At 49.0% G+C, this 72,089-nt stretch overlaps 2 protein-coding genes across 2 annotated transcripts; both read right to left on the bottom strand.

Annotated features, from left to right (window-relative positions):
• Window positions 1–659: 659 nt before the first annotated feature.
• On the bottom strand, window positions 660–35,571 carry LOC144723910 (uncharacterized). The gene is made up of 7 exons (XM_078602687.1): window positions 35,263–35,571; window positions 33,795–33,869; window positions 14,177–14,681; window positions 5,271–5,380; window positions 4,575–4,835; window positions 4,251–4,421; window positions 660–818 (listed from the first exon to the last, which is right to left on the bottom strand). The coding sequence occupies exons 1-7, from the start codon at window positions 35,569–35,571 to the stop codon at window positions 660–662; spliced, it is 1,590 nt and encodes a 529-aa protein (XP_078458813.1).
• An 8,523-nt stretch (window positions 35,572–44,094) lies between these two features.
• On the bottom strand, window positions 44,095–46,107 carry LOC144723911 (uncharacterized). Its single transcript, XM_078602688.1, has 2 exons — window positions 45,913–46,107; window positions 44,095–45,278 (listed from the first exon to the last, which is right to left on the bottom strand). The coding sequence occupies exons 1-2, from the start codon at window positions 46,105–46,107 to the stop codon at window positions 44,145–44,147; spliced, it is 1,329 nt and encodes a 442-aa protein (XP_078458814.1). The 3' UTR covers window positions 44,095–44,144.
• Window positions 46,108–72,089: the final 25,982 nt, after the last annotated feature.

The raw sequence follows: 72,089 nt of genomic DNA on the forward strand, positions 1-72,089 counted from the left end.
TATTCAAATCTGTAATTTGACCATCAAATGAGTGACTTTTTCAAATGGTATTAGTCTACGACCACATTATGGTAACATACGCATGAAAACTAGAAAAACTGCATGCTTTAGGTCCATCATAACACAAGGATGCAGATGTTTTTTTTTTATAAACGAACAAGACTTTTGTTAACTTTGAATATGCAACTACAAAAAGGTTTATATATGCAGCCAATTATATATATTTTTGAGACTAGTAGGCATGCAGTATACTGTGCTTATATGCTTTTCACAATTTATTGTAGATTATATTTCAACTTAAATTTCATGAGAAAAATGTATGAACTCTTTTTACTTACCAAAGGTGACTTTCCGAAAAGTTACCCTTTAAGGCTGTATTCACCAGGAGCTTATTAGAAAATAGAAAAGATTCATCTCTAAGCTTGAACATTTTAGGATAATAATTAATGTTAAAACGTGAGGATGGAAACGAACTATCCACAAAGAAATATCTGTAAAAAAGAAACCTAAAATTACTCTTGACCGTTAGATATTTTAGTGGGCGACAACAATGTAATTAATTAAAAATTGTAAGCATTAATTTTTAGGTGCCACTAGTACAATAAAGCTGAGAACACATTTTGTTTCAGTTGCAGTCACCATTTTCTATTGCATAGTACTCACACATGTTCATTTTCCTGGTCAAACACGGACAGTTCACTGATGTTCCAGGAATCACAGGCATTGTTGCCTTTGAGCCATAATTTAATATGAGATGGTGTTCCATAGTTTTCAGGCATAGAGAATATGAAGTTATATGTTATGCCTGTTTCAAATTCCTAAAAAATACAAAATTTAACAGTAATGTAATGGTCATAATTCAGAAATTGTCCACTCCAAGCACTGCTTTTATTGACGATGGCTTTTGATGGCACCGCACCTCACCATATCTTCTTCTGAATACAACAACTTTTGACCAGTTGTTGTTCATTTGACAAGTTCTGATTTCAGAGTATCCCTTCATCTGCCTTTAGGTTTTTCCATTAGTTATTAACCTTTGGGTAACCCAGTGCCTGTTTAAGTAAAATGTCCTCCTCTATCCTGCATTATTTGGCCACATACTCTTATTGCAATCTTCTTTTCCTAATTACATTCACAATTATTGACATGCTCTCTCACTAAATTTGAATTCGTTGCCCCCATCCTGCTTGCAATTCTTGGCACCCTTTCCAGGTCCTGGTGTTGATGGACAGGGGTCTGCAGCTGTGGCCCCAAGGGCCCTGGGGAGGTGTCTCTCATGGAAGAACTTCCCTGAGGTTATGTGAAACCCTTTAAAGAAAACCCAGCTACAAACCTTTATATTTATAGATTAAAACAAAAAGAATACAAAATATAGCTCCTCAACACTTTTGGGTGGCCCAAAATCTGCAATTAAAGTTTTTTTTTATTTCAAATGATCCTCCTAACTGGATCCAGAAACCTTTATGATTTCCAGATACAAACATTTCTGGGCCTAAAAAACAAACAAGCTGAAAAAGAATTGCGCCTCAATGTTGGGTTGGCGAGGGGAAAAATTTACAACTTTGGATTTAAAAAACAATCTTATGTTTCGATTCATCACCCTTTAAGATCTCCCTATGAAAATTTTCATAGGCCTAGGTTCCAAACATAACTTATTTTACTCTCAATTTTGGTGTAGGCAGAGAAAACCTTGAATCCATAAAAATCACCACCTCTGTCATTGGCACTTCCATACAGCAGAACAGTATACAGTAGGGTATTGACAAAACCATGGCTGATTAAATACAGGCTGTCTCCAGTTTACCACAATCTACATTTAGCACGTTTATATAACTGTAGAGTCATTGATCATCGGGCTAGGGGTCTCTGTGTTGGCAACGGAGGGGCGTTGTTTATGAGTCACTGTCTATCTCAATCACTATCTGTTCATGCTAGGACCGCTCTTCCCCTACACCTTGGACAAAGGTTTTTAGGTCAAGTCACTCCAAGTTGGAGGCCTATGTTTTTTCCTAAAGTACGAGGTTCATTGCTGATCGAATACATAGCGGTCCCCAACAGAAGTATGGAAATGACCGTGCCCTAGCCCATGGGAACGACCACTGACTGGTGCTGGCAAAATCCCGTACGACTACTTGCCTATCGCTAGTGAATCAGGAAGTTAGAGCCCAGAGTGGGCATAGACCAGGAAAGCCGAGGGACATAGAGTGGATGTTTGTGGACGAATGGGTTCTCATGCCACTGTGCCATGTAGACTCGGTTGAGTCACCCCAGAAAGTCCCTCTATGCCCAGCCAAACCCGAATTGAGAGATTAAAAGTTACACAGTCTGTGTCGTCTTGGTCTTCATATTGTTGTTGGTGCATTGTGGGTATGCAAGTGACTGTTGTAGTGGTAGTGTAGCGGTTAGCGTGCTGCGCTACGAAACTGGGCCTCCCCTAGGTCGACTCAGCCTCAAATGAGTACCTGGTGAGATGTGTAACATCGCCACTCGGGAGACAAAGGTGGCCGGGCGTGGTGTTGGCCACCCAACTCCTCGTGTGTTGTGGCAGCCTTTATAGGTGCTCGCTAACAGCACTTGCCCCAACAGTATGTTAAGGCTATACTGGGGATGTTTGCCTTTGTTGTTAAGCAGGAAGGTGTGAGAGAGCTCGGCCCGAACAGAACCTCAGTTTAGAAAATTCTCCCTGCCGCCAGCGAGGAATGCATAGGGTCTTCACCCCGAGGAGCCGTCTCCCTGAGCCGTGGGAAGGCAGCATAACCTCGGGTTGAGGGGGTATTGGTGGGTGTGTACGTGGGGCAAGGAGCCAACTTGGCCATGCTCACACCGCTCGCAGAGGAGCCGCCGCTGAGTAGTTTCGTGCACAAAGCGGAACCCCTCTTTCCGCTGAGACGAGGCACAGCCCAATATAACTATGCTCCGCGCCCCAGAGTTCGCAAAAAGGCAGGAACAGTGCAGATTCGCCATGGGTGTAGCACGAGGAGCTCAATTTAGGCCGTGCTTACATCGCGCGAAAAGGGGCCACCGGCGAGTGCTTTGTATTATCCACAAAGCGGTTCCCCTTTATCAGACGAGACCAGACACAGCCCAATATAACCACACCCGCCCCGCCAGATGTTGCGGAAAGGCGGGAAAAGTAGATTTGCTGTGGGCGTGAGGGGCCGACCATAGGTTATGGTCACACCACCCCTGTGAAGAGATACACATATAAACATACCCACCCGTGGGTAAGGGTACCTATAGGTACATACACGCATAAATGTACACACCTAAAGCGACAGTTGCACGGGCGCCTCCAACTCAACGCAAGGGGTGGAGTATTAACCCCTGGGTGAGGTGAGGTGCGAATTGGTTGCCCAGCAGGGGTGTGGGATAACAAACTGGTGGCGCACGCTGGTGCACTCAGAGAAGTACCCTCCAGGAGAGCGTTGCTCAGATAAACCACTGTCCTGTACAGGGGACGCGGAAACTCAGGAAGAGATGGAAGCCTGCCAGGGGCGGGCCCGTCGAGTTCGCAGCCAAGCCCGGCGGCATGGTAGAGGGTCATGCGATTCGCCCCCAGAGGAGTTGCTAGCGGAGACTAGCGATGATGGCGCACGAGGGCCTGGCAGTGGACGGAGCTGCGCCAGGCAGGCAACAGCAATGCCAGCAAGGTCTTGGGTGGAGTTGGTCCACCAATTCCCCACCCTGCTCGCATTGGCTTTTCGTCACGTGACATAACGCCATCATGAATCGATTTACGACACAGAAACTTTATTTACGACGCATCTTCCGACATGATTGAACACATTTGAAAAGCGTCAGTCTGGTTCCCAATATGACTTGGGATTGAGCTTTTGTTATTCCCGTGTTTTTGTGATTACCTATAAAAGCCTGTTGAATATGGCTAGTAAAAAGAAAAGCACATCGGCAACTGATGTTTTTACTGTTTCAACTGTCTTATAGGAACATAGGGTCCGATTGCCGACAATGTTTCCAGGAACGCAAAGTGTCTTAAAAGCAGGGGCCATCTGTACTTTGTATGAGCATAGATTAGAGAAGTGGAGAGTTATTTTTGCCGCGAGTGCATTTACAGCACTGCCAAAGCAGCTTCTTGGTGTTAGCTTTTATTAATTATGAATAACCAACGAATATGCATCCCATTTACACAGCACCTGGTTAAAGGTATAAGTCCGCTATCCATATAGTTTATTGGTAGCACTCAGAGCTGTCGACTGAAAATTTTATGTAAACAAAAATGCATTTTAAATTACCTTTAAATCTGGGTGAGCGAGTTCCCGTGTACCGAGTTCAGACTCGTGAAAGTACAGGTTGAAGTAGGCACATGACTGAGTACCAGAATCCTCTTCTGACACTGTTTTCACTCGTAGTAAGAGCCAGCACTTATTGTCTCCATCGAGGTCCGATAGATAAAACACTTTGTTCTGAAGGAAATAAAAGCAAGAATTGTGATTCAGTGCCACCCACGTATAGAAGCTAGTTACAGTATATACCAATATTTACTTAAATACAAAAAATAAGTGTAAAATACTCGTGCAATTATATGAGACGATGCAAATCTAAAACATAACATTTACCTTATCTTGATCTTGTATGTCTTGGTTTCTTGCCCACAGCATCACGATGATATAGAGCAAGACGATGACAGTGACAGTCGCAAAAACGGCACCGTTTGTCTCCAGGTCAAATTTTGTGAAGACACTTGTAAAATCAATAAGGTTTGGTGTCAAAAACTCTGCTGCAATAAATACGTTTTGTTGACCAAAATTTATATCACCAGCGCTCTGGTCTCCACCAACCACACAGACTGTCATATCACGTGTGGAGTTTGGGTGAACCTGTTCCCAGATATCACCACAATACTGAATTATTGCACATATTCCAATACAGATATCACTCTTCACGTGAAAAATGTTGCAGTTATTTAAACAATTGAAAAAAATCAGTCGCACGTGATAGAGACAGCGAGTAATCACTGCTTCCGATACAAATGTCTCCTCCGATTCTTGGAAAAGATTTTAAAATAAGACGTGGCATATAAGAGATAATTTACTATTATCCAAACTTGGCATTTATGTTTTATGAACAGGATTAGAAGCAATCTGGTGAAATGTAATGAATAACAAAGTAGATTCGGCCCGTACAATTAAAAATCCTGCTTGAAATGTTTACTTCCAGAGCCTACTCTAGCTCAAGTGTACCAATATGAAATCATAATGATAATCGATCTTATATAGAAAACCTGGTAAAATGATATATTGTTATAAACGTACCTGTGCCGAGGTGTATTTCCACTCGTTAACGGAGATGTCCCTCGATTTGCAAGCTATTGTCCATGCGTTTATTTTGACTTTTTTATTAATGACAAGCTTTTTGTCACTGCCTGCAAAATAACATGAAACATAAGGAGAAATTAGTGCCAATTGCAATGCAATAATGTTGTTGTGCACATAAAGTATGTTATGTAGAATACTAGCAGGAAGTACTTGGCTTTGCCAAGCGGAAAATATTTTTCAAAACGTGTCTTTTCTTAAAAAAACATAACATATACATACACAAATACCAAGCTATTGTGCAGAAGTCCTGAATTAAAAAGTAATAGAAAGTGGGGGGTAAATAGTTGATCTAAAAAGGTTCCCAAAAATTGTCAATCCCCCCTCCCTTAAAAAAATGTTTTACCCCCAGCCAGTTTTTATTTTGTAGACATATATACCTACACACCCTACATACAATAGAGTCAATAGTATCTCGTGATTCTATAGTAGTATCTACTGACTATAGTAGTAGCGTCTGACTGTAATAGTATCGACTTACTATAGTAGTGTAGCGTCATAAAAGATATCGCTATAGGGAAGCAGTACCAGGTAAGGGGTGTACTGTATGTGTGGAGCCCCTCCTCGTATTCGGGGGGAGGGGCGCGGCGAAGGGGAGAGTGGGGGCCACGCCAGAAGGGGTTGAGGGCGGGGGCTGGAAGGGGTTCGGGGTTTTTGGTGGCGGAGCGAGCGGGAGACCATGTGCCAAAATGAGGACGGCGAAGAACAGGGGCGGTTTCTTCATTAGGGCGATTGGGCGACGCACCACCAATGTCATTCAACCACAGAGTTACGCTAGCCGTCACTGTGCCTCTGGATATAGTCCAATCAGCGTCATGCTACGTTCTGTGGAGTACCACCTCTTTTTGGGCGATTTCCCTCCAGCTGAGAATCGCCCCGAGTGGTCCCATAGACTTACATTCAAAGATGTTTTTTTTCGAACGGGGGCGCTGCAAGGCATTCTCTATGGCTTCCGGGAGGGCTCGCCCTAACGTGCTTACGTCATCATACGTGCTTACGTCATCATACGTAAGCACGTTTCATCCAACAATATAATTTGTCGCCACCTAGTGGAATCTTTAATAAAATAAACTTGAGTGGTTTTTTTAATAGTGAGTATAGAAACAAACAAGATGTATTGTAAGAGTCACTTTATTTTTCATTAATATTAAAGAAGTGAAGTTGCCTTTACATGCTTAAGCTGTTAATTTATCCATTGCATGGGTGGACCTTATCCTTATCAATCATCCAGACATTTGCCCCCCCTGAGAGATTTTGCAGGAGCCGCCACTGGCGAAGAATCTGTCCCACAAACAGCTCCGGAAAGGGGGAGCGAGGCGATGCTACCGGCGGAACAGCAGGACGCCCACTGCGTATTCGCTTCACCACCGTTGGCGGGAGTGCGCCGGTCGTGTCGTGCCCGCATCGCCGAGCTTCTGGTGGCTGCAGCGGCGCTGCTCACCGGGCTCAACGAGGAGGAGCCACCTGTAGAAGTTGGGGTGCCGGAGGCGGAGGAAGTCGAGCCGGCTGCTGCTTTCCACGCGGGAATCTCCTGCTGTGCAGCCCTCACGCACGGCCACCATTTTGGCGCCCGGGCGGGAAAAATGAAACTCCTGCCAAAATGGAACTCCTGCTGAAACCGCCTGTGGAGCTCCATCACCCAAGTACCGGTTGCCGTTCTTTAAGGAGTTTACAGCGGCGGGAGGTGATTGGGACACTTTCCAGCGCCGCTTCAAGGTAAACTGTGATTTGGCGGACTGGACGGAGGCGGAGGCGCTGCATACACTTCCCGCCTCCTTGGACGACGACGCCTTGGCAGCGTTCTGCGCCGTCCCACCGGCGGAGAGGGCCATGTTGCCGATGGCCTTCGCGCAGATGGCATCAATTTATGATCTGCCATCGAACGTTCATCAAAAGTTTGCCGCGCTCAGGCGGGGGGAGGCCGAGACACCTCTCGCCTTCCACAGCACTCTGTTGGCGCTGGCGCAGGCGGCTTTTCCGAAGATGGAACACGACGGGATTGACTCCTTAGTTTTATAACGTTTATAAGCTTTGGCGATGAAACGTTGCCCTGCCAGCTACAGAAGACGACGATTTAACATCACTCAACATTGCACGGTGCATTCAAGCACACTGCAATCTACGACGACGCACGCAAGTGGTGGCGTGCACTGCACCATCTGAGGGTTTCGGTGTACCCGAAGAGGCTGAGTCCACCCAGGCCTGTGCTGCGGTCGACGGGGGTGGTTGGCGGAGGGAGAACATGGAGCGACGAGGGGGATGCAACTGGCGGCGAGGGACCTTCTCTCGTCAGGGGTGTGGCCCCATCCGCTGCTACAACTGCGGTCTGCCGATGCACGTCGCATCAGGATGCTGCGCCACAAGAGGACTCTCCGGGCCATCTTCGCCATCTCCACGGACCCCCTGAACTCCGTCTGGCCCTAAGGCGAGTTGTGGTACACCTCACACTCCACCCATGTAAACACCTCATTCATCACGTTTGGGCGTCGGGCGCTCTCGCCGGGGCATGGGGTGGGTAGTTGCGATTCCGCCGGGAGATGGCTGGTTACACCGTCCTGGTCAGTGGTCGGAGTTGGCCCACCAGGTGGTCGCTGCGGTGGTGGGATCGTCAGCTGTTGTTGGAACGATAGAGGGGGTGGAGGTACGTGTGCTCGTTGACACAGGAGCATCCGCTACCATTATTTCGGAATTGGTTTACAATATTCTGCCCTAGAAATGTCGTTTCCTTTGCGGCCCCATGTTTCACCGCCCATGGCGGGTCATTGGGCATTATTGGCCAGATCTCGGCTGAGGTGTCTATTGCTGGCATTAAATTAATGGGGTCGGTTCTAGTTTCGACATCCCTGGCCATACCCTGTCTGCTGGGGACAGATTTCCTGGGAAAGATGCCCCTACGGATCCTTTTTGACCAAGAATGTCTTGAGTTACCGTCGGGCCATCATGTCGCCTTTCTTTTATCCCCTACTCGATTGTGCATGGCTAACGCCATGGTCCAGGCATTGGCAAGTAGAATGGTTAAAATCCCCCCCGATATGCAAATGCTTGTTCTCTTACTGCTGCGCAAACAGCTTGACTGGGAAGCGACCGCGGGAGGGATCCTGTTGGGACCATCGAATAAAGTAAGTCAGGGCTTGACGCTCCTTGGGGCTCAAACGTTGGTTTCTAGCAACCAAGAGCCTGTTATTCAAATCATTATCGCCAGGTCAAAGGCGTCGGTTGTGCAAGCGGGCATTGTACTGGCCCACACATAGGCTGCGAGGGAAACATCGTTGGTGGCATAGGAGTCGTGTCGGCTATGGAGCAGAAACAGAGTGATGATGACGACTGGATGGATGCACTCTGCTCTGGAAACCCCGATTTGTCTGACGCTCAGAGGAAGCGGTTGCATGCGCTTTTACGATAATTTTCTGATGTTTTCAGTAAAAGTAAATTTGATATTGGCCGCACCATTCTCTTAAGCCACCACATCGATTCGGGTAATGCCCTTCCCATTCGGCAAAATCCCTATCGGTTAAGCCCCACAGAAAAAGACCATGTGTGGCAGGCAGTCGACGAAATGTTGGCTGCAGATGTGATATCTCCATCCACCAGTCAGTGGGGAGTGCCTATAGTGCCCGTTAAAAAACATGATGGGAGCTTGCGCTTTTGCGTCGACTTCCGCAAGCTTAATAAAATCTCCGTGGAGGATGCGTACCCCCTTCCGCGAATGTATGATTCGTTTGATGCTCTGGAGGAGGCGTATTTTATTTTGACACTGGATCTGTTATCGGGATTCTGCCAATTGCCTTTGGATGAATGCTCAAGGCCTAAGACCACCTTTCGTATACTCCAAGGGTTAATTGAGCTTAATCGGCTTCCAATAGGTCTTCACTCGGCACCGGCGACGTTTCAGAGGCTCATGGGACTCCTGCCTCATATATCTCGACGACGCCATTGTGTTTAGCGCATGTTCGAGGAGCATTTGGCATAATTGCGCGCGGTTTTTATTAAGATGCAAGCGGCTAATCTGAAATTTAAGCCACAGAAATGCCACCTGCTGTAAAAGTCCCTTCAATACTTGAGGCACATCATTAGCAAGGCGGGAATAGCAACGGACCCGGATAAAACTGCGTGCATGCGCACTTGGCCTACCCCCAAGTCGGTGGGTGAAGTACGCAGCTTTATCGGGTTTGTGTCCTATTACCGGCGCTTCATACCCGGCTTCGCCTCTGTTGCAAAACCACTCCACGTCCTGACGGCCAAAGGCCAAAAATTCCGCTGGGGGGAGGAGGAGGCCACATTTGTTGCGCTCCGGGAATGCCTGGTGAACGCCCCTCCCCTCCGATACCCCGATTTTTCGCTGCCCTTCATTCTTGACAACGACGCCAGCAACTCCAGAATTGGTGCCGTGTTATCCCAAATTGTCGACAGGGTAGAGTGTGTCGTGGCATATGGCAGCAGAGTGTTGTCCCCTGCTGAGCAGCGCGACTGTGTCACGCGCCGTGAACTGCTGGCTATAGTTTTTTGTGTGTAGCTATATTGACCGTACCTGTATGGCAGGCGTTTTGAGGTGTGCTCCGACCACGCCGCCCTCCAGTATGCGCTACACATTGATCAACCATCTGGCCAGCTCTCACGATGGTTGGATTTCCTCCAGGAATATTCGTTTAACGTCTCTTACCATAAGAATGCGCGGCACACGAATGTGGATGCGCTATCACGCTTACCACTGAGCGACAAGAGTGCGTGTCTCTCTGGTTCGGGTCGTTGCAAGCCATCCGCCGAGGCAGTGCCTCCTCCTGTGGTGGCGGTGGTGGAGGTTCAAACCCCTGACAATTCCAGGATCCTGACGTGTGTGATGCCACCCTCGGCCTCAAACATACTGAGTGGGGACGCCTCCAGGCGGAAGACTCCTCCTTATTTAAACTGTGGCGCCGTATCAGGGAGCCTGGGGGGGGGCAAAACCCCATGGGGTGACTCCAGTTATCCTCAAAGGGGGACTCTTGATGCACTGGGATGTTGGGTTGCACCATTATAGCATTGTGGTGCCCACTGTCCTCAGGAGTAAGATCATCTGGGCGGTGCATGAGAAGCTGCTGCACCTTGGCGTGCACAAAATGCTTTCAACCTTCAAACTCAACTTTTTTTGACCAGGAATGTCAGGAGATGTGAGTGATGTGCTGAAGGAGTGTGTGCAATCCATTCGCGTATCCCGTATTAACGAGCTCATCGCGCTTGACGTTCTTGGGCCATTTCCGACCACACCGCGGGGAAATAGATATTTATTGGTCAGGGTGCAATATTTTTCCCGCTTGCTGATGGCCTGGCCGCTTCCCAACCAGTCGCCTGCGTCTATCACGGAGGCGTTTCTCCACGGCTACGTGTTGGACAAGGGGGCCCCGGAGCACCTCCTCACTGATCAGGGGGAAAAAAATTCATTTAAATTATTAAGCGAAATATGTGACTCATTGAGCACGAAAAATGTTCAAACGTCACCCTATCATCCCCAGACAGACGGGATGGTGGAGCGACTGCACAGAACCTTAACTTCAATGTTGAGTCAGCAGGTCAGTGAGTCTCAGACCGACTGGGACACGCACGTTCCTGGGGTTCTCTGGCATAGAGGATGGCTCCCTACGCTTCTACCAGATACTCGCCGTTTTTTATGTATGGGAGGGAGCAGGAACCCCCGATCGAGGTTCAACTGAACACGGGCCTGAATAAGACTAAGGCTAACATGCCTGAGCCCATGCGTCTTACCCTTCAGAGGGTGTCAGAGGCACGGGAGACTTCTAGGGAGAATTCGGCCTTACGGCAGTCGGCCAATGAGCAGCTAAGGGGGCTTCGGCTATCCGGCAAAACATGGGCTCAGGGTGATAGGGCTTGGTTGCACTGCCCTCAGGTTCCTGTGAGTATCTTTCCCAAGCTTAACAAACCTTGGCGAGGGCCGGTCGACATGGTTCAGGCCGACAGGCCGCAATGTGTTAAAATTCGATTTGGTCGCCAGTGTTGGTTTGTGCACCCCTCGCGCCTTAAGCCTTTTGTTGCTCCGTGAGAAATCCCTTCATCCCCATTACATACAGGTCGAGTGTCGGGTGTTCCTGACGAGCTGAGGCATGCATCCGGGGGGGGGGGGTGATTCTCAGGAAAGTCCCACACCTAACACTTCGGATATTTTTTTTTGTTTTGTTCCTGTTATTGACTTCAATCTCTCTCTTCCGCCCCCCCCTCCCCCCCACCTCGTAAACTGTATATACGGTATTTATTATTCGGTCGCCGGTTATTTATTGTTGGGGGACACTATTGGGTTCTGGGCTGTTGACAGCCGGGACGGCTGGAATTTTACAAAGGGGGGGGTGTGATATAGCATCATAAAATATGTCGCTATAGGGAAGCAGTACCAGGAAAGAGGGGTAATGTATGTGTGGAGCCCCTCCTTGTATCCGGGGGGAGGGGCGCGGCGAAGGGAAGAGCGGGGCCACGCCGGAAGAGGTTGAGGGCGGGGGCCGGAAGGGGTTCGAGGTTGTTGGTGGCGGAGCGAGCGGGAGTAAGCTGGTAGCCAGGGCGCGGGACTCAGGGCTTGAGGAAAAGATCGTAGTTTCCGACAAAAGGTGTAGATATAGTTAGCCGGGACTCACCCCCTTTGGTCATTCTGCGTGTTATTGTGTTAATAAACGTGTTGCCTGCAGAGAAGGTGTGCGCCTCCATCATACACTACAGTAGTATCTATGGACTATAGTAGTATCTACTGACTCTATATTCGTATCTGCTGACTGTAGTTTTACCTACTGACTGTACAGTAGTATCTACGGAATACTGTAGTAGCTACTGACTATAGTAGAATCTACTTATTGTATAGTATTATCTACTGACTCTAAAGCAGTATCTACTTACTCTATAGTCGTATCTACTAACGCTGCAGCAGTATATACTGACTGTCGTGGTATCTACTGACTGTAGTAGTATCTACCGACTCTACGGTAGTATCTACCAACTCTATGGTAGTATCTACCGACTCTATGGTAGTATCTACCTACTCTATAGTAGTAACTACTGCCTATAGAGTAGTATGTAATAACTATAGTAATATGTACTGAATCTATAGTAATATTGATTGACTATAGTAGTATCCATTGACGATAGCAGTAACTACTAACCCTATAGTAGTATCTGCAGACTCTACAGCAGTATCTGCTGACTATAGCAGTATCTACTGACTCTATAGCAGTATCTACGGTAGTATCTACCAACTCTATGGTAGTATCTACCGACTCTATGGTAGTATCTACCTACTCTATAGTAGTAACTACTGCCTCTAGAGTAGTATCTAATAACTATAGTAATATTTACTGAATCTATAGTAATATTGATTGACTATAGTAGTATCCATTGACGATAGCAGTAACTACTAACCCTATAGTAGTATCTGCAGACTCTACAGCAGTATCTGCTGACTATAGCAGTATCTACTGACTCTATAGCAGTATCTACTAACTATAGTAGTATTTACTGACTATAGTAGTATGTACTGACTATAGTAACTACTAACTCAATACTAACTCTATAGTAGTATTTACCGACTCTATAGTAGTATCCAGAGGTGGGACAAAGTCATTGTTATGCAAGTCCAAGTCGAGTCGCAAGTCATCAAATTCATGACTCGAGTCTGACTCGAGTCCAAGTCACATGACTCGAGTCCACATCTCATAGGTGGGACAAAGTCATTGTTATGCAAGTCCAAGTCGAGTCGCAAGTCATCAAATTCATGACTCGAGTCTGACTCGAGTCCAAGTCACATGACTCGAGTCCACACCTCTGGTAGTATCTACCGACTCTATGGTAGTATCTACCGACTCTATAGTAGTATCTAATGACTATAGTTATATCAACGGAATCTATAGTAGTATATCTTGACTCTAGTAGATTTACTGACAACAATAGTATCTACTGACTCTATAGTAGTAACTGAACATATTGGGGTGGGGGGGGGGCAGAAGAGGACATCACGCTGTTCAGGATTTACCTCAGTGTTGTGCTTCTGTTTTTTTGTGTGTTTTTAACATGAAGAAGAACTTCCCTCCCTGTCACCACTCAGCGAGCTCGTGTGCATTGCTATGGGCAACCGCGTTTCTGCGCATGCGCAGATGCGTGCTTTGGTGCCACGATCAGTTAAAAAGTTAAAAAGTTTGTGTTGCATTACATTATATTTCCAAAAGATTTGGTAAATTTTGTTTTCTCAAACTATTTATCTCTCTAAAATTTACCAGGCTCTCATAGGGCCATTCGATTTTTTTTCCCTAAGTTGCTTCGGGGTGGATTCATTGACATGCTGATTTCTCTGCTCCAGCAGCTGCCCCAGCAGACCCACCTCTCTCTCTCTCTGCCCCCCCCCCTCTCTCTTCATGTAAGGCCTCGACACAGAGGCATTGGGTCTCTGTTTGTCTAAGTTGTGTGTCTCTCTCTGTGTCTGTGTTGTCTCTTTCTGCTTGTGTGTCTGTCTGTGTGTCTCCATGTCTGTGTTTTGTCTCTCTCTCAAATTTAGTTATACCTGATGATGGTTGCTTGTGTTGCAATCGAAACGTCGTATTCTATTATTAAATTTATTTTCTTTCTACGTGACTTTACCGAAAGAACCAAAGAGTATTTCCTGCAGTCACGAAAGCTTCAAATCAAGTTTGATTTTATTAGTTTATATTTGACCAAGGGCAAAAACATAGCGAGTTTTCGTTTAGGGGCTTAGTTTGTTGTCTGTATTTTGTGAAACGTAAACCCAACAGTTTGTCAGTTAAAAGCGTTACACGTCCACACACACACAAACATACAAAAAATTATGGTACTTTGAAAGGTAAGATATTTTTTACGCTTACCTGTATAGAGGGCAGCAATATGATAAACTCCTACCTGAGTTGCATTACTGGGAATGAAAAATCGAGGAAGAGCCTGAACACTATTCACCATCTTGTTTTTGAATCCGAATCCACCCGTGTTCAAAGACTGATGCAGTTTGTCATTTCCCGATGTGCTGGAATTCACAACAAAGCTGAAGTCATAGAGCAGTGGCTCAAACTCTGGCTGTTTTTCAAAGCGTAGTAAGAGCTCCACTTCATTCAGAATGTCACTGGTCGGTAGAAAATCCAATATTATGACCATTCCACTGTTTGCATTGACAAATGCTTTACCTTGCACAGTGTCGTTTGTGGTAAGTACTGGCAGTGAAATCTCCTGCCCTACAATTCTTTGATTTGTAACCTTGATTATTGCAGAGGTAACATTGATACGTTTTTTAGCAATGCTAATTTTCAAGCTGACCACCGAACTGTTCACGGGAGATTTCTTATCCCACAAAAATGGATTTTCTACAAATGAACATACCTTGAAAAGAGAACACATACAGTTCCTACATAAAAATATACACAAACAGTATGTAAAAATACATTCCACTGATACTATCAAAATTATAGATTTCACATCAAATTAGTTGGCTTAAAATTATGATTATCACTGGATATACTGGATAAACATAAACATATGTTAATGATTTGTACCTGGACATTTACTTTGTCCTTCAGCTGTAATAATGTTGAACTATTGGTCCCAATAAGTGAAGCATCACTCCCATCTATTGATTTCCAGGTTGAGTTGAGGAGGGCTTGCTCAGAAACTGTCTGCATCACTAGAGACATATTGTTACCATTTAACGTGACGGCCTTCTCTCCAGATACAGAATTTTTACTTTCCACTTCTCCAATCAGCAGCAATGTGTTGTACGCATTATCGAAGGTATTTTTCTGAGAAAAACAAAAATGTTTACACATTTTAAAATCAGTGAATACTTAGCAGTGGAACAATGTTTACTCAGTTCAGAGACAACATACATTTTATTTGCACTTGCTAATTATGAAAATTATTCTATAACATTGTTTTTTAATTATTATTTACTTTAGGGATACTGCCATCGTGTAATTTTCAGCACATTGGACCTGCAATCCCGAGGTCACTGCTTTTGCGCTCCTGATGCAGCAGTTTAAAAAGTGGGCAAGGATGAGTGCCTTCCAGTTTTGGATAAGAGATATTTTAAAGTGGCAACAGACATAGTTGCTGAGCGAATCACTAATTTTATGTAAAGCTGACTAAAGCTTTTCAGAAATAATGTTATTTAACTTATTGTATGACAGGAATAAGATATGTAAGATTAAATTGTCATAAAAGTAAACATAATAAGGATGAGCAGACTGATATCAAAAGTAGTTACAATGAAGGAAGCAGCCACTGTATTTACAATTACAACCTATTGCATGGGATATTTACTTGGCAACATTAATGGCAAAGGAGATATACAACAATGTAAGCAGAATAATAAATTTAGACTTAAAACTTTCGTGACTTCAGGGATTCATATTCTTGGTTCTTTCGGTAAAGTCACGTAAATAGAAAAAAATTTAAGAAAAAAAGAAAAAACCCCACTATGAATAATACAATGATAAAATAACCACTTACCAAATATGAGTCATTTTTTGCAAAAGATGATATTTGGTTGTCGTTTACATCACTTTGTAAATTCAATTGCATCTGAAATGCATTTGCACCCATTTCAAAGATGTCTGCCAAATATAAAGACACAACTCAATCCAAGTCACAAAATCACAATTATTATTCCCTTCAAGTTACGTCTTTAGAAAAAGTTTAACTTTCAGTAATTGAAATACATTTAGAATCTGCAGTTGGTCATGCCAACATTGTTACTTTAATTGTGTATAAAATGCATACCAATTACCTGTAATGACCTTCGCTATATACTTCCTTTGCACATTTCTCATCACCTTCATTTGTTGCAAAATTGTTGTTGCAGTGTTGATTAAAGCATTCTAATGTGGGACAGGCATATGAATTAATCAAATTGCTACATCACACAGTATATATCAAAGGAACATATTGGCTTACAGTGGTGCATGTGTAGAGTAGAGATGTACGCAGTGCGCACAGTTATTAAGGTTGAGAAGCGGGTGCAATCGAGGACGACCAGGTGTGCGCGCTGGGGCAGGAGGTTGGCGCAGGAGAGACGGGAAATGGGGGTGATGATAAGGGATTAATGAGTGCAACAGGCGCCGTGGAGGCGACAGCTTAAGTGGGGAGCGCGTGAGGACTCTGAATGAGGAGGGGTATATAAGCGGGAGTGTGCGTGAGCAAAGTGGAGTTGTTTGGGGACCAAGAGTGAAGACATCTCGCCGCTGCCGCTCGAGCCGTCAACGGGACCTCGCCCCTCACGCTGTCACCGGGCGGGTGTTGGCTGAACACCCCCAGCCCGGGACAGATGGGTGAGTGGGTACAGGGCAGCGTAGGAGAGGGCAGCGGTGCGATGGGAGACAGTAGGTGAGGTGCGGAGGAGGTGAGGTGCAAAGTAGGTGAGATGCAGAGTAGGTGAGATGTGGAATAGGTGGGGTGCAGAGTAGTAGTAGAAGCAGAGTGTGTGGTGACAGTGGAAGGCAGTCATAGGAGTGCCTGCAACGGGTGCAAGAGTAGGATTAATAAAGTGTAAGCAGGTGACCTGTTACTCCGTGTCGGTGTGAGTAATATCAAGACACTACACATGTATCACTTATACAGACCTGGTCACTTGGGCCTGAATATGAAACTATGGAATTCAAAGATGATGCCAGTTGAGAAATTGAGTTTTTATTCTGCAGGGGTACGCTGATCGACATCATTATCTTGATGAGCTCTTTCTGGAGCTAGTGAACACAAGCCAACACCCGCATTAACCACATGTACAGTCTCATTGTGGAACAACACATTGAGCACACTCTTCAGTTATTTAATCATGGACCCAATTCATGAAGGATTGTATTTTCTATTTACAAATGCCACTGGAAGAAAACTTTCCTAAATAAAAAAAATCGGCACAATTTATCGACAATTTGTATTTCCAATTTGCCAGGAGGAGTATTGGAGTGCAGTATATCAAGGTCAAGAGGTCAACACAACTAATATCATCTTTGCCATTCAGTTCTTATGCTTGATCCTACAGCAGGTTGTACAATCGCTACCAGACCTCTGATGACTTCGGAGGACTATTCATAGCACCCAATTACCACCTCGGTTTTTCACCTGGTCGCTGTCCTCCACCACCTGCACACATACTCAACCCATGTAAACCCCCTCTGTGCTACTTAATCCCAGATGATGATGACGACCATCCTTTGACACTAAGTGACAGTGATTTGACTGTGGTGCTTGTGCTGTGTTCTCCTATGTCAGCAGTTCTCCTGCTGTATCTGTTCCACCTGATGACGGGCGCTTGTGTTTCGCCCGAAATGTCGTGATTTATTTTATACCTACGGTGACTTTACCGAAAGAACCAAAGACTATGAATTCCTGCAGTTACGAAACCTTAAAATCAAGATTGTTAGGATTAGGTAATCCAATAGAAATGAAGAGTGTTCAAACACAGGAGGCGAATTCGCGTCAACAACGCATATGTTTTGCAGCCAGTTGTATATTTGTGTGCATGTGTGTGTCAATATTAAAACATTGGCATTCACAAACTGAAAATATTAATTTAGATTTCTCAAGTACCTCATTTATTTCTGGATCCACTGATGTATTTTCTAAAGATGCAAACACTGTCAATAGGATCCCGGGCAGAAGGGCACTGCCCTGGAGCACCAGATCATTGATTTTTCCTCCAAATGCCAGCATTGCACGGGTATTGTTTTTCAGAATTTCCACTGAAGGACGCGTCACCTGTTAAACAAATTATATTGGCAAACATCGTACCAAGTCTTCCTCAATCCGTCAAAACATTTTAAGAACATAGTTAACCAAGGTCTGACACAGTTACTCCTGAAACTTACAACCATTCTGCTAACTTGGTCTCTTAGCTTCTTAGGGATGCAAACATCCACTAATTGCTCACCAATTTAAAGCAGAGAAATAGCAATGTGAGATATTCTTTTTTTATGAACTAATTTTTTTTACCAGGTAGGGCCTCCTGAGCTATTTATCTATATTTCAGAAGCGACCTGGCCACAAATGACAGCTCAACGAAGTGGCTTATGTTGACATTTATAGCAGCCAAATACTTTAAATGTTGGGTTGCAGCTACAGGAATGCTGAGGGTTTGGAGCACCGGGAGAGTGGGATCAAGATACTGAGGAGGTGGCGAGAGGGAAAACAGTGGAGGGGGAGGAAGTCATGTGCAGATGGGGCGATAATGACAGCGTGGCCTAACCTAAATATCAATTATGAATAAAAAAAAACTGGCTGCCAAAACCAAAGTGTGAAGGATACCATGCGCTATTCATAATTTTACAAGATATGTTTATGACTCACGTTCACAAGTATTGATGCTGATGAACAAGCTCCAAAAGAATTGCACACATTAGCTTGGAGATCCAGTAACCCTTGGGCGTCCAGATCTCCCGCGGGCAACAGGAGATTCGGTGTCTGGTGAAGGTGCGTGCTGAATAGGTTGAACTCGGTGTTGCCGGACCTTGCCGTGTATGAATAGGAGAACGTCTCTTCAGCTGAACCGTCTTGCAGCCAGTTTTCACATGACAGCTTGAAGAACGTGACTCCTGCGATACCTGTTTAAAACGTGTCCACAGCGTAAAGAATGGAACTCAACCATTTTATGGCTTGTGATGTAATTTCTATTGTTAGAACCGATACTATACTTTACATTCCTTTGCCAATTCACTGCTGCATAAAGGCCTCTTCACAGTGCCTTGGTCATAGAGGATGTTCAACCATACTCCCAGTAAGTCCACCAGTAACATCTGGATCTGTCCCATGACCTGCCAGCGAGCCTAACAGTGCACCTAGCCTGTCATGAGCTCCGTGGTGACATCAAGGCCACTAAGTGGCGAATTGCGGTTGTTATTTAACCATACGTCACCATGCTGGTCAACCATACTTCACCATGCTGTTACCGGTTGAAGTGGGGGTGGTGGGGAAGGGTGGCGATGGGGGGAGAGAGCAGGGCCACTTCAGATGTCACTCGCCACTGACGTTAACAGATGGTGATGCTTTCACGTACAAGTGTGAAATGGGTCGTGTCATCGCGAAGACTGAGTGATGGTGAAGGCATTGTTTAGAGACAAAGGCTAATTATGAAGTTTATGGATAAAGAGATCATGTTGAAGATGATGATAAAAGGAAGATGGTGGTGGTATAGTGATGATGGCAAGGTGATGACAAGGTGATGATGAAGATGATTATGAACGTGGCATAGTGCTGCACATGTGAGGCAGCGCACACGAGATGGCGCCTCCACTGCCCCTCTATTGGATTTTGTCTCATTTTCCCTGTTACTTTCATGGATAAGAGGAACCATACCACGAATGAATCCTATTAACAATGAAGACTTTATGAAAAATAAGAATAGGAGTTACCCTTCATAATCATTAATAATCAAGAGTTACCCTGCTGGCAATAAAATAGGTGTTAAAATGTTCAGACACCAAATAGATACCTTTTGCAAGGAATCAAGTTTGCGTTAATCACACGTACTTGTGGTGAACATGCAAACAAACATGCTGTGATAATATATGCATTGTCTTTGAAACTGATTGGCCTACACCAGAGACAGCCTTCTTTATGGCCTAGTCTCACCAGTGTCAGACCAGAGAACTCCAAAAGGCGAAAAGTACAAAGACAATGCACGTATCTGACCATTTATAGCTCCCGGTGAGCAGCTATATCATGGGATCTTTTTATGAGTGTCTGTGCAGAGCAGAAAGGGTAAAACTTCTCATTTTTCATATTTTGTTATGGCAAAAAGGTCCCATTAGAATGAAGTATTTGGTGGCTGAGAGGAATTAATTGCACATATAATGGGATGAGAACTCTAATTTACCAAATTGCGTATCCCAATCCAGCGCCCCCCCACACGTATGAGTCACTGAGAGGAGTTCCCCTGCATCTCGTCAGCGCCTCACAATCTCCAGCATGATGCAAATTAGTAATTGAATACACCTTCTCTACAACTTCTATATTCGCACTTCCTACTGGGATAAAAGTGCACCAGAAAACACCTTAACACCCAGCTGTCTAGCCTCAGTAATTCAATCTGGAAAAAGTATATACATTTGTAATGCGAGCAAGAATTGAGGGGGGGTGGAGTCTGGGTCACGTGGGGAGTGGGTGGAGTTAGGGTCACATGGGGGGAGAGGATTTAAGGAGAGAACCGGAATGGGAAAGGGGAGTTGAGATGGAGTGAAATACGAGGAGGCCACGCTGGGCAAGAGGGAGAGAGTGCCGCGGTTGCCACGCGGTGGGAGACGTCGACACCGACGGCCATCGGTGTCAGACGCTAGAGAGCTAACGGGGCAGTGAGAGGCTAGCTGTGGAAGGGGCAGCAGTGACGCTAGAGAGCGGGGAAGCGGTGTGGCTGCAAGGATCGCCTGACGGGGCAGCAGTGAGACTGCATATTGGAACAGCAGGGAGCCTGCACAACGGGGCAGCCGAGGACTGTGGAGAGGTCGTCGAGCGGGATGCGGGCCTGAGCGAGACGCCGTGGTACGGAGATTCTACGAACCCAATAAAGGACAACGGAGATCGACATCTGAGAGAGAGTCCTTTATTACATTGGTGTCAGAAGTGAAACGGCATGTCAAAACAGCTCAGGAAGAGGCCCTGGAAGTCTTACCAACACTTCTCGACGACGAGTCCGTCCGGTTCTTCCGCTCCATCAAGGCCGACAAGAAGAAGACGCTGCAGGGTGTCTTCGAGGAGATGGCGGATGCGTACGAGCCTCCGGACGACGCCCATCAGAGATTTTTTCAGCGCCAGCGGGCGCCTGAGGAATCGCCGGTGGCCTACAGAGGCGCAGTTCTAGAACTAGCGATGGCGGCATACCCTGAGACGGAGCCCGATTTGTTGGAGCCCCTGGTGTTGTGCAAGATGCTTGAATTATCTAGAGACCTTGGGATCCCCATGCCGGTGTGCAGCCATGATAAATTGACGTCCCGGGCGGTGGCTAAGTGCTTGGACGCACAATTTAATCTCCGACGCTGGAAGCAGGTGTCGGCTTGGACGGGGGGGGGCGTCGTTGAAGGCGGTGCTACGGGGTGGGATCCTACGAAGGCGATCTACGTTCCTGACGACAAGGGACCGCAGGAGTTGACGGCCGCCTCCGCCCAGTGGCCTGCTCGGGGGGGGGGACGGGGCCGAGGTCCGCGCCGCCGGCGCGGGAACGTCAGGACAGAGGGTGTGCCGCGCGTCGGAACGATGTCGAGTGCTTCCGCTGCGGCCGTAAGGGCCACTTCGCAAGGGACTGCTGGGCTCGCATCCCGGGTCTGCCCCAGCAGGAGGCCTCGACCACGGACGCCGCACGAAAAGACCCACCAGTACAGGCAAGTCGGTGCGCACCAGACACCCGGCAAGGCCTGTCACCTCATGCATCACCATCGCCGCGCGGTCCGTGTGTCGTTAACAACAAGGTGCCTCCAGTTGACCCGGGTCGCTCGCTGATGTAATGGTGCCGATTGGCACGCAGGGTAGTTGCGGCCGCTACGGGGTCGCCCACGGTACCGGGTTCCATTCAGGGGGTCGAGGTGCGTATTTTGGTGGACTCGGGTGCGTCCGCGACCATTATTTCGGATGTCATTTTCCATCTTTTGGGCATTCCGCCAGGGAAAGTGCGAGTGGTTTATGATTCATGCATTGCGGCGAATGGGGGAAGTATGGGCATTGTGGGCCAGGTGGACATCAACATAACCATCCGGGGGGGTGTCGGCTTCAGGGACCGTGTTGATCTCTAGGTCCCTCGCGGTGCCCTGTTTGTTGGGGACTGATTTCCTGGCAAAAATGCCCATTCAAATAAGGATTGATCAAAACTGCGTTGAATTACCGGGGGGGCGTAAAATTTTGTTCCTACCGTCACCATGGGGCCGGTCTGCCCCTGTTTGCCAGGTGCAGGCGCTGTCCGAGGTATCTGTTGACATTCCACCTGGTTTACAGATGCTTATCCCGTTGAGATATCAGAAGCCAGTACCTGGCGTTGAGGGGGCGGCGGGGGTTCTGTTATCGCCGTCCACGGCTATAACGGGCGGCTCGGCGTTGGTTGGGGCACAAACAATTGTCCGGCCGGGCCAGCCCCCGTTCTTACAGGTGCTAAATGGGAGTGCAGAGAATGTCAGTGTCCCGGCCGGAACGGTTGTGGCTCACGCCACGACCGCGTTCACGACCCATGACAACCGGGTCTGCCGGGACGTGGTAGGGGGGGTTTCGGGGCCTACGGGGCAGGATGACCATTGGGTTGCCGAGTTATGCGGGGAGAATTCGTCCCTGACCAGGGAGCAGCGGTCTGCGCTTCGCGCGCTGTTGCTAAGTTATTCCGACGTGTTCAGCTAGGATGATTTTGACTTAGGACGCACCTCCCTGCTTTCCCACTACATTGAGACGGGGGATGCCGCTCCGATTCGGTTGAACTCGCATCGGTTGAGTCCGACGGAGCGGGATCAGGTTCGCGGGGCAGTGGAGGATATGCTAGCCGCTGATATTATATCCCCGTCTAATAGTCCATGGGGCGCACCGGTGGTCCTTGTGAAAAAGAAGGATGGGAAACTGCGATTTTGCGTCGATTTTCGTAAATTGAATAAGGTGTCCGTCGCAGACGCGTACCCACTTCCGCGTATGGATGATTCCCTCGATGCCTTGTCTGGGGCGAAGTTTTTTTCAACATTGGATCTCTCTTCGGGATTCTGGCAGCTTCCCCTTGACGAGTCTTCGAGGGAAAAGACGGCTTTTCGCACGCCACAAGGACTGTTTGAGTTTAATTGCCTTCCGATGGGCTTGAATGCAGCTCCAGCCACTTTTCAGTGGTTGATGGAGCTGGTGTTAATGGGTCTGCAGTGGGAGACATGTTTGATTTATTTGGACGATGTCATCGTCTTTAGCCACACATTTGACAAACATTTGCAGAGATTGGAGACGGTTTTGCTAGGATGCGTTCCGCAAATTTAAAATTCAAACCGAAAAAGTGTCACCTACTGCAATGATCCGTGCGTTATTTGGGACACATAGTCAGTGCGGACGGGGTGGCCACGGACCCGGAGAAGATGGCGTGCGTCCGTAACTGGCCAACCCCGGCCTCGGTTGGGGACGTCCGTCGCTTCTTGGAGTTCGCCTCATACTATCGCAGGTTCGTCCCGAACTTTGCTATGATCGCTAGGCCCTTGCACCTCCTTACGGGTAAAGGTCGGAGGTTCAGTTGGGGTCCGCCGGAGGAAGCGGCGTTTCAGGGCCTACACGATCGGTTGGCGACGGCGCCGACATTGGACTATCCGGATTTCGATAGACCGTTTATTCTGGATACGGACGCGAGTGACACTGGGATTGGGGCCGTTCTGTCACAGTCCAAAAGCGGCATGGAGCGCGTGGTAGCCTACGGTAGCCGTGTACTGTCCCCGGCAGAAACCCGCTACTGCGTCACTCGCCGCGGATTATTGGCTATTGTCCATTTTCTCCGCCAATATCGGCCGTATCTTTACGGCCGCTCATTTATTGTGCGCACGGACCATGCAGCTCTGCAATACGCCCTGAGGGTTGACCAACCATCTGGCCAACTGGCACGATGGTTGGAGACCCTGCAGGAATTTTCATTCGACATACAATATCGGAAGGGGTCGCGTCACGCGAATGTGGACGCACTTTCCAGATTACCGCAGGGGTCCCCTTGCGCTTGCGCGTCGGGTACCAATAGGTGTACGCAGGTTCAGCTACCTCCTCGGCCTGTTGTGTCAGCTGTCGAGATGCCTGGGGCTCCGGTGTGCCCAGGACCGGCCGATGGGGTTCTGAACCTGCCGCGCTCGGTATGGATCCGCGAACAATTGCTTGACGACTCGTTGGGGGCTTTACGGGGCCAGGCTGCGAAGGGAGTGGGGAAATTGCTGTCCGGTGGGACGCCGGGGGCCGCTCTCCGGGATGGGTTGCTCATGTGGAGAGAGGGATTGCATGACCGCTGGCGTCTGGTGGTACCGTCGTCGCTACGGTACGAATTGATTCGGACTCTGCACGGCGATACTTTGTTACATCTCGGGGTGCAGAAGACTTTGTTAACATTACAGCGTGACTACTTCTGGCACGGTATGATGACGGATGTTGTCGGACACATTCGGGCGTGTCCCGAGTGTGCCCGGCGGAAGCCGCCTAAAAACCCTTACGTGCCGCCGGTGCAGTCTATACAAGTGTCTCGAATCAACGAGTTGGTGGCGCTGGATATTTTGGGACCTTTCCCGCCGTCCGCTAGGGGTAATAAATATTTGCTGGTCGAGGTGGAATATCTTTCACGCTGGCCGATGGCTTGGCCCTTACCCGACCAGTCGGCGGCGTCTATCACGGACGCCTTCCTATTTGGATATGTGATTGACAAGGGGGCGCCAGAGCGGCTGCTCACGGATCAGGGGCGAAATTTTTCTTCCAAATTGCTGGCGGAAGTGTGCGCTGCTCTGGGAACCAAGAAGGTTCGTACGTCTCCTTACCACCCGCAGACGGATGGCATGGTGGAACGCCTTAATCGGACGCTGTCGGCCATGCTATGTCACACGGTTGACGAGAAACAAGCTGATTGGGACTTGCATATACCTGGGGTACTCTCCGCGTATCGGATGACGCCTCATGCGTCCACTGGGTATTCTCCATTTTTTCTCATGTACGGCCGTGAGAATGTGCCGCCGGTGGAAGTACAGCTGAGTACGGGGGCGAAGGGTCCTGTTAAACCTCTCCCTGAATATATTCATGACACGGTTCGACGCATCGCCGAGGCACGGGAGGGGGCCCGGTTGGCTACTGCCAAGGCTCAAGCGCGAAATGAGCGTTGCGCCCGATGCTCGTCCGGTACATGACCTTGGCGAGTGGGGGACATGGCATGGCTGCACTGCCCACAGGTGCGGCCGGGGACCTCCCCTAAGCTTCACAAACCATGGCAGGGGCCGGTTAAGCTTATTAAAGTCCCTAACCCGCAATCCGTACGGGTTCGGTTCGGATCGCGGCGCTGGTATGTTCATACGTCTAGGCTGAAGCATTACGTGGTCCCGCGGACAGATGCGTCATCCCCTGATGTTGCCTTGCCGGTGTCTGTTGCGCCCGACGCACCTCTGCCCTTGCCTGTTGACTCTGCAAGCGCGCCTGTCGTGCCTTCTACAGACAAACCAGCTGTGACGCAGGTGGATGTGGCGAATCCTGCTCTGGGTGGGCCTACCACGGCGACGGGGCCACTTGGCCCCGCTGCCCTTCCAACCCCACCACAGACACGGTTGCCGGAGACCCCGGACTTGGGTCTCCCTGGGGGACGGGACCTTGGCGTTGACGGGCTTCCAACAGCGGCGGGCGGTTCTACTCCCGTCGATCTTAAGACCCCGTCGCGTTCTCGGTCCGTGGGGGTACCGCCGCCCGTTCGGGACGGGCCGGCGACCCGCACGCATTCCAAATCTCTTTCCTTTCGTTGATTGTTATTGTTCTTGTTCTTGTTATCGTTTTATACTCTCCGTTGTCCTGTGATGCCAGATGGTTCCAATATTGCTCGCATTATTATTTTTTGTAATTGTTGCAGCCGGGGACGGCTGGGTTTTCATTAGGGGGGGTGGTAGTGTAATGCGAGCAAGGATTGAGGGGGGTGGAGTCTGGGCCACGTGGGGAGTGGGTGGAGTTATGGTCACGTGGGGGGAGAGGATTTAAGGAGAGAACCGAAAGGGGAAAGGGGAGTTGAGACGGAGTGAAATACGAGGAGGCCACGCTGGGCAAGAGGGAGAGAGTGGCGCGGTTGCCACGCAGTGGGAGACGTCGACACCAACGCCATCGGTGTCAGACGCTAGAGAGCTAACGGCGCAGTGAGAGGCTAGCTGTGGAAGGGGCAGCAGTGATGCTAGAGAGCGGGGCAGCGGTGTGGCTGCAAGGATCGCCTGACGGGGCAGCAGTGAGACTGCATATTGGAACAGCAGGGAGCCTGCACAACGGGGCAGCCGAGGACTGTGGAGAGGTCGTCGAGCGGGACGCGGGCCTGAGCGAGACGCCGTGGTACGGAGATTCTACGAACCCAATAAAGGACAACGGAGATCGACATCTGAGAGAGAGTCCTTTATTACACATTCATATATGATCTCTCCTGCACAATCTGTATACTGCCAGTCTTCATGGGTTTCTACTGATTTATTTATGGTTGTATCAAAGACGTTGCAGAGCAAAATATTGAACTAATTGGATAATAAAGTTTTACATTGTACAAATTATATATAACATGCCATGGCTTCTGTCAAATAACCCCTCTTAACCCTCAAGAGAGATTATTCATTGGCCGCGTATGTCTGCGGACGTAAATGATTTAGTCGCGGGGTGTACAGAGTGCGTGCATCAGAAACCACCGGCACACAGGTCACAGCCTCTCTTACAACCGATCATTGTCTCCAGAGTCAATTCGTTGGTCGCGCTCGGTATTCTGGAGCCTTTTTCATGCTCATCAAGGGGAAATACATTTCTCCTGGTGGGGGTTGAGTATTTCACAAGGTGGCCGATGGCTTGCCACTGCCTGACCAAACGGCAACATCAATTACTGATGCATTCCTTCACATACTGGGTAAAATCCCTCCTGAACAGCTCCTCACTGATCAGGGATGACGTTTTTTTTTCATTTAAACTTCTAAAAGAAGTATGCGAGGCACTGGGTACAAAACAGATGGTATGGTCGATCGGTTGAACAGGACTCTGACAGGAATGCTCTGCCACATCGTTAATGAGATGCAAACCAACTGGAATCTTCACATTCCGGGGTCTTGGCAGCAAATAGACTGGCGCCACATGCCTCCACGGGGGTTTTCCTCTTTTACCTCATGTACGGCAGGGAGCATGGACCACCCATAGAGAGACAGCTGGGAAACACTCCCAAAGGCGTGTCAGGTCAGCTGATTTCCTTGCAGGTCACGCTGGACCGACTACATGAGGCGCGGATAGCGGCAATGCTAAACACCTCGAATGCCCAGGCCGCAAATTGTTGTATATATAGGCCTTTTTCCAAAAATTTATATTAAGAATAATTCTGCCAATATAGTTGTTTTAATAATCAATCGGTGTAGCATGGGGCACGAAAAAGGGTGAGGCACACCCTCACCACTCACCCCGCTACCTCCCACAAGCCACACCAGGCAGCTGGAGGCCATTAAAAAATAAAACCCCGGGGCAAAGGGAGGTTAATGACAATCTGGAAAATCTCCACGGGGCAGGGGACCATAAGTCACGACCTCCTCGCACGTTTTGGACAGTTCACAAACAAATCTCCAGACTCACTGGCGCAGCAGGAACAGCCTGATTTAAGATAAAAACTTGATGATATAACCTTTACACCACCCCAATCGGCTTTCCACAAAGGCGAGAGCTACAGTGCAAGTGGATATTACAACTGGCGTTTTCTTTTCTCTCCTCCAACGGTAAAAGTTAGAAACTTAGCAACAAGAATAAATCGACATTATAGACCCAGTACACTCTCAGATTAAGAACCAGACTGCAGTCTACATTAGTGGCTTTTATTATTACTTATATTACTCTTATTCACCTCATATATATTTGTTCTTATTGTATATTTCTATCTACGTGACTTTACCGAAAAAAACAAAGAATATCCTTTCCAGCAGTCACGAAAGCTTAAGTTAAAACGTAGCTATATCTCCAACCTCAGGATATCAAAATATAACTCGAAAATAAGAAGCACGGATCCCTGGCGACACGGACGGAGAACAATGCTTAATAAAACCCTTGGAGTACCTGAGGTAACAACCATGGTACATTACAAATCTTGGTTAAACATAAACCAAATAATAATCATGAGGTATTAGACCTAGGGTAATTTAAAAGAGATACAAGGCACAATAGGTCAAACACACTCGACCAGATAATATGTATTCCATAGGACCAGAGCCTCCAAACCACCTTTGTCTCCCAACAATTTGACAAAATATGGTAGCAATCAATTACGTATGAAGGGAGGGCCTCTCCTTGGGATAGCAGACACCACGAAGGCAGAAGGGTGGGGGGGACGCAAACCAAAACATTAACGGTGATGGAAAAGCAGCCAGACAAAGGTGAAAAGGGGGAAGGGGGCAACCAGGCGGCTGCGGCCACGGGAGGAGAACGAGATAGAGGGCATCTGTTTTTTTTCTCGCAAGAGACGTGCAGATAGGGGAGACTTTCACATATGTAATGCGAGCAAGGAAAGAGGGGGCGGAGTCTGGGTCACGTGAGGAGAAGGAAGAGTCAGGGTCACGTGAGAAAGAGGATTTAGGGGGAGAACCGGAAGGGATCTGGGAGTTGAGAAGGAGTGGAAACAGGAGGAGGCCACGCTGGGCAGTGGCGAGAGGGTGGCGCAATTGCCACGTGGTGGAAGGCCACGGCACCGTCGGCCAGCTGTGTACGTGGGGCACAGCAGAGCTAGTGGGCTAGAGTTAGTGGAGTAGAGCTAGCGGAGGAGAGCTAGTGGAGTGTGGGAAGCTAGCCGGGCGTGAAGAGCTAGCAGAGTGTGCGGGGCACACAGAGCAGCAGTGTGGCTGCACAGCGGAGCAGCGGTGTGGCTGCAGACGGAGCAGCAGTGTGGCTGCGGAGTGGAGCAGCGGTGTGGCTGTGGAGCGGAGCAGCGGTGTGGCTGCAGGGTGCACGGTGGAGGAGGTGCGGGTCTGAGCGAGGACTCCATAGGGGCGAGAGAGACAAGAACCCGAATAAAAGACAACAGAGATCTACACTGTTTGAAGAGTAATGTATTACACATATGAGCAAGGACACAGATTATGCAACTGAGTCTTGCTGCGGAAAGCTCCGGGGGTGGACCCCGCAATCGACCAGGGATGGCGATGCTTACAGAGTAGCAATATGTCACCGAGTATGAGTTTGGCGCTGACAGACGAAGCATCGCTAAAAGTTGTCTTCTACATTGAGTGCCAGCTCCCACTAGTAGCTGCAGCAAGAGAAAGAGAGTGACGAGCAACGACAAGCAATCAACCTGGAGAAAGGGCGGAAAAGCACCAAGCATCATACCAAGTGAGCATCGCAAAGCAGCAGCGGCTAACGACTACCCACGAGCGTGCGGACTCGGAAGCCGAGCACACTCCTGCAAAGGTCAAATCTACAAGGACCAACCGTGCCTGGTGCAAGGGAGAGAGCGTGGCCAGCGCAACCTAGAAAGAGTGTCGGCACCGGCAACCAGTGGACGAGCTGCGAGAGCAATCGTGCCTTGCCAGAGAGCATGGAGCAGGAGAGAGAGCGCAAAACCAGCACAACCGAGCAAGAGTGTCGGCACCGGCAACCAGCGAACGAGCTGCGAGAGCAATCGTGCCTCGCCAGAGAGCACGGAGCAGGAGAGAGAGCGCATAGCCATCGCAACCGAGCAAGAGTGTCAGCACCGTCGACCTGCGGACGCGCTGCGAGCGCAATCGTGCATCGCTAGAGAACACGGAGCAGGAGAGAGAGAGAAAGCGCAACCAGCGCAGCTGAGCAAGAGTGCCGGCCCCGGCGACCTGCGGACGAGCTGCAAGCACAATCGGGCACCTTCAAAGACAAGCGTCGTCCCGACTCAGCTCATCCAGCAGCAGAGAGGCCTGCAGCTGCCGCCAAGAGAGAGAGCGTCGTGTGTAAGACACGCCCACACACACACACGACTCATCGTTCAGCAGGGAACCAAGGAATTTTTGGTACAAGAAACGCCCCACCTCGGTGTCTGCTTAACACAAAGAGTTAAGTAAGGAGACAATACACCAACACACACATAATGCACATATTGGGACTAATAAGATTACTCCAAAGTTCTCTTTGTGTTTCAAAAAGGGTGGCCATCCTAAGGTGGTGCGTTAACTATTAGCTGATTGTAAAACCATTGCTGCTAATTGAGTTACGTGGATACGGTCGTTTAGAAGTATTTTAGTCATTATTTTTGTTAATAGCCTAACTGTACCAATGAATTCATTGATGAAACTAAACATTTATAAACATATATTTTACGAATCTACACACTCACAGGAAGACTATTGTGTTAAAATATTTATTTTGATCACAGAATCTTGCCTGCTACTTTATTGAAGCCTTAGCCAATTGATACGCATTTCATAGACAAGCAGGCACACTTCTGCACATCATTGTTCCAAGACATTTCGTTAATTGCATAATCTTACCAATGAATTCATTGAGGTCTACTTTTGCTTTCGGGACATGTTTCTTTATTACTGTTCATATGAATATTGTCTCATACATTTGTAATAAACCCCGTTGAGACGACGTCGGGAATTGAGAATTCTTTATTCAGTTTCGTTCACAGCTTCTACCACATTCGTTCCTCCAGTTCCTTTGCTCTTTCACGCTGTTGGCTGACAGCATGAGAGAGAGAGAGACTGCCGCTGCCCGCCACATGGCAGGCTCCGGACCACGGCACCAGCGTGGCTTCCCCATTCGTTCCTCCGCACACTGACCCACGTGCTGTCCTTCTCCGCCCCTTTTAATCCCTGGACCACGTGATGCCCCACAGCCAATCTTCAGCCACACCTCTGGAACTATCTCGACTCCCCATTGGTTGCGGGCTGAAGCCAGCAGAGCCAATCATCATCATCCAGGTGTAACCTTCACATTACATCAGGGCCATGCCCCTGGCTCGACTCCCCATTGGTTGCGGGCTGAGGCCGGCAGAGCCCATCATTGTAAACAAAATGTAAATGTTGTGGTTTCACGCTTCAACACACCGGGGGGCTAAAGCAGTGAACTATTTGTCTTTTGTCAACGTGACACTTTTTTACTGATTGGCCGTGTCGGGTGGTGGAGGGTTATGACACATTTATAAATAACGTGATCTAAACCCAAAAACGTTGATTATGAATAATATTGGTCGCGAAAGCCTACGTGTTAAACTGAGCCCATCATTATCAACAAGGTGTAACCTTACATTACATCACCCCCCCCCCCCCCGGTGTAAAAAGTCAGCCGTCTCGGCTGAGAAAAGGGCGATGCACCAACCCCTGCGACTAAACATTTAGGGTGCCTATGACGCGCAACGAGGTAAGGTTGTTAGGGCGCTGAACAACGCGCGCTCGAAAGTAAAATATTAGGGCATGGAACAATGTGCAATGTAGGAGCAACGCAACATTAGGGCACCAACCAAAGCACGGCATAACAGAAGGGGTAATAGGCACAACATGGCAACAACGTTAACGAAATGGGAGTGACTTCGAACGTATGCGCGACGCGGTCCCTCTCCTCCCATGGAGCGTGCTTGTCTCGCCGACTGCTCAGCAGGAGGGGGCAGCGGAGAAGGAGCAGGCTCAGCGTCCTCCGTGGATGGAACGGGTCTCGTCATGGGCTGCTCATCGGGGGACTCGATGCCCTTAAATGCCTGTGTGTCTGCGGGGGGTAAAGGATTTCTATTAGTTTAACGGGCCCTTGCCAAGGCCTGTGCAGTTTAGGGGACGTACCCACAGGCACCTGAGGGCAATGGAGCCACGCCACGTCGCCCACCGCCCAAGGCATGTCACATCGCAACCGACGCGCGTATCTCTCGTTCCGGGCCTGTGTCCGGGCTGTTGCACGCCTGGCGGTTTCCCGCGCCTCCGTAACACGCCGAAGCGAATCACGGACGTGGTCAGGCAAGGAAGGGGAGGGTTCTTTTACAGCTGTACCCAGTTGCACATCAATCGGAGGCACATTTTCCCGCCCATACATGAGAAAAAATGGCGAATACCCTGTGGACGCGTGTGGGACCATGCGGTAAGCAGACAGAACGCCAGGTATGTGCAAGTCCCAGTCGGTCTGCTTTTCACTCACCGTGTGACAAGGCATGGCCGAAAGGGTACGGTTAAATCATTCCACCATTCCATCCGTCTGTGGGTGGTAAGGGGAAGTGCGGATTTTCTTCGTACCCAAAACAGCGCATACATCCCGGAGCAATTTAGAGGAGAAGGTACGTCCTTGATCCGTAAGTAACTTCTCCGGAGCCCCCTTATCCATCACGTATCCATTCAAGAAAGCGTCGGTGATGAACGAAGCCGATTGGTCAGGTAGGGGCCAGGCCATAAGATAACGAGAAAAATATTCCACCCCAACCAAGAGGTACTTATTACCCCTAGCCGATGGGGGAAACGGGCCGAGGATATCCAGAGCAACCAGCTCATTAATACGAGATACCTCGATCGATTTCAAGGGCGGAACGTAATTTTGACGTGGCGGTTTCCGCTTCGCACAATCCTGGCATGCCCGGATAGTCTTGATGATATCCGCCGTCATACCCGGCCAAAAGAAATCCCACTGCATCGTGAGCAAGGTCTTCTGCACGCCGAGATGCATCAACTTGTAGGCGTGCAGCGCGCGAATAAGATCATGACAAAGGGATGTTGGCACAACAAGGCGTGAACGGTCCTACAAGCTGTCTGTGCACATGAGCAACTCTTCCCGGTCGGTGAATAGCTGTGATTTGCCGCCCGACAAGTGAGATCCCGGTCTTTTGACCTGATTTCGCAGTGGAGTCAACGAGGCATCCGCGGTTTGCTCACGCAGCCACACCGAGTGTGGCAAGTGCAGCGTGCCATCGGCCCCAACAGGCGTACACCGGCCGTCAACTTTCGGCATCGCGCCCATAACAGGACAGGGCGGGGGGGGGGGGGTGGCGCTGTGCAGTGATGTGTACCCGTCAAACAGGCACAAGGAGGGTTCAAGGGCAATCTGGAGAGAGCATCTGCATTGCCATGACCTTTACGGTATGTAATGTCAAAAGAAAATTCCTGCAACAATTCTAACCCTCGACCGAATTGTCCAGACGGTTGTTCCAATTTCAGTGAGTATTGCAGGGCAGCATGGTCAGTGCACACGAGGAATTTTCTACCATACAGGTACGGCCTGTACTGGTGAACAAAATGGACAATCGCCAGTAACTCCTGACGAGTGACGCAATAGCGAGTTTCGGCGGGAGACAAAACCCTGCTGCCATATGCCACCACTCGTTCAACACCATTGAGACAAAACAGCACCGATGCCGGTGTCACTAGCATCTGTGTCCAGGATGAACGGTTGCGAAAAATCCGGGTAATCGAGTGTCGGCGCGGTGGCCAATCGGTCTCGGAGAGATTGCAAAGCTAGTTCCTCCTACGGACCCCATTTGAATCTCTGATTCTTTCCCGTCAGGACATGCAGAGGCTTTGCCAACGTCGCAAAATTCTTAACGAACCGGCGATAATAGGATGCAAAGCCTATGAACCGTCGTACGTCACCTCCGGAAGTGGGCGTCGGCCACTCACGAACACATTAAGTCTTGTGAGGGTCAGTGGATACACCGCTAGAGCTGACAATGTGTCCAAGGTAGCGGACGGAATGCTGCAACAAATGACACTTTTTTGGTTTAAATTTGAGATCGGCAGATCGCATTATTTGAAAAACGGCCTCTAGCCATTGAAGGTGTTCTTCGAAAGTGCGACTGAAAACAATAATGTCGTCCAAATATATGAGGCACGTCTCCCACTGTAGTCCTGCCAGTACCAACTCCATCAGGCGCTGGAACGTCGCCGGCGTAGCATTCAAGCCCATGGGAAGGCGGTTAAATTCAAACAAGCCCTGCGGCGTGCGAAACGCCGTTTTCGGCTTCGACGCATCATCGAGGGGGAGTTGCCAAAACCCCGACGAGAGGTCAAGGGTATAGAAAAAATTGGCCCCCGACAAGGCGTCCAACGAATCGTCCATCCGTGGCAAGGGGTACGCATCCGCCACAGATATTTTATTCAACCAGCGAAAGTCAACACAACCTTAATCCGCCGTCCTTTTTAACCAACACCACTGGTGCGCCCCAAGGACTGTTGGACGGCGAAATGATGTCGGCCGCCAACATGTCATTCACCGTGCCACGCACGTGCTCCCTTTTCGCAGGACTCATGCGGTGTGGGTGCATACATATCGGTCCTGCCGCACCGGTGTCAATATGGTGTGACAAGAGCAAGGTATGGCCCAAATCAAAGTCATCTTTACTGAAGACGTCAGCGTATTTCGACAGCAGTGAACGCAATGTGTTTCACTGCGTGGAGGACAAAGACGTATTCTCACGGCACAATTCGGTGATCCATCGTCCGAATAAGTGGCCCGCACACGCCGCCAGCCATTACTCTCGGCTGGTCCCCATCAAGGCTAGTGAAGTCGGTAGTAGCATGGGCCAATACCGCACCCGCCGGAATGACTACTCGTTCCGGGCCCCCATTCAACACTTGTAAGAACGGGGCTTGTCCAGCCCGAATGATAGTTTGAGCCGCGACAAGAGAGAAAGCCTTAGCCACGGAGTTCGACGGGGACAGCAACACACCCACCGCCCCATCCGCGGCCTCCAACCGCTTTCGGTAACGCAATGGGATGAGCATCTGTGTACCAGGGGGTATCTCCACAGTGACATCGGCAAGCGTGTGAATAGCGTTTCCCGGAGGCGGCCGGCCCCACAGGGATGGCAGGAAAGACATCCTACAGCCCCCTGGCATTTCTAAACAACCCTGGTCAACAAGGATTTTAACAGGCATCCGACGAAGAAAATTGGTGCCCAACAGACATGGAACTGCCAGCGATCGTGAAATAAGAACCGAACCCAACGCGGCAACATTCCCTATGGCAATGTGGACATCTACCCATCCTATGATACCCATACCACCCCCATTAGCGGCAATGCATGCGTCATTAGCCGGTTGGACCCGCGACGCAGGGATGGATAACAGATGAAAAATTACATCCGAAATGATGGTTGCCGACGCACCGGTATCTACCAAAACACGCACGTCTACCCTTTGAATAGTGCCCAGCACCGTGGAGGACCCCGATGCAGCTGCAACCACCCTTCGAGCCAATTTCTTCCACTGAGTAACAGTGTGTGGTACCGAATAAGCATGTCGACAATTAACATCTGATAAGCCTACGGGGGTGCGAGTAGATGCCTGAGGTGTTGGGACCTGCCGCGTGCCCGATGCGTGCTGACTTGCCCGAGAATGATGTCGATCCACGTCCGGTGGAGGAGATGGTGGAAGGGCCGATGGAAGCTGCGGAGGTTGGAACCGGCGCCGACAATCACGGGCAAAGTGGCCCAGTTGGCCACACTTGAAGCATGTGGCGGCCGCCCGACGGTCGGTCGCCTCGGCCCCCGCTCGTGACCGTCCGGCCCCGTCGCGCTGCGTGTCTTGACGGTGTTGCGGGGTCCAGCGAAGTGCAGCAGCCACCAATTCGTCGTCGCTGGACTCGTCCAGAACATGCACGACACGACGCGGGGCCCATCCCAGCGGTTCACCATCTTTTTTGGAGTCCCCCATCCACGCCACCATTTGGTCCCAACGTCGCAAATTGAATTTGGCATCTAAACATCTCACCACCCAGCGAGATGTTAACGGCTCATGGCCACACACCGGCAGCGAGATGCCCAACTCTTGCGATAGCTCGATCATTCTTGTAAGAATGAGAAGGTCCAGGAGGTTGGCGGAGGACTCGGGGTAGGCGGCCATAGCAAGCGCTAATAGCGCACCACGGTATGCCAGCAGCATTTCTTCCGGCCCCCGACGTCGCTACATGAATTTTCTGTGGGCAGCCGATGGCGGCTCAAAAAACTCCGCCATTTCAGCGAAGGCGTCCTTCAGCGTCTTCTTCCAACTCGCCGGGATGGAGCGGAAAACGGCCAGGGACACGTCATCTAGCAGCGTAGGTAGAGCCTCCAGTGCCTCGGACTCCGTCCACCGCACCGATCGAAAGGCGGATTCAAATCTCCACGTAAAAGCATTCCAGTCGCCCCCGGCGACAAATTCTTTAATATTGGGGAGGCGATGGCTGCGGCCATCGTCGGAGTCCTTGGGCGCGCTCATTCCCGCCACCCGCGCAGCACGCGGCTCAGCGAAGATGGCGGCCGCAGCCAGCGTGGCAGCGACCCCGCCCAAGATGGCGGCCTCCTCCTCCGCAGCAGGTGTAATGGCGGCCGCCTCGGTCACAGCCCCCCGTTGGAGGTCAAGGTCGTCAGCACTCGGACGCGTCTCACGAGGCCGACCCAGGGCGGCAGATGACGCGACCACCATGACGAGATTGAGCATCACCGCACGGAGAAACTCAATTTGTTCCGCCACTCGTTGCCACCCTTCGTCCGCAGCTGGAGTCGCTTCCGCACCGGCATGCCGTTTTGGCGTGGCGTCGGGGAGAGCAGCAGTCGGTGGCAGCGGTCCCGTCGCGCCCAGAAGCTCGTCCTCGTCGGCGTCGTCGTCGTCCGATGGCGGGTCCGGTGGATGATGGTCCAAGCGGTCTCAAAATTTACTTCTGACTCCATTGTAATAAACCCCGTTGAGACGACGTCGGCGTGAGAGAGAGAGAGAGACTGCTGCGGCCCGCCACGTGGCAGGCTCCGGACCATGGCACCAGCGTTGCTTCCCCCTTCATTCCTCCGCACACTGACCACGTGCTGTCCTTCTCCGCCCCTTTTAATCCCTGGCCCACGTGATGTTCCGCAGCCAATCCTCAGCCACACCTCTGGAACTTTCCCAAAGCTACTGTACGGCTCCAGGGCCACGCTCTAGCTCGACTCCCCATTGGTTGCGGGCTGAAGCCAGCAGAGCCAATCATCATCATCCAGGTTTAACCTTCACATTACATCAGGGCCACGCCCCTGGCTCGACTCCCCATTGGTTGCGGGCTGAAGCCGGCAGAGCCCATCATTATCATCCAGGTGTAACCTTACATTACACATTTTAAGGACTTTTTCCTATCACCGTGTTTGCTCGCTTTACTCTGAGGAATTAGTCAATTGTTCTGTTACCAAGCTCAACATACGTAATCATTGAGGGTTAAATGTACGGATCAATGAGTAGGACATCTTGAGGAGTACCGTGTTGACAATTCCGAGCATACGTGTTCGCATGTTAGAATGTTTTAGATATTAAAGTTGCTTAACACAGAAGAGTCTGAGTGGCGCCTTCCTAAGTTCATGCGTAATAATCTTAATTATAAGAACTGTATTCTGCGGTGAGATCTAAATTTTGAGACCTGACATAAACACTAAAACATAATCAGTAAAAGTTAAAGCGAGAATCATTGTATTATCCTGATTGATAATACAACTCTAGATAATGAAGCCGAGCCAAATTAGCATAATTAGCTACAATCGCATAACCTAATACATTTACACATCCCCAATTAGCATAAATACATAATTTACATAACTGCATAAATTATCATAGTTTCGGGAAATTGTTCATTTTTTATTTTCAGTAAAAAAAAATATTTTTCAAGACCGAATATATACAACAAAATGAACGACAAAACGCCATGGAATCTCACTCAACCATGGTCAATTGGCGATAAGGCGTGGCTGCATTATCCACAGGTCCCACTCACATACCTCTCCTAAATTGCATCGACCATGGCAGGGCCCTGTTGGGATTATTGAAGTAAAGTGGCCATAATTTGTGCGTGGGCAATCGGGATGTCGCCAGTTGGTACATTCACCAGTCGTGCCTGAAACCTATATTCCGAACATCACCCGAGCATCTCCTTCCCATGCCTTGGTTTGCTTGAGTCAGGGGTGTCCGACAAGCCGCTACGGCCACCAAAGGCACCTGGATCACAAGTGCATGACCCTGTGCCGCCCACAGAGACGAATGTGACCCAGAACGCTTCAGAGTGGGACCCTGCAGTTGATTCGTTCCGGAGAAAAGAACCTGCGCAAAATGCACACGGTGGCGCTGACAATGGACTGGTCGGCACACCAGACCATTGCACCCCTTGTTCCCACAATCCTAGTGTTCTTGTTGTTTCTAATTGCGGGAGGTGCAATGTCTGTGCTGATTAAAGTTATCCACACCACACGTTATTTACACTGTTTATTGCCACACTGCAGACACAGAAATTTTGTATATGGTATCACTGCGTTCTATGTTGGAATCCCCCGGGCTCCCCATCCTCTGTAGGTTGGTTATTCCTTCCTTAAAGTTAGCTGGGATAGCTCATTTTTAAAAGGTGGGAGGAGGGGTGATGTAATGACCAAAAAAATACCATTGTGCAACCTAACAGCTAACCAAGGTCACGTGGATTAGTCGGCAGGCAGGCTTTTGAAGTGATTTGAGAAAAGGGTTTGAATGAGAATAGGCAGGAAACAAAGTGGAACCCAGAGGCGACGGTTGGGATCTGTTAGAGGGGAAGGACAGAGGTTGGCTAAGATAAATGCAGTGAGGGAATATTCGAGAAAGGGGACTGGAATGATATAAAAGGGCAGAGCACAAGAGGAGGGGATGTTCGAGGGAAAGTACAGCTTCAACTTCAAGCATGCAGCCCGGACCTATATTGTTTTGTGTTGATAAAGTGGCTCCTAGTACTTTGTCGTCCGAGTCATTATACATTGGTTTTCGTCTTTAAAAGGAAGGGTGGTGTACAAGAGTGTGGGGACTACAGAGAAATAGCATGGATGAGCCATACTGCGAAACTCTGAGAAAGGATCATATAAGTGCCTAGAGAGCTCAGCTGGTGGTATATGAGAAGAAGAGGTCGTGTATGCTGTTTGCAGACGATACTGTGCTATGTGGTGAAAGAAGAGGGGTAGTGGAAGATTATTTAAAGATCTCGGTGCAAAACATTGAATGGAATGGGTTGAGTATCAGTCGGAGAAAGACGGAGTACATGGTGGCAAATTTCTGTGGAACTAATGCAGAAGAAGGATTGAAAATTGATCAGTTAATGAAGACGAACGAGTTTAAGAACCTGGGTGCAATGATGTGTGCTGATGGATCACTAGAAGGAGAGATGAGAACAAGGACTGAATGGCTGAAATGGCGAGAGATGACTAGTGTGATGTGCGATAAGAGGGTCCCAGTTTGATTTAAGGGAAAAGTGTGCAAGACAGTGGTGAGGGCGTTTCTGTTAAATGGGGCCGAGTACTGTTGTACAAGAAAAGGGAAGGACCAAGCTATGGTGGTGACAGAGATGAGGAAGTTAAGATGGATGTTATGTTTAACAAGGAAGGACAGGGTGAGAAATGAAGAAGTGAAAGGAAGACTCAAAGTAGTAGAAATCACGCAGAAAATGAGAGAGAAAAGGCTGGTGTGGTTCGGTCATGTTGAGAGACGACAGGAAGATTATGTGGATCAGAAGGTGCAAGTGATGTAAGTGAAAGGAAATAGATCAAGAGGAAGGCAGAAAAAGAGGTGAGGCGATGGGGTACAATCGGACATGGTGGCCCGAGGAGTGGAATGAGAGATGGTGCAGGACAAGGCAGCATGGAGAACGTTGGCAAGGACAGCGGACCCCACATGAGTGGGACAAACGCTTGGAAGAAGATGACATGCTTACACTGTCTAACGATTTATTTTTTGTTCCTGGATAGTAAGTATTATTTCCTAATTGCGTATGCCTTAAAAGTACAGAAAATCGCTATTATTCCCCACAAACTTTGCTTTTGTGACCAGGACATTGATATTTTTAAATTTACCTATTTTACAGAACATTCCAGATAGATTCAGTGCTGAGTAAACTTGGAGTAATTTATAGAACATTCTAGAACTTTCCAGTAATGAAAATGTAGTATACATACAGGGGCCTTAAGCCCACCAGTTCAGTTTAGTTCCTGCTGCCTAAGTGGATACATATCTGCCTTTTTCTGTGATGACATCAAGAGGCTGCAAGCATCTGGCAGACGCATTTTGCTATGTCTGCAGCAAATTTATCAAGACAAGAGCGACAGCGTACTCTGTGGAAGCATCTGCTAAGATGTGTGAAGTCTACAAGGCATATTTCGGCATGCCTGTCGGGAATAAGACAAACCCTGGGCACCTCATTTCACCTGCGAGCAATGCAAAACAACTCTGGAAGGTAAGATGTACAATTGTTTCTCGGAATTTTATGTTATAAAATTTGTTAAAAAATTAAATTGTAAACGTTTTTCAATGTTATTGAAAAAATATATCATATATGAAAAATGTTGCGAGAATCTCTTACACATTAGTCATGGGGGAAATAACTGTATTTTTGTAGAATGGTACAGAGGGGAAAAGAGAGCCATAAAGTTAGCTATCCGAATAATTTGGCGGGAACCCACTGACCACTCAAGCAACTGCTACTTCTGCATGGTGGACCCTTCCAAACGTCGGACTGGCAAGAATGCACCTGCTATCACGTATCCGGACCTTCCTTCATCCATCGCCCCAGTGCCATACTGCCATGAGCTCCCCGTACCCATTCCTCCAGAGAAAGAGCAGCCGTCTTTAGAAGAGAACAGCAAGTCAGAGAGCGAGGAAGACGTTGCAGATCCAGATGACAATTTCAGAGGTGGAGCTGAGGAGAGAAACCCATACTACCCCAACCAAAAATACCTCAACGACTTGATCAGAGATCTTGGTCTCACCAAGTCCAATGCCGATCTTTTGACGTCTAGGCTCAAGCAGTGGAACTTGTCAGATGAAAGTGGGCAAGTCGCAGATCATAGGAAGCGTCGCCAACCTTTTTGCAACCACAATGTGACCAATCTGTTTGAGGCAATCGGAATCGCCTGTAACCAAAATGAGTGGCGTCTCTTCATTGACAGCTCATCCAGGAGCCTCAAAGCCGTGCTGCTCCATAATGGTAACAAGTACCCATCTCTTCCCCTGGCTCACTCGGTGCACCTCAAAGAGGATTACAACAGCATCAAGACCTTGCTGGACGCCTTGAAGTATGATGAGTATGGCTGGGAGGTCATCGGAAACTTCAAAATGGTGGCATTCCAGATGGGTCTCCAAGGCGGTTTTACCAAGTTTCCCTGCTATCTTTGCCTTTGGGACAGCAGGGACCCTAAGGCGCACTACCACAGGCGGGACTGGCCACAGCGGACCGAGTTTTCTGTGGGGAGGAACAACGTCAAGTGGGAGCCACTGGTGGACCCCCGGAAGGTGTTGATGCCACCACTGCACATTAAATTGGGCCTTATGAAAAATTTGTCAGAGCTGTAGATAAGGAGTCGGCAGCCTTCAAGTACCTTCAAGACTTCTTCCCTAAACTGTCTGAGGCAAAGGTCAAAGCTGGTGTCTTCATCGGGCCACAGATAAAGAAGATCATGGAGTGTAATTAATTCCCAAGAAGCTCAGTAGTAAGGAGAAAGCGGCTTGGAACAGCTTTGTCACAGTGGTTCGTGGCTTCCTGGAGCTGGTTGAGATTCTGGTGAAGAACTACGGCACAATTGGCTGTAGGATGTCCCTCAAAGTCCATATCCTTGATAAATTCAAGGAGAACATGGGAGCGTACTCGGAGGAGCAAGGCGAGCGCTTCCACTAGGATATACTGGATTTTGAATGCCGCTACCAAGGAAAGTATAGCGAGAACATGATGGGAAACTAATTTGGGAGCTGATTCGTGAAAGTGATTTACAGTATAATCGTGAATCTCGAAAAACTACTCACTTCTAAATCTTCTGTAGTCATTATTGTATTACTTTAGTATAAATACATGTTAATTTAGATTCCTATGTTGTTTTTTCTGACTTTATGTGAACGAAAAGACACATTCGCCTGTTTTCTCATTGAAAATAGGTAAATTTCAAAATATCACTGTCCTGGTCACAAAAGAAAAGTTTGTGGGGAATAATAGCCATTTTATACACTTTTTAGGCATAAGCAATTACGAAATAACACTTACTACGCAGAACAAAAATTGTGTTTACATAGTGTTATTAGTGTAGGAGCATGAGAAAGAGAGAAAAGAACAACCATCTGTAAACTTAGTGACGCTCTTCTGGACATAACAATAGCAACATATTAATGAATCTGAATTCAGTTGGTGAATATGTGTGGTCTGCAACGATAATGCCAAACTTCATTTACTTTCTGAAAAGATTTGTAATGATTTGCACTGACCATCTACTTACTCTGTCCGTGTGATTATGTATGGTGACAGTTTCATAATGTTCAACTGTTTACCTGACGTGGGATCACTTGTACAACTGCCGTTTGTTGGAGTTGAGCCAGTTTCAAACATGTAGGTGGCTTTTGCAGGATCTTTATTTGGGATTTCAACCTGAACGCTAATTTCATGTTGCTTCCCTTTTTCCAGAGAGTCTTCAGTAACTACCAAGCCTTGAGTATAAATACCTTAAGGAGGAAATTAAAAAAATCACATAGTATCATATGGTGCATGTAAAATACCATCAAATTATTAGTCATAAGTATTGTAATGTATACAATTATCATGTGATCCAATCCTTATTGCTATCACAAAATATATTGTGCATAGACGTTTAAAACATTCGGTGCCTATTTTAAAAAAAAATGCATGTGAAAGTATGCCCGTCCACAGTTAACCTCTACTGAAATACCAAGAGATAGAGAGCTATTAGCCAGTTGACTTAGTTTCAATAGTCAAAGAGTATGATAAATGTTTAACTTTTCAAAAAAGCATTGTATATTGGTCTTCATCTTTGACAGATTATATTTATGAGTTAAAAATGGAGCCACTCATTTCAAAGTTTGCCAACATGTGGGATAGTAGGGGTGACCTCCTAAGAGGGACGCATGGACAGTCACTTGACTCTATTGACATATAAAATCCTCCAAATTGAGTCGGCTTAGTATCTCTCAGATATTCATCTTCCACTACATAATCCACGTCAACCTTAAACAAGCATCTGAACATTTGTCGACTCGTTGTCAGGTTAAGAAAACAATTTGGTTCCGGAGTCTTCCCGATCACCACACACACACACTTTGGAAGAAAGCGGTCATCACACTGAACATTCAATGACTTCCGCTTCTACATGGCTTAAGATCGGTGCTTTAACTTTTTTGGCCCATGAACCACTCAGCCGATGCAAACATTTCCGTGAACGCCCCCCCGCCCCCTCCATGACAAAACGCATTCACTTCTCTCTCTAAATACCATCAATAATACAAAGTGATTCATATTACTATGGGGGTTTTTTTTCTTAGGGAAGGCATTTAGATCTTAGGGTTAGGTTAGTTTAATAATGTTTTCATTAAATGTCGGAAGTAAAATATTAACTAATGTCAAAAACAAAAGATTTGAACATTGTCGTTGTTTCCAGATCAACCTGCATTTGCATGACAGCCCAGCGGATCACCTGGATGACTGTCGCTGACCACCGGTGGTCCGAGGACCGCACTTTGAGAACCACTGCTTTATAACCAAAGTGAGTTTCATGTTACATTGATATTCGATGACAAACTCGGTTTTGAATGCTTACCAGTAGAAGTCATGGCTTCAAAATCCACGTCTGTAAGTTTGTCCATTTTCCAGTGGTAGGTAATTATTTCACCGTCGACACAGTTAGCACACCTGACTGAAAGTACTAGCGGCTCTGTCGTGGTAGTTTTCATATTACAGTTACCAACACAACTGTAAAACAACACTGAATTATTTATAAATCACTGTGTGCTTTCGTGTGATGTTTCTGAAACCCTGAAATTTATACAACAATTATAGCATGTTCACTTTTTTGTGGTTCCTACAAGGACAATGATCTCCCCCATATAACCATATAAGGCATACGGATTTTGAGGGTTATTACTATTAGCGAGCACCTATTAAGGCCAGTGCAATACACGATGGAGTGGTGTAACCCAGTTGATATTTACACATCACACCAGATACTGAGTCGACCTATAGGAAGCCCAGAACACGTTCATATACAAATTGTCAATGATCTTATCCATCATCAGAAATTTATCCCAGGTTGCCTGGGGTTATAGCTCAGTGTGCTAATCATTGCATCACCACTCCCTTACATGTACACACAAAGAGATAAATTGTGTTCTCTTCATTGGGTTCTTTTAATATCTAGAAATGTAATCTCGTCAACTAATGATCACTATCCACATTCAATATTGCCATGTCTGGCCAACTACTATCAAGAAGTCAACTGCAGTGCAAAGTATACCTTATGTATACGTCCACAAAACCTCCTCCCTTGATTTGTAGAGCTTGTGTTCTGTTTTCTTTGCGTGCATCTTTAGTTGCTGTGACTTCAGCCAATATAACAGCATTTATTTCCAACTCAGACTGTGGAATTGATATTGTTCCACTATCCATTTCACTGAACTTGCAGTTTGCCGTAACATTGTTTGGAGATGTTTTGGTGCATTTCCACTGAAACACTATGCCCGTGTTCGACTGGCTCACGTCATCGGGATCGTACGACAGCTCAGATGCGTCGACTTGCACGTCGGCCCCATTGCTAACGGTCCTGGTGTCTCCACCTGTGATGTACACTTCTAAAGGTGTCGGTTGAACAATGACAGTGAGGTTGTCCTTCATGATTGGCACATATATTGAGGAGAGATTGACTGCGACCTCAATTAAGAAGGTACCCCCAGTAAAATATAAGGGGTCAAATCGTTGATGAATGGCATCATACCCAGGCATGATTTTAATGTTTCCAGTTTGAAGGTTTTTGATGGACCAGATGTACTTGTCTTCATTATATTGGACTATGCATGTCATAATAAAATTAACTACCAAGTCCATTGCTTTAGAAATGCGTAATACCCCAGTCTTATTGGTGCTTTGTACATCATCTACTAAAGTGACATTTTCTGGAACACAGCCATAGCTGTTGACATAAATATTTTTTTCATATGTGTTGGTAACATTATTGATTTCCTGAACTACCATGTGGTACATTCCAAAAGCTGAATAATTATAAGGCAACTCTATGAGGTCGGAAGTATACGGAATTGTCTCACTGCTAAGTAGCCATTTATTACAATTATTGGGGCCTTGAATAACTGTATGATTGTCTCCAAAATCCCAGAGGTAACATGTGCCACAAAATAATGCATTACTTATTTTGAACTTTACTAATCCTTGCAAATTCATCACCTTATATGTTACTTCAGTGGGATTATTTTTGCTGCACTTTAAAAGTACTTCCATGCGGAGTGCTATGCTGTCATGCCATTGAGTGGGCCTGATCCGTAAACCACTACTGACTAATGGATTGTAAAAATATTGATACTTTGGTGTTTCAGAGTCTGAGTTTAAAGGAAATAGCTGCACACAGAGAAAATATTATGTTAGTACTATCCATATTCTTTTGTATAGTGTGAAGGCTGCAAAAACAAACCTGTTTATGAGCAAAGGTACACAAATGGCGTTAATACGTACGTTATTAATTGCACAATCCACACCAAGAAGCCAAGCCAACTACTTTATTCACAAGCTTTGCCACATCGTCACTGTATGTAACTTTACATGAATTCACTTCCTTGCTTCCTTACAACTTCCCCAAGATGTTTTGTCAGCAGTAAATACAATTATACTGCCTTCAGACCATTTAACATAATGAAGGTGTAATTTTCATCATCAGCCATGATCTGCCCGCTGCTGAATGAAGGCTTCCCCAAGCCATCGCTATCCTTAATATCTAGTACCTGCACACGGCTTGATTTAATTACTCTCGCTCACCATCAGCCTTGATATTATCAGCGCTTGCAGTTTAAGGACGTTTTACGGATGTGCTAAAGCGTCATTTGAAAGCTACCTTTGAATAAAACAATCCATAAATGTGTTTTGAGCAACGACTCACCTCCACATTTATTGCCCACCAAAGCAAGGTCACTGGGCTCAGTGTGTCAAATGTATAGGCCTTCACCCAGCTAGGATTTAAATTATACCGTGCATCCACCTGTGGCACTGACCCTTGGAAAATCAATCCTGTGACCTTTTCCACGCTCGGGAACACAATCTGTAAGTATTCAAATGAGGTTTGGAACTTTGGACGCCAGAAGCCCAGCATGTTGTCCAGACGAGCATACTTGGATGAAAAGTTGGCATTGTATTCTGATGAGGCTGTTAACAGGGCATCCGACAAGTTGCCCATTTTCAGTCCGATAGGACGCTTGTAATCTAAAATTGCACAGGGAACATCGTTACTTTTCACACCAGTCAATTGCAATGACAACTGGTCTCTCTCCCATGGTCATTTTTTTTTAATAAAAAGTAAAGTGTTGCAGCTCATTGGCATGTCACATCTCTTTTTTCTTTTACAAATGAGTCTCAAATAATGTATACATGAGGATATGATTTAATCTTGATTTAACACGTAGGATTTCGCGACTAATATCATCCATAACACAGGTTTTTTGGGTTAGATGGCGTAAATATATAAATGTGGTGTTAAACCCGCCATTGCCAATTAATAAGGTTTGTCAAGTAAACAGAACATGCCAATACGTTACTAGTACAGCACACCGGTGTGTTGGAGAGCCAAGTTACAACAGTAACAATCTGAGTATGGCGTTTCGCCAGTAATTGCAACTAGTTTCTTTAGGCGACAACCAGATTTGTGGAGAAGTCCACCTGTTTCGTTCCTTAATTAGAGGCGTAGATGTGATGACCACATTATGGGAGCCCATTTATCATCTACTTCCTGTCCATTTTGTGTACTAAAATAGTCGTACCAACGGTAATCTCTATTGAAGTATGGTGGCCTGTATCGGCATGCATTTAAACAATGTTTTATTTGATGATTCGCTTCCAAGCAGCACTAAGTCCAGATATCCGAGCGGTTACAATTATTTTAATTTCTCTCAATTTCCATAGCTTTTCTAATTAGTATTGGCCAGTAGTAACTAGTTTTGCACAGAACTTACTGATATTATTTATTTGCAAATTACTTTTGAGGAGGTTAAATACAATTGGAAAAATTACATTGTTACGACATTTTATATTGTTAGATGAAGTAGTCTGGTAGGCTCCAAAAGTATGGATAGAGGAAACAATGTTATGAGTGATGTTGAGAAGGAAACTGACTGCTGGTGACCGAGTGATTGGAGTGAATTGGCGAGTTCTGGATGATCGATCAAGATTGGGACTTTGTATAGAACATTCTGTTTGTCATATTCCACACAGCAACATTTGAAAACTGCTATATTTATGCCTCTCATAGACTATGCTGGCATCAGATTTAAAAAAAAATAACCCTTAAAATCACTTCGGATTTGCTAAATCATAACTTTCTTTTGCCGTATGCTTTATCTTACAAACTACTCCACCCATCACAGTGATCTGTATTCTATGACCGGTGATCCAAATTTTTCAACAAATACAAGTAATTTCAACAAATCTAACAACGATTGGTTGTAATCAATTCACAATATCAAGTCTTTATTTACATTAATTAAAACTAACACACCATTATTACATTATTAATCATTTTGTATCATTAACTCTGACTACGCCTGTAGCGTCATGTAGATATATGTAGATATATACATTTGTATTGATGTAGTGACATCAGGGATGTCACTGTATGGTGCCGGCCCAAGAGGGCCGTGGCATGCGATGTCCCTACATCGCAGACAGCACCGGGTTGGTTGCTGTGTGAGGCGTACACCCCATAGGCGGGTGTAGTACCAGCCCTAGCGGGGCTTGGTGAGCGCTGGGATAGCGCAGGCACCACGCAACACGTGTAGTGCGGTCTCCCACCAGGGGAAGTGGGAGAGTGTCAGCCTACGGGCAGGGTTGCCTTGGGCCATGGCACTCTGGTTGACCCCATAGACACGTGATCCGGAGTGTCCACAGAGAGGGTCCCAGGTGGGGGGGGCTAGGGGGTGATCACATGTCCGGGGAGAGCTCTCGAGAGAGATTGAGAGGTAGCGAGAATGCTCGAAGGTGGGCGGGGCCAAAAGCGGAGCGGCTTCAACCCAGGGGATATAAGGTGGGTCCCTGTGAGGGACCGGGGTTCTTCATTTTACAAGCTGGAAGCTCCACGTCGACAAGCTGGAAGCTCTACGAGGCATCAACACGTGGTCGGGGACCCGAGTGAGGGTCTGACCCTTCGTAGCTGTAACTCCTACGTATAGAGTAGATAGCTGGGTGGTCACCACCCTAGGCTGTATCTGGTGAAGGGGTAGTTACCCCTTTGTGTTAACGGGTTTATGTTACAATAAAAGTGTTGCCTCTAAAGAACAACGTCTGCGACTCAGTTGGACTCACTACAACTGATGTCGGCAGTGGCCTACATGCTAGTCTATACAGCTAGCAGTAGACTATTTCTACACGTCGCAGACCACGTCCCAGGACGTCGGACAGCGAGGATGAGGACCTCGTGCCACCTACAGCTCTGGAGGATGTGGTGGAGATGCTACCGGCGGAGCAGGGCGCCAGCCGGCCGCTCGTCGCTTCGTCATCGATGGAGGCATCCCTCCAGGAGGCGCACGGTCACCTCGCAGAGCTCCTCCATGCTGCAGCTTCGCTCCTCGCAAAGATCAATCCAGTGGTCTCACCAGTGAAGGAAGGAACAGCAATGCTGCTTGTGGATGGCGACTCCACCGCCATTTTGCAGCAGGCGGGAAAACTCAGCGGCGCAGCCTGCGCTTTCAGCCACCATTTTGTCACCGGCGTGGAGTGCGCAGTCCGCCAAAACTGAAGGTGCGCCGTCAGCGCCGATGGACTTCCCAGCTCTCCAACATCGGCTTCCTTTCATTAAGGAGTTTGTGGCTACCAGTGGCGACTGGGTGGCTTTTAAGCGGCGATTCCTCATGAATGCCGGAGGCGGAGGCGCTGTGGGCATTGACTACCGCCCTTGACGACAACGCCCTTGCGGCGTATCTCGCCATCCCGCCACTGGAACGGTCCACCCTCACCAGATAGCGTCTATTTACGAGCCTTCGGCGAATACGCGCCACAAATTCGCCACGCAACGGAAGGGGGAGAGAGTCGGCCCTCACCTTCCGTAGTGCGCTTTTGGCGCTAGCGAAAGCCATCTTTCCTAAAATGAACCACGATGGATGATCACATCTAATTTCTTAAAGTCGCTAAGTGCATGCAAGCCCAGAAACTTCTACAACGGGACAGGGCGCTGGTGACATGTGCCCTGTCCCGCATGGAGCCAGGGCTGCCAGATGGAGGGGAGCCCCTGTCGGGATTCGCGTCGACTCGGGGTGGTGGCGACCGGGGTGACGGTGGCGCGCGACAGACGGATGCGCTGCCGTGGCCAAGATCGTCATCTCGTTCCAGAAGCGGCTGTGTCATCCGCTACAATTGCGGCCTGCCGGGGCACGTGCTATTGGACTGCCATGTACCACGATGGCGTCTTCCAGCTTCGCTGCCATCCTTCGCTTCCCTACACCCTAAGGCGAGTTGCAACGCAGTCCACACTCGACCTCTGGCCTCATCTCACCCATCTAAGCACTTAAGTTCGCGTCCTGGCTGTGCGTCGGTACGGGGGAGTCCTATGCGTAATCGTGAGGTTCATCAGCTCCGACCAGATCAGTGATCGGAGCTGGCCCATCAAGTGGTAGTGGCGGCCGCGGGTTCATCTGCCATGCTTGGGTTTATTGAGGGTGTAGAAATTAGGATGCTAGTCGACACAGGTGCATCGGCAACTATTATCTCAGAGTTAATTTACAATATTTTGCCACCCAAGTGTCAGGTTCTAGACCCTGTTGATGTACCGTGTTAACGCCACTGACGACGGCTCAATGAGTATTATCGGTCGGATAACAGGCGAGGTGTGCATCGCTGATATTAAATTGTCTGGGCACATTCTTGACTCCATGTCCCTGACTGTTCCATGTTTACTTGGAACCGTTTTACTAGGTAGGATGCCTTTGAAATTCCGCATTGACTGTGGCTGTTTGGATTTGCCATGCGGCTGTCGTATGGCATTTTTGCCTTCCCCCACACGATTGTGTATGGCCAACGCTACGTTGCAGGCGCTCACGCGCCGAACGGTGAGAATCCCTCCAGGCGCGCAGATGTTAGTTCTCCTCCACTTGAGGAAGCCGCTCGATTTGGGAGCTACGGAGACTGGAATTGTTTTGGGTCCTTCCAACAAGGTCAGTCACGAACTGACTTTGGTGGCGGCTCAAACGATAGTGTCTAACGACCAGGAGTCTTTTATTCAGGTTCTTCATGCTGGCTTGGACACCACGGTCATCCAGGAGGGTATGGTGTTGGCTTATGCATCATCGGCATGCCCGGAAGTGGGTGTCGTTGGGAATGTGGGTGCTGAGCCTCACACTCGACAATCCCTTGATGTGGATGAAAGTTGGATTGACAAACTGTGCGATGAAAGTGGTACCTTATCCGCGGACCAGATAGGGAAGCTGATGCTTTTACATGAGTTTTTGGATATTTTTAGCAAGGGTAAATTTTGTATTGGATGCACGTTGCTACTGAGTCACCACATTGCTACGGGCGACGCGGGCTCTATCCAACAGAATCCCTACCAGCTGAGCCCGTTGGAGAAGGAACATGTTCGGCTGGCCATTGATGAGATGTTGGCTGCAGACATCATCTCACCATCTACCAGTCCCTGGGGAGCTCTGATTGTGCTTGTGAAGAAACACAACGGTAGCTTACGATTTTGTGTCGATTTTAGAAAACTTAATAATGTCTCTGGTGCGGATGCGTATCCCTTGCCTCGCATGGATGATTAGCTGGACGCGTTGACGGGGGCACGTTTTTTCTCCAACCTGGATCTCCTATCCGGGTTCTGGAAGTTGCTGCTTGATGATGTCTCATGACCTAAGATGGCCATCCTATGGGGCTCCATTCCGTGCCGGCCATATTCCAACGGTTAATGGAACTGGTCCTGGCGGGTCTCCAATGGGACTCTTGTTTGATATATCTCGATGATGTAATCGTCTTTAGCCGCACTTCTGACGACCATTTGCTCCGTCTGCATACTGTCTTTCTCAAAATGCTTGTGGCTAACCTTAAATTTAAACCTCAGAAATGTCACCTCCAGAAAACGGTTTGGTATCTTGGCCATATTGTTAACGAAACGGGTATTGCGACCGACCCGGAGAAGACTGCGTGCGTTCGAACTTGGCCGATTCCCACCTCAATGACTGAGGTGTGCAGTTTCATCGGCTTTGAGTCCTACTATCGCCGTTTTGTTGCCGGGTTCACGTCAATTGCAAAACCACTCCACCCGTTATCGGCTAAGGGTCATAAGTTTAATTGGGGGAAGAGGAGGTGGCATTTCGTGACATCCGCGATGGATTAATGAACGCCCTTCCCCTGCGTTTTCCGATTTTTTCATTTCTGTTCGTCCTTGATACGGACGCTAGCAATACTGGTATTGGTTCCGTCTTGTCGCAGGTTGTTTATGGGGTGGAGAAAGTTGTTGCATATGGCAGTAGAGTGCTGTCTCCGGCCGAACTGCGTTATTGCGTTACATGCCGTGAATTACTAGCCATTGTGGTTTTCGTGCAGCAATATCGCCCCTACTTGTACGGCAGACGATTTGAGGTGCGCTCCGATTATGCAGCGCTCCAATATGCGCTGTGTGTGGATCAGCCGTCAGGTCAATTATCACGCTGGCTAGTGATCCTGCAGGACTTATCGTTCCATGTTATGTACCGCAAGGGTTCTCGCCATACGAACGCCGATGCCCTGTCGCGATTACCAACGACCGTAGGTTGTGCATGTTTTTCAGGTTCCGGGTGATGTAAACCGACTGATATGACCTCACCCCCTCCTCTCGCGGCATCTGTTGATGCGGCGACAGGTGGGACGGGCGCCGCTCCGGCCGCACGAGACGCGGTCCTTGGTCTGGATTACGTCTTCAGGCGGAAGACACTTCGCTACTCAAATTGCGGCATTGTATGAGGGAAGCTGATGGGGACAATGATCGACGGGGCATCGCCTCGGTGGTTCTGCAGGGCGGCTTACTAATGCATTGGGATGGGGGGCTGCGCCGTTATATCATAGTTGTCCCCACTGCCCTGCTAGGCGAGGTCGTTTGGGCAGTGCACGAGCATCTCTTGCACCTAGGCGTGCAGAAGATGCTGGCTATGCTCAAATGGTATTTCTATTGGCCGGCAATGTCCGGGGATGTGGATGATTTTCTCAAAGGGTGCATGCAGTGCGCTCGGCGGAAGCCACCGTCGAAACCTTCCCGACCCCCATTGCAATCGATCCAGGTATCGCGCGTCAACGAACTTGTTGCTCTGGACATCTCCACATGTCGAATGTGTCCGACGAGCCGGGGTTGCAACCTCAGCGGAGCAATTATGTTCCGCCCCCAGGTGCTGCATGACTGACGTCTCCTGCACGGCCGCGCATGCCGGCTTCGCAGGCTTCGAGTGTGGAGGATCCGTCGACCTGACCTACTGCTCTCCGTGAGGAGCCGGGTTTGGCGGAACATTTACACATTCCCCTCAGGACGTTCAGGGTGAGCAAGCCAACCTCCCCTGGGCACCTGGTATCACGCACTCGCTTGGAGGGACCGGGGATATTCGTTCTTCAAGCTGGAAGCTCCACGTCTACAAGCTGGAAGCTCTACGAGGCATCAACACGTGGTCGGGGACCCGAGTGAGAATCTGACCCTTTGTAGCTGTAACTCCTACGCATAGAATAGTTAGCTGGGTGGTCACCAACCCAGGCTGTATCTGGTGAAGGGGCAGTTACCCCTTTGTGTTACCGGGTTGATGTTACAATAAAAGTGTTGCCTCTAAAGAACAACATCAGCGACTCAGTTGAATTCACTACATTTACATACTAGATTTGAAGCTTTTGTGACTGCAGGAATGACTCTTTGATTATTTTGGTAAAGTCACATAGAAAAAAAATAGATTAAATAATAGAGTACGACGTTTCGATTGCAACACAAGCAGCCGTCATCAGGTAGAACTAAATTTGAGAGAGAGACAAAACGCAGACAAGGAGACACAAACAGACACACAAGCAGAGAGAGAAATACACAACATAGACACACAGAGACCCAATGCCTCTGTGTCAAGGCCTTAAATAGAGAGAGGGGGGGGCAGAGAGAGAGGTGGGTCTGATGGGGCAGCTGCTGAAGGAGAGAAATTAGCATGGCAATGAATCCACCCCGAAGAGACCAAGGGAAAGAAGATCGAATGGCCCTATGAGAGCCTGGTAAATTTTAGAGAGAGAAATAGTTTGAGAAACAATATGCATCAAATCTTTTGGAAATGTAATGTAATGCAACACAGAGTCGGCTAACACACAGTTAACGCATAGCCTGGTTGATTACGATCTCCAAAGATTACTAAAATTAGAAGTTAAGTGTGAATTTCGACAAACAGAGACACACATAGAGATGTGTGGAATTCCACCCCGAAGCGGGCGGGGGAAAGAAAGAGCGAATGGACCTATGACATCTTGGTAAATTTTAGAGAGAAATAGGCCATTTGACTTTACCGAAAGAACTAAAGAGTACATTTACATACGTAACATAATTTATATAATATTCCATTATATTACAATTAGAATATGTGCATAAACCTCTAGTCATAATTTCTTGCTACTTTCTGCTCGCCTATGGGGGCATGTTGGTGGCAGTACGGCACCCATTGGAGTCCCACGCCTGGACTAGATCTCCGTAATTCTAGCAATCACCTGATGTTGATGGGTGCAACTACCAGCGAAACATCGGACCAAATTGTTAAATGTAATACATTGGCATGTTTGGCCACGTGACAGTTATATTTATTTGGCTGTGTCGGGTGGAGGAGGGTATATGAAACACATTAGCATATGTGCGTGGTGACTGATAGTGTAGTTGGGCAGCTAAATGTGACTATTACTTTCAGCTTGTGACTTAAATGTAACGTATTGCTTAAATGTTCTATCATCCGCAAATGAATGGATTGTATTGTGAGTGGAAGATCATAATTAATAAAGTCATTAATGTTGGAAACCTAAACATAGCCTTGCAGAAGGCCATATTTTGTGGTGGCGGTAACAGATTGGTTACCATCAACTACTGCATATATTGACATTATCTTGAATATTTACTTTGTTATTTGGTTTGGAGTGTAGACAGGTTCCTATTTTGTAAATGTTTGGTATTTTAAACAACTTACCATCTGGATAAACTGTCACGGTATAGGTTGCATAGAAGCCTCGATTATTGAAGAACAAACTAGTTTCTAGATGCACAATCAGTGAGTTACCAACACTCTTGAGTGTATATCCATTTCCAAAATACTGGTATTTGTAGGCAATATTATTTTCATAAATGGTCATAGAATCAAACCACCCGATTCTGCATGTATATAAAAAAGAATAACATGAATGAGGCAACATGCAAACAACACGATATGCAACGTCATTTCAAGGGAATAAATTAAGTTTAACTTAAAATTCCATTATAAACGATGTGTATATCAATCAGAGGTGGGACAAAGTCATTGTTATGCAAGTCCAAGTCGAGTCGCAAGTCATCAAATTCATGACTCGAGTCTGACTCGAGTCCAAGTCACATGACTCGAGTCCACATCTCATAGGTGGGACAAAGTCATTGTTATGCAAGTCCAAGTCGAGTCGCAAGTCATCAAATTCATGACTCGAGTCTGACTCGAGTCCAAGTCACATGACTCGAGTCCACACCTCTGATATCAATTTTCCAATTGCTGCAAATCTCTGATCATCCACGCTCCTATCATCCGCAATGCCATTAATTCAGACCGTTTCTCTGTTTGAATATGCTTTATATATAAACTATACTGTGCACACCAAAACAGAATGCCAATTTAATTTCTAGATATTAAAACATTAACGTAGCAATATTTGACTAATCTCACATAGGAATGGGTTACATTGCTCCTATTGAATTATGAAAGGACAATCATATGTGTATTTCTTGGTTTGGGAATACATGTTATCGAGTATATTTTTGTTCAAGAGTATGGTTGCTTTATCATGACGACTTATTGTTAAAACATATTCATTATAAATAGACACTTTACCATTAAAACAGTTCAAGCATGCCACTTACACGTGGTCCACGATGGTTAGTGTTATTATAGAGTCGGGTGGTCCTACTATGACCCAGTAGCCATCATACAGAGATGGGTAATCATATGGATAGTTGGGGCTGGCGATTGATCCCTTGAGTTTGGTGATTACATATGTTATTCCGTCTGCAATGTAAATATATGTAATTCATCATTATGACCACATCACAAGGATACCTCATTGAATGTCAACACTTATCAGAAATTATCATTATTATTGCATCACTTTAATTGTTACTGTGATGATTAACGACCATTATCAAACAAAAAAAGGTCAGGGGCAGGTCATAAAATTGGGAATCAAAGACCACCACATATTGACATATATACATGTACAAATATACATCTAGATGAGTGTTTAATATAAAAAAACGTTTAGTCTTACATTAAATAAAAACATTGATCACTGCTTGCATGTCATGCATTAGTAAATTTAGCTTACCTGTAAGCTGGGAATGGTAAGTGAAACTTGCAAGTACCAAAACTACAAAGAAAATAATCGGCTTCATTTTTGTACTTAAAAACCTGAAGTAAATCACATAAACAATGAGTATAAAGCTTGCAATTGTGGATAGCAATGTGAATTAAAAACCATTGCAAAATTAGATTCTTCGAAATACATTCATATCAGTCGGCCATCATACAGTTTCTAAATACAATTTAAGTATTGCATGGAAAACCACTACTGTCTCCGATTCTTAAATAAAGATAGCTTACAGCCCTTTTGGCAATCCACTGCAGGATGAAGGCCTCCCCCATACCGTGTTGGTCAGAGACGTCGTGAAATGGAGTTGAACTTTATTTATTTTCGCCTCACTTAAAAAGTATAATAATATCACTTTCGATTCGCACGGTTGGCTACTAACGGTGTGAAAGAAGTTCAACATACATACATATCAGCTACAGATCAGAGTCTTTACGTAACCACGATTGGGTCCATTGACAATCTATAACAGACAATGAGCTGTTGACTACATTTAATAGCATTAACACAGGAGGTCATTATTTTCAGATTTCTGAAACAACGCTGGAGTGAGAACGTACTCGAGTGAACAATATGACATGGATCTTAAATATTCGCTTCATAACAAATGTCCCAAGTTGAAAATTCCCGTCAAATTACCACAAGGCTGCAGGAATCCAGCTCCAAAACTTCTACTACAAAATGTCTCAGTGCACAAGCTGGCCTCTCAGCAATGGATCGTCAGCCTCTTTGGATATATATTGGAAACCTGAACACTAGCGTGCCGCATTGAATTGGTCATGTCCTAAACAAATATTTTTGCTTTTCAACTTCTATAATTACCATGCCAGACTCCAAAGAAAGTAAATATCTCAAAAATAAACATTTCAAATGAGCGGTATGTTGTTGCATGACACACAATGATTCAAAAACAATTACAAAAATAAATACCAAAGGTGATGCATTATATTTTAACTGTTTATTTGTTTCAACACAGTTGCTGAGCACAGGTGAAAGGCCTACACATTAAGTATCAGATAGGTAATATATTAAGCATGTATTTAAAATTAGACGGTTGTAAGAGCTTAGAAAAAGAGACCATGGTTATTTTGTTTTACGTATGTGACATTTGAGTTTTTTTGGGAAAATTACTGAAGGATTATTTGTGTATGTGTAAAGACATTACTTTTCAATATAATGGCATAGTTACATTGTTGAAATTATTTTAGTTTGTAATAAATGATTCCATCAGCCTGTACAATAAATTCCATGTTAATATTTTTATTACAGTCTTCTAGAAGTTGTGCTTAATATGCAGTAAATGTACATTGGTATTACTAATGATTACATTTTATTGCTTAATTGTTATTAAAATTGATTTGGAGCTGTTTAGTTATTGTTTAGTTATGTGCGAAATTTGTTATGCAGTATACAGTGAGGGAAAAAAGTATTTGATCCCCTGCTGATTTTGTATGTTTGCCCACTGACAAAGAAATGATCAGTCTATAATTTTAATGGTAGGTTTATTTGAACAGTGAGAGACAGAATAACAACAACAAAATCCAGAAAAACGCATGTCAAAAATGTTATAAATTGATTTGCATTTTATTGAGGGAAATAAGTATTTGACCCCCTCTCAATCAGAAAGATTTCTGACTCCCAGGTGTCTTTTATACAGGTAACGAGCTGAGATCAGGAGCACACTCTTAAAGGGAGTGCTCCTAATCTCAGCTTGTTACCTGTGTAATAAAGGACTCGATCCTGGGTCTGTCTCCGTTGTCCTTTATTCGGGTTCTTACACTTGTCTCACACGGCCCTCGCTCAGAGCTCTCCCCTTGGCAGCTCCATAGCTGTCCTCGCTCCCGTAGCCTCCACACCTCTGCAGCTCCGCTGCAGGTCCCCTGTGCAGTCCTCCGGCTGCCCTCACTGCGGTTCCCCCGCTGCCCGTCGTTCCTCCGCGCTTGGTCACCGCTGGCCGACGGTGCCAAGTCTTACTCTGCGTGTGTGTGGCGATCTCACCACTCCTCGACCTCCGCCCTGCGTGGCCTCACTCTAACTCTATCTCCCACACTCTCCCGTCTCTTCCGGTATCTCTCCCTTAAGACCTCACCCCTCTCTCCCACGTGACCTAACTCCTCCCCCCCATGACTTCATATCCGCGAGGCCGTTTACGCCCGCATTACACCTCCCTCCCCCGTAGAGAAAATCCAGCCGACCTCGGCTGAACAATAACGAGACAAGTAAGGCGAGCGAACACAACCATCACACATTCAAGGACAACGAAGCATACAATAAATATAACAACAACAACGCAACAGTAAAATTCAACGAATTGTAAGGGACTTTGAGCGCGTTTGGGTCACCGGTCCGTCCCGGACGGGCGGCGGCCCTCCTGCAGACCGGGAACGTGACGGGGTTTTAGGAGCGACAGGATGAAGTCCTCCTGTCGCTATTGGAGGCCCGTCAACGTCCCGGTCCCGTGTCCCTGAAGGCCCAGCGTCGGGGGTGCGTCGCGATCGTGTCTGAGACGGGGTCGGAAGGGCGGCGGGGCTCGGAGTCCCCGCAGCCGTGGTAGGCACACCCCGAGCAGAGTCTCCTGTCTCCAGCAATGTCACGGCCGGCTTGTCTGTAAAAGGCACGGCAGGCACTCTTGCAAGGTCAACAGGCACAGGCAAGGATGAGTCGGCAGCCACAGACCCCGGCAAGGCAACATCGGGAGATGACGCATCGTTTCGAGGGGCCACATATGGTTTCAAGCGCGATGTGTGAACGAACCAACGCCGAGATCCAAACCGAACACGCGCAGACTGTGGGTTGGGAACCTCGATGAGGCGAACCGGCCCTTGCCATGGTTTGTGTAATTTAGGAGAGGTACCTGGCCGCACCTGCGGGCAATAGAGCCAGGCCATGTCCCCCACCTTCCAGGGGCACTCCCCCTTCGAGCGTCGAGCACACCGCTCGTTCCGGAGCCTGGGCTTTGGCAGTAGCCATGCGGGCCCCCTCCCGTGCCTCAGTAACCCGGCGAACGGTATCCCGAAGGTAATCAGGAAGAGGCTTAGCAGGTCCCCTCACTCCAGTTCCCAACTGCACATCCATTGGCGGCACGTTCTCGCGACCGTACATAAGGAAAAACGGCGAATATCCTGTAGCCGCATGCGGCGTCATTCGGTATGCCGAAAGTACCCCAGGGATATGCAAATCCCAATCCGATTGTTTTTCACTCACGGTGTGACACAACATGGCGGACAATGTCCGATTTAGCCGTTCGACCATACCATCCGTTTGCGGATGGTAGGGAGATGTCCGTATCTTTTTAGTTCCAAGAGCCGCGCACACCTCCCCCAACAATTTAGAAGAAAAATTACGGACTTGGTCTGTGAGGAGCCTCTCCGGCGCCCCCTTGTCCATAACGTACCCAAATAGAAAGGCGTCTGTGATAGACGCCGCTGACTGGTCAGGCAAAGGCCAGGCCATCGGCCAGCGGGAGAGGTACTCCACCCCAACTAGCAAGTATTTATTTCCCTTAGCGGATGGCGGGAAGGGTCCCAAAATGTCCAACGCCACCAATTCGTTAACTCTAGACACCTGAATAGACTGTATGGGCGGCACATATGGTTGTTTAGGTGGTTTTCGCCGGGCACAATCGGGACACGCGCGAACGTGACCGACGACATCCGTTGTCATGCCGTGCCAAAAATAGTCTCGCTGCAGCGTCAATAGGGTCTTCTGCACCCCCAGATGTAAAAGCGTGTCCCTATGCAGAGTCCTAATCAACTCATACTGCAAGGATGCCGGTACAACCAGACGCCAGCGTTCCTGTAACCCTTCCCTCCACATCAGCAGACCATCGCGGAGAGCGTTTTCCGGCATACCCCCCGTACCCAGTCCCCCACTCTTCTTCGCAGTCCGATTCCGTAACGAGACCAATGAACCATCCAACATTTGTTCCCGAATCCACACAGCCCTTGGAAGATTCAGAATCCCATCAGCCGGTCCCGGCTCCTTTGGAGCTTCAGGCACTTCGACCGCCAACGCAACAGGCTGAGGGGGTTGCTGAATCGGCGCACATCTATGCGTCCCCGACGCGCACGCGCAAGGGGATCGCTGCGGCAACCTAGAAAGCGCGTCCGCATTCGCGTGACGCACCCCCTTCCGATGGTGAATTTGGAAGGAAAATTCTTGCAGCGTGTCCAACCACCGCGCCAACTGGCCGGATGGTTGGTCCATCTTAAGAGCATACTGCAAGGCCGCATGATCCGTGCGAACAATAAACGAACGACCGTAGAGATACGGTCGAAATTGGCGGAGAAAGAAAACAATAGCCAAAAGTTCCCTGCGTGTGACGCAGTAGCGAGTTTCTACGGGAGACAAAACCCGGCTACCATACGCCACCACACGTTCCACACCACCTTTTGATTGAGACAACACGGCCCCAATGCCCGTGTCACTCGCATCCGTATCCAGAATGAAGGGGTGATCGAAATCAGGATAATCTAACGTCGATGCCGTAGCCAGTCGATCGCGCAGGCCCTGAAACGCCGCCTCTTCCGGCGGTTCCCAAGCAAATCTCCTTCCTTTACCCGTGTAATAAACGACTGGACCACGATGTCTGGCTCAGTGTCCTTTATTCGGTTCGTGCTGTACACCCACACGGCTGTCTTTACTCTGTAGCTTCTCCACGGTGCTGACTCCAATGTCGGCCCGATCCACAACAGCAGCTCCGCTGCTGTTTCTCTCACACAGCCCCCTTTGGCTGTACTCGCTGCAACTCCTCTCCCTCCGCAGCTCTGACAGCCTCTTGCTGTCTCTCTCTCTCTCTGCAGCTCCTCCTGGCAGCCACACCGCTGCCTCTAACCCGCAGCCCTTCTGGCTGTCTCCTCTCCAGCTGCACACCACTCCGCAGCTTCCTCTTATCTTCGGGGTTGGCTCCCGATGGCCGTCGGCGCCCCCCCTCTCCACACTCGCCCGCGTGGCCTCACTCTTTTCCGCTCACACCCCGACTGCCTTCCCCTTCCGGTTTACCCGCTTAAGGACCCGAACCTTCCCCCCACGTCACATGACTCCACCCCCCGTGACGTCACATCCGGAAGGTCGCTTACGCCCGCATTACACCACCCTCCCCCGTAGAAAAATCCCAGCCGACCTCGGCTGACCAATAGCAAATCGTAATGCGGCGAACCGAGCTTCCCCCCCTAAAGGACACTAAGCATACAATGTAACAGCAAGAACAACAACAACAACGCAATTAACATCAACGAACGTACAAAAAGCATGCAATAAATACAACTGTAAGAAAAAAATAACAAGACAACAACAATCAACGAAACGTAAGCGATTTGGAACGTGTGCGGGTCGCCGGCCCGTCCCGGACGGTCGGCGGCCCACTCGCAGAACGGGAACGCGATGAAAGTCGAGGAACGACAGGGGGTAATCCCCCTGTCGCAGCTGGAAGTCCACCGCCGTCCCGTGTCTCTAAAGAGTTAGTCTTGGGCTTGTCCTGTGACCGTGCCCGCAGCTGGGTCGGAAGGGCTGCAGGGCTCGAAGGTCCCGCAGACCTGGCAGGCGTCCTCCGAGCAGGGCCCCTCGTCCCCCGCAATGTCACGGCCGGCCTGTCTGGAACAGGTACGACAGGCGCTCTAGCAAGATCAATGGACGCAGGCAGGGGAGAGTCAGCAGCAACAGACCCCGGCAAGGCAACATTGGGGGATGACGCATCATGTAAGGGAGCAACATATGGTTTCAAGCGCGACGTATGCACAACCCAGCGACGAGACCCAATCTGGACGCGTGCTGACTGTGGGTTGGGAACCGCAATGAGGCGTACGGGACCATGCCAGGGTTTGTGCAATTTCGGCGAGGTCCCCGGACGTACCTGTGGACAATGAAGCCAGGCTAGGTCCCCAACCTTCCAAGGGCACTCCCCCTCAGACCGTCGCGCATATCGCTCGTTCCGGGCCTGGGCTTTGGCCGTAGCCACGCGGGCATTCTCCCGCGCCTCCGTGACTCGGCGAACCGTGTCCTGAATGTATTCAGGAAGTGGTTTACGAGGTCCCTTCACCCCAGTTCCCAATTGCACATCCACCGGCGGCACGTTTTCCCGACCATACATAAGGTAAAACGGCGAATATCCTGTAGCCGCATGAGGCGTCATCCTGTACGCCGAAAGCACCCCGGGGATGTGCAGATCCCAATCTGATTGTTGTTCACTCACGGTATGGCAAAGCATGGCAGACAATGTCCTGTTCAGCCGTTCAACCATACCATCCGTCTGCGGATGGTATGGGGATGTCCGTACTTTCTTAGTCCCAAGGCCCGCGCACACTTCCGCCAATAATTTAGAAGAGAAATTCCTGCCCTGGTCCGTGAGGAGTCTCTCAGGCGCCCCCTTATCCATAATATACCCAAACAAAAAGGCGTCGGTAATGGCCGCGGCCGACTGATCGGGCAACGGCCAGGCCATCGGCCAACGGGAGAGGTACTCAACCCCTACCAGCAAATATTTATTACCCCTCGCCGATGGTGGAAAAGGTCCCAATATGTCCAGTGCCACCAATTCATTGACTCGAGACACCTGAATCGACTGGAGAGGCGGCACGTAAGGATGTTTCGGCGGCTTACGTTGTGCACACGCAGGGCACGCGCGCACGTGCCCTACGACATCTGTCGCCATGCCGTGCCAAAAATAATGACGTTGCAACGTCAACAAGGTCTTCTGCACCCCTAAATGTAAGAGAGTGTCACAATGGAGGGTTCTAATCAACTCGAATCGCAAGGACGTTGGTACCACCAGGCGCCAACGTTCCTGGAACCCCTCCCGCCACATAAGCAGACCATCTCGGAGAGCGGTTTGCGGCCCCACAGCCGTACTCGGACTCCCATTGTCCTTAGCAGACCGCTTCCGCAAGGACACCAATGACTCATCCATCATCTGTTCCCGGATCCAGACAGACCGCGGCAGATTCAAAACCCCGTCAGCCGGTCCCGGTTCCATCGGAGTGTCCGACTTCTCGACGGCCAACGTAAGCGGCTGAGGGGGGTTTGGAATCGGCGAACACCTATGCGTCCCCGACTCACATTTACAAGGGGCGCGCCGCGGTAATCTGGAAAGTGCGTCAGCGTTCGCATGGCGCACTCCCTTCCGATGTTGAATTTGGAAGGAAAATTCCTGTAGCGTGTCCAACCAACGTGCCAACTGTCCGGATGGCTGGTCAATTTTAAGGGCATATTGCAAGGCCGCATGATCCGTACGCACAATAAAAGAACGACCGTAGAGGTATGGTCGAAATTGCCGTAGGAAAAAAACAACCGCCAATAGTTCTCTGCGAGTGACACAGTAGCGGGTTTCCGCAGGAGACAAGACTCGGCTACCATACGCCACGACACGCTCTACACCCCCTTTAGACTGTGATAACACCGCCCCAATACCTGTGTCACTCGCGTCCGTATCAAGAATGAATGGGTGATCGAAATCGGGATAATCCAATGTTGGGGCCGTGGCCAATAGATCACGCAGACTCCGAAAGGCCGCCTCCTCCGGCTGTCCCCAAACAAACTTCCGTCCTTTACCCGTAAGGAGATGCAAAGGCCTCGCAATCGTCGCAAAACCCGGCACAAATCTTCGGTAATACGAGGCAAATCCCAAAAACCGCCGAACATCCCCCACGGTGGCCGGAGTCGGCCAATCCCGGACGCACGCCGTCTTTTCCGGATCCGTGGACACTCCCTCAGCGCTCACAATGTGCCCCAAATAGCGGACGGACCGTTGCAGTAGGTGACATTTCTTTGGTTTGAATTTCAATTTGGCAGAACGCATCCTCGTGAACACTGTCTCCAGCCGCGTCAAATGTTCATCGAATGTGCGGCTGAAGACAATGATATCGTCCAAATATATAAGACATGTCTCCCACTGCAACCCCGTCAAAACGAGCTCCATCAATCTTTGAAATGTAGCAGGGGCCGCATTCAATCCCATCGGGAGACAGTTGAATTGAAATAACCCCTGCGGCGTACGGAATGCGGTTTTCTCCCGTGAGGACTCGTCAAGGGGAAGCTGCCAAAATCCCGAAGAGAGGTCCAGTGTGGAAAAGAACTTAGCCCCCGACAATGCGTCGAGGGAGTCATCCATACGCGGCAGGGGGTACGCATCTGCCACCGATATCTTATTCAATTTGCGGAAATCAACACAAAATCGCAATTTGCCATCCTTCTTCTTAACCAAGACGACTGGAGCGCCCCATGGGCTGTTAGATGGCGATATAATGTCCGCAGCCAACATGTCTTCCACTGCCCCCCGTACGTGTTCTCGCTCCGCAGGACTCATCCGATGCGAATTTAATCGAATAGGGGCAGCATCGCCCGTCTCAATGTGATGGTAAAGCAACGAAGTGCGGCCCAAATCCAAATCATCGGAGCTGAACACATCGGAATATGTCAACAACAATTTACGCAGCACACCACGTTGCTCCATGGACAGGGAAGAATTTCCGTCACATAAATGAGCAACCCAACGATCATCCGAACTCCTTGGCTCGGAAAACCCAGCAACAACTCCCCGGCTATGTGGACAATCATGGGTCGCAAACGCCGTAGTGGCATGTGCCACAACCGTACCGGCCGGGACACGGACGTTTTCTCCCCCCGCATTAAGCACCTGTAAAAACGGTAATTGATCCGGCCGGACGATGGTCTGTGCCCCCACTAACGCCAACCCGGTTGTTATCGTGGCGGACGGTGACAACAAGACCCCTACTGCTCCTAGCCGATCAGGCAGGGGCTTCCGATACCGCAAGGGTATAAGCATCTGTGTACCAGGTGGGATGTCCACAGATGCGACGGACAGCGCCTGCACTTGTACGGCCGAAGCAGGTCGCCCCCAGGGCGACGGCAGAAATGAGATTTGACGGCCCCCCGGCAGTTCAATACAATTCTCATTGATTTTGATCAAAATGGGCATCTTAGCCAAAAAATCGGTGCCTAACAAACAAGGAACCGCCAAAGATCTCGATATCAACACAACACCCGAGGCCGACACATCCCCAATAGATATCTTAGCATCCACCTGACCCACAATACCCATGCTACCCCCGTTCGCAGCGACGCACGACCCATAAACCGGACGCACAGCCCCCGGCGGAATGCCCAACAGATGGAAAATGACATCCGATATAATAGTCGCAGACGCCCCCGAGTCGACCAAAATGCGCACGTCCACACCTTGTATGGACCCCGGTACAGTGGACGAACCCGTAGCGGCCGCGACAACTCTCCGTGCCAATTTGCGCCACTGCGTAACTGAATGACAAGGCCCCGTCGATGGCCTTTCTTTAACAACAACAATAGGATCGCGCAACACAGGTGGTGGGTGAGGTGGAAAGCCTTGCCGAGTGTCTGGTGCGTGCCGACAGGCCCAGCAGTCTCTGGCGTAGTGGCCCCTACGCCCGCAGCGGAAACATTCGGCCTCGTTGCGCCGAAGCGCAGGCCTCGCCTCCTGACGGCCCCGTTCTGGTAGCGCCGCGCGCGGTCTCGGCCCGCCGCGTCCCGTCCATGGAGCGGAGGCGGCCGTCAGTTGTTGAGGGCCCCGGTCATCCGGAACATAGACAGCCTGCGCAGGGTTCCACCCCAGCGCATCCTCTTCTTTGACGGGCCCCCCCGTCCACGCCGTCACTTGTTTCCAGCGACGGAGGTTGAATTGCGCATCGAGACACTTAGCAGCCGTCCGGGAAGTTAGCTTCTCATGCCCACACACAGGCATGGGGATCCCTAGATCCCGAGACAGCTCCAACATTTTCCCTAATATGAGAGGCTCGAGCAGGTCCTGTGGCGTCTCAGGATAAGCTGCCATGGCCAGCTCCAGCACCGCACCCCTGAACGCCACGGGCGACTCCTCTGGTGCTCGTTGTCGTTGAGCGAATCGCCGATGCGCATCATCTGGTGGCTCATAAGCATCGGCCATTTCTTGAAAAACACCACATAAAGTTGCCTTCTTATCGGTCGTTATGGAACGGAAGAATCGGACAGATTCGTCGTCCAGGAGAGTCGGCAACACCTCCAAAGCCTCCGCATCGGTCCATCTTGCTGTGCGTACCGCCGCCAAGAAGCGGCAGGCGAACGCGCTCCAGTCCCCACCGACGGAAAATTCTTTAACCGTTGTAAGGTGGCGACTCCGACTCCTCTTCCCGCCGTCTTCCAATGGTGGTGGTTGTGATGGCAAATTCAAAATGGCGTCGGCCCGCGGCGTGGCCAAGATGGCGGTTTGGCGCCACGGAGCGCGCAAAATGGCGGCCTCCTGCCGCGTGGGCAATGGCGGCGGCAGGACAGGCAACGTGGCGGCCCGCGGAGCACCAATTGCATCATCCATCGTCCCTGGCGCGACGAGATGGCATAGATGCGCCAGGACGTCCTTAAGTGCCTCCAGTTGTACCGCCATCGCTTGCCATCGTTGATCCGCGTCTGATGATGTCGACGGACCCGCCACCGCGCCAACATCCTCCACTCCTGTTCCCGTGGTCGCCTCAGCCGGGCTCTCCTCCACCACCCCAACAGGATCCGTGGTTGGAGGGAGTTCGTCGTCGTCGGACGAAGAAGCCGATGCAGGCGCCGGAGTAACTTTCTTCCTCACTTGTTTCGACATGCCGTTGCACTTCCGACACCAGTGTAATAAACGACTGGACCACGATGTCTGGCTCAGTGTCCTTTATTCGGTTCGTGCTGTACACCCACACGGCTGTCTTTACTCTGTAGCTTCTCCACGGTGCTGACTCCAATGTCGGCCCGATCCACAACAGCAGCTCCGCTGCTGTTTCTCTCACACAGCCCCCTTTGGCTGTACTCGCTGCAACTCCTCTCCCTCCGCAGCTCTGACAGCCTCTTGCTGTCTCTCTCTCTCTCTGCAGCTCCTCCTGGCAGCCACACCGCTGCCTCTAACCCGCAGCCCTTCTGGCTGTCTCCTCTCCAGCTGCACACCACTCCGCAGCTTCCTCTTATCTTCGGGGTTGGCTCCCGATGGCCGTCGGCGCCCCCCCTCTCCACACTCGCCCGCGTGGCCTCACTCTTTTCCGCTCACACCCCGACTGCCTTCCCCTTCTGGTTTACCCGCTTAAGGACCCGAACCTTCCCCCCACGTCACATGACTCCACCCCCCGTGACGTCACATCCGGAAGGTCGCTTACGCCCGCATTACACCCGTAAGGAGGTGCAAGGGCCTCGCGATCGTCGCGAAATCCGGAACAAACCTCCGATAGTATGAGGCAAACCCCAAAAAGCGACGTACATCCCCCACCGTGGCCGGGGTTGGCCAGTCACGGACGCATGCTGTCTTGTCCGGATCCGTGGCCACCCCGACCGCACTTACGATATGCCCCAAATAGCGCACGGACCGTTGCAGTAGGTGACATTTCTTAGGCTTAAATTTCAAATTTGCGGAACGCATCCTGGCGAACACCGCCTCCAACCGCAGTAAATGCTCATGAAATGTGCGGCTGAAGACGATAATATCATCTAAATATATCAGACATGTCTCCCACTGCAACCCCTTTAACACCAACTCCATCAACCTTTGAAATGTGGCAGGGGCAGCATTCAGCCCCATTGGGAGACAATTAAATTGGAATAACCCCTGCGGCGTACGGAAAGCAGTCTTCTCCCGCGAGGACTCGTCAAGGGGAAGCTGCCAGAATCCCGAAGAGAGATCTAGCGTTGAAAAGAACTTCGCCCCCGACAAGGCATTGAGGGAGTCGTCCATACGCGACAGGGGGTACGCATCTGCCACAGACACTTTATTCAACTTCCGAAAGTCGACACAAAATCGCAATTTGCCATCCTTCTTTTTAACCAAAACAACAGGCGCGCCCCATGGGCTGTTAGATGGAGATATTATGTCCACAGCCAACATGTCATCCACTGCCCCTCAAACCTGATCTCGCTCCGCTGGACTCATCCGATGCGAGCTCAACTGAATAGGGGCAGCGTCCCCTGTGTCAATATGATGGTAAAGCAACGAGGTGCATCCCAAGTCCAAATCGTCGGAGCTAAACACATCAGAATAACTCAACAATAATTTACGAAGCGCACAACGTTGTTCACTGGAAAGGGAAGAATTTTCCCCACACAATTCGGCGATCCAGCGATTATCAGCGGCATCAGGACCTGAAACACCACCAACCACGACCTGGCTGCCCAGATGATCTTGTGCTGTAAACGCCGTAGTGGCATGTGCCACAACCGTACCAGCCGGCACACACACATTTTCGGTACTTGCATTAAGCACCTGCAGAAACGGCTGCTGGTCAGGCCGGACAATAGTTTGCGCCCCAACGAGCACCGCTCCGCCCGTTATAGTGGCGGACGGCGACAACAAAATCCCAATTGCACCCTGACGACCAGGTACAGGCTTCCGATATCGCAAGGGGATAAGCATCTGTGAGCCAGGTGGAATATCAACAGATACCTCGGACAGCGCCTGCACCTGAGCGACCGGAGCAGGTCGCCCCCAGGGCGACGGTAGAAATGTAATTTTTCGCCCACCCGGTAATTCAATGCAGTTTTGATTAATTCGAATTAGTATGGGCATCTTGGCCAGGAAGTCAGTTCCCAACAAGCAAGGAACCGCGAGGGACCTCGAAATTAACACAATTCCCGAGGCCGACACTCCCCCGATAGATATTGTAGCGTCCACCTGGCCCACAATGCCCATGCTACCCCCATTGGCAGCGACGCAGGAATCGTAAACCGGACGCACGGCCTCAGGTGGGATGTTCAACAGATGGAAAATGACATCCGATATAATGGTCGCGGAAACCCCTGAATCCACTAACACACGTACGTCCACCCCTTGTATAGAACCAGGTACAGTGGACGAACCAGTAGCGGCCGCGACGACCCGCCGTGCCAATTTACGCCACTGCGTTACCGAGCGACGTGGCCCAGTCGATGGCCTCCCCCCGTTATTAACAACACCCGGATCGCACGACAACGGTGATGAGTGAGGTGTCAAGCCTTGCCAGGTGTTTGATGCGCACCGACTTGCCTGTCCTGGAGGATCCTTCCGTGGCACGTCCGCTGACGAGGCCTCCTGCTGGGGCGGACCCGGGACGCGGGCCCAGCAGTCCCTGGCGTAATGGCCTTCACGGCCGCAGCGGAAGCAGTCGATGTTGTTGCGCCGCGCCGCAGGCACCCCGTCCCGACGCTCCCGTGGCGGCGGCGCAGATCGCGGCCCCGGTGTACTGTGGGCCGACCACTGAGCAGAGGCAGCTGTCAGCTCCTGCGGGCCCCCCCCGTCAGGAATGTACACCGCCTTCTTGGGATCCCAACCCGCGGCACCTCCATCGACGATGGGCCCCCCCGTCCACGCCGTGACTTGCTTCCAACGGCGCAGGTTGAACTGGGCATCAAGACATTTAGCGGCCGCCCGGGACGTGAGCTTTTCGTGGCCACACACCGGCATAGGAATCCCCAAATCCCGGGACAGCTCGAGTATCTTACCCAAGATGAGAGGTTCGAGCAGGTCAGGCTCCGTCTCCGGGTATGCAGCCATGGCCAACTCCAATACCGCACCCCTGTATGCCACCACCACCGGCGACTCCTCGGGTGCTCGCTGACGTTGAACAAACCGGCGATGAGCATCATCCGGTGGCTCATATGCATCTGCCATCTCGTTGAAAACTCCTCTCAATGTTTTCTTCTTCTCGGCCTTTATAGAGCGGAAGAATCTCACCGACTCGTCATCGAGAAGAGTCGGTAAAACCTCCAATGCCTCAGCGTCCGTCCACCTTGCTGAGCGTACCGCCGCCAGAAATCTGCAGGCGAAAGCACTCCAATCGCCCCCGATGGAGAAGTCTTTAACGGTCGTGAGATGACGACTGCGACTCCTCGTTGCACCGTCCTCAGCCGATGACTCACCAGGCGGCATATTCAAAATGGCGTCGCATCGCAACGTGTTCAAGATGGCGGCCTCTCGCCGCGGAGAGCGCAAGATGGCAGCATCCCGCCGTTCTTCTCCTGCCACGCCCAAGATGGCGTCTTCTTGCCACGTGGCCAATGGCGCCGACAGCGGAGGCAAGGCAGCGACCTGCGGACCTCCATCGGCTCTCCCCAACGCCGTCCTCGGCGTGACGAGCTCGCACAATTGCGCGAGCACGATTTTCAGTGTCTCCAGCTGCGCCACCATCTGCCTCCATCGAAAATCCGCGTCCTCTGGTGCAGACGGGTCCACCGACGCGGCGACATCTTGGACTCCCGGACCCGCACTTGTTCCCGCACGGATCTCCTCCTCCATCGCAGGCAGGTCGACCGCCCGAGGAAGGTCATCGTCGTCGGATGATGTAGCAGATGATGGCACAGGAATATTCTTTCTTCTGAGCTGTTTTGACATGCCGTTTCACTTCTGACACCAGTGTAATAAAGGACTCGATCCTGGGTCTGTCTCCGTTGTCCTTTATTCGTGTTCTTACACTTGTCCCACACGGCCCTCGCTCAGAGCTCTCCCCTTGGCAGCTCCATAGCTGCCCTCGCTCCCGTAGCCTCCACACCTCTGCAGCTCCGCTGCAGATCCCCTGTGCAGTCCTCCGGCTGCCCTCACTGCAGCTCCCCCGCTGCCCGTCGTTCCTCCGCGCTTGGTCACCGCTGGCCGACGGTGCCAAGTCTTACTCTGCGTGTGTGTGGTGATCTCGCCACTCCTCGACCTCCGCCCTGCGTGGCCTCACTCTAACTCTATCTCCCACACTCTCCCGTCTCTTCCGGTATCTCTCCCTTAAGACCTCACCCCTCTCTCCCACGTGACCTAACTCCTCCCCCCCATGACGTCATATCCGTGAGGCCGTTTACGCCCGCATTACACCTGTATAAAAGACACCTGTTCACAGAAGAAATCAATCAATCAGATTACAAACTCTTCACCATGGCCAAGACCAAAGAGCTCTCCAAGGATATCAGGGACAAGATTGTAGACCTACACTAGGCTGGAATGGGCTACAAGACCATCGCCAAGCAGCTTGGTGAGAAGGTGACAACAGTTGGTGTGATTATTCACAAATGGAAGAAACACAAAAGAACGGTCAATCTCCCTCGGCCTGGGGCTCCATGCAAGATCTCACCTCGTGGAGTTGCAATAATCATGAGAATGGTGAGGAATCAGCCCAGAACTACACAGGAGGATCTTGGCAATTATCTCAAGGCAGCTGGGACCATAGTCACCAAGAAAACAGTTGGTAACACACTATGCCGTGAAGGACTGAAATCCTGCAGCGCCCACAAGGTCCCCCTGCTCAAGAAAGCACATATACATGCCCGTCTGAAGTTTGCCAATGAACATCTGAATGATTCAGAGGACAACTGGTGAAAGTGTTGTGGTCAGATGAGACCAAAATGGAGCTTTTTGGCATCAACTCAACTCGCCGTGTTTGGAGGAGGAGAAATGCTGCCTATGACCCCAAGAACACCATCCCCACCGTCAAACATGGAGGTGGAAACCTTATGCTTTGGGGGTGTTTTTCTGCTAAGGGGACAGGACAACTTCACCGCATCAAAGGGACGATGGACGGGGCTATGTACCGTCAAATCTTGGGTGAGAACCTCCTTCCCTCAGCCAGGGCATTGAAAATGGGTCGTGGATGGGTATTCCAGCATGACAATGACCCAAAACACAAGGCCAAGGCAACAAAGGAGTGGCTCAAAAAGAAGCACATTAAGGTCCTGGAATGGCCTAGCCAGTCTCCAGACCTTAATCCCATAGAAAATCTATGGAGGGAGCTGAAGGTTCGAGTTGCCAAACGTCAGCCTCTAAACCGTAATGACTTGGAGAAGATCTGCAAAGAGGAGTGGGACAAAATCCCTCCTGAGATGTGTGCAAACCTGGTGGCCAACTACAAGAAACGTCTGACCTCTTTGATTGCCAACAAGGGTTTTGCCACCAAGTACTAAGTCATGTTTTGCAGAGGGGTCAAATACTTATTTCCCTTATTAAAATGCAAATACATTTATAACATTGTTGACATGCGTTTTTCTGGATGTTGTTGTTATTCTGTCTCTCACTGTTCAAATAAACCTACCATTAAAATTATAGACTGATCATTTCTTTGTCAGTGGGCAAACGTACAAAATCAGCAGGGGATCAAATACTTTTTTCCCTCACTGTAAGAATTTGGTAAATGCAGTTGCATCAGAACATTTTAAATTAATGATTTGTTTGAAATGTATTTTAAACCACGGGCATTGCTATTTTTGTGTATTAGATTATTTATGCTTGTCAAATATATGACTTGTGTAATAAAGCACTTCGACGACGATCTTGGATTCGTGTCTTCTTATTTATTTATTTATCGACGGCTGGACAGGTCCGCGTTTTTTCCACATAGACACCGCTCGCTCCTCGTTCTGCGGTGTAAGTTGTTGCTGTCCCGCGCGCGGCTCGCTCACGCTCCCCGCTCCCGCACACCGCTGGCCGCTGGCGTTCCGGAGGCGCGAGACGTGGTCCCGCTTCCAGACTCCACACACTGACCACGAGCCTTTTCCTGCTTCCCCTTATAACCCCTCTCACACGTCACCCAGCCCCGCCTATAGCCACGCCCCCTCACGAACCTTCTAGATGGTTACCCACGAGCACCCTTGAGCTCTGCCCTTGAACTTTGG

Source organism: Lampetra planeri, chromosome 19 (assembly GCF_965212315.1).
Source record: "Lampetra planeri chromosome 19, kcLamPlan1.2.h2, whole genome shotgun sequence".
Lineage (NCBI taxonomy): Eukaryota > Metazoa > Chordata > Hyperoartia > Petromyzontiformes > Petromyzontidae > Lampetra > Lampetra planeri.

Bases quoted from the DNA above. Each gene is read 5' to 3' on its own strand.
- LOC144723910 (XM_078602687.1), bottom strand. From the start codon at position 35,571: ATGGTGAACCGCTGGGATGGGCCCCGCGTCGTGTCGTGCATGTTCTGG. The intron at 33,870-35,262 runs GTCAGCACGCAT...CGCACGCCGCAG, and splicing joins TCGACATCATTCTCGGGCAA to GGCTTGTTTGAATTTAACCG. The intron at 4,836-5,270 runs GTACGTTTATAA...ATCTGGGAACAG, and splicing joins GGAAATACACCTCGGCACAG to GTTCACCCAAACTCCACACG.
- LOC144723911 (XM_078602688.1), bottom strand. From the start codon at position 46,107: ATGGGCAACTTGTCGGATGCCCTGTTAACAGCCTCATCAGAATACAAT. The intron at 45,279-45,912 runs GTGGATGCACGG...CTCTGTGTGCAG, and splicing joins TCCAAGGGTCAGTGCCACAG to CTATTTCCTTTAAACTCAGA.